The sequence below is a fragment of the Biomphalaria glabrata genome, chromosome 3 (assembly GCF_947242115.1).
Source record: "Biomphalaria glabrata chromosome 3, xgBioGlab47.1, whole genome shotgun sequence".
NCBI classification, from domain to species: domain Eukaryota; kingdom Metazoa; phylum Mollusca; class Gastropoda; family Planorbidae; genus Biomphalaria; species Biomphalaria glabrata.
In genome coordinates this window covers 35,474,754-35,527,407 of record NC_074713.1, presented here as the reverse complement: position 1 = coordinate 35,527,407, position 52,654 = coordinate 35,474,754, and the positions used below count along the sequence as shown (strand labels likewise).

The window sequence follows — 52,654 nt, the reverse complement described above, 5'->3', positions numbered from 1 at the left end:
CACAAAAATTTTAAAAAAAATGTCACTAATATAATTATGTATGTTATAAAATAAATTATTATATCGAAGAATTCGTTAATACCAAATGCAATCGTTAGCAGAAATCATAAAAAGGAGCGAAGATTAACGTTATCACTCTACCGCCCTTCCCATTTCCAGATTAAAACATGATGTTTTAAAACAGAATAGTCAAATATGGCGACAGAGTTTATGTAATGGCACATGAATTTATCTTAGTTATTTTAAGAAAGACTTTGTTTTGGGAAATGTAGAATTCATACGAAATTTTTCATTATAAGAGTAACAATTGAGATGAGTTCTGAACCCAAATATTCTTTTCCTTGTCACCTTTCCCAACCTTTACTCATAGGCCCCTACTGATCTTGTTCTATTGGGACTATAACTCACAATAAGTACTTGAATCCTAAAAATGGCAAAAAAAAAAAGTTATAGAATCTAAATGGTCCACTTAATTTCTCCTCTCACTTCCAAAACTTTTTGTTTATGGCTTTGAATTATAGTTCTGTAACAAAACAAAGTGACAAAATGTATCGCTTACAAATGAGCTTTTTTTGAAAATATTATTTTTCGAATATTTTTTTTTTCGGCGGCGATCCTCAAGCCTTAATCTGCAAATGCAATGTAGTAAGGGCCTGTACATTTATATTAGTATATTTTTCAAGTAAAACATTATTCAAAAGGTCCTATTTTAATAGGATGAATAATGAGCTGTAGATGTCAGGAGAATGCGTTTCTGAGTGAAGAATGCAAGAAAGCGCTTTTAGCGTACGCGCGTTTATGCTGAGAGTTAGGGTTTGAAAAACTATCACCCCCCCCCCACTCCAAAGTTCCGCTAGTGGTTCTGGGAGTATAGAATTAGTGTGTATCAGTGTGTATGTGTGTGTATTAGTGTGTATGTGTAATACAATGACAGAAAGAGAAAATGTTCTAAAGGTGTAAACAAAAAATGGAAAGTTGAAAGAAACAAAGAAGAAGTTGGCTTATAGTGTGGAGTGTAGGCCTACTGGGTAGATTCTCAACAACGTAGAAGAAAGTCTATCACTACCTTTTTTTAAAAAGTCGTTACTGTGTATTTTGAAAGAGAAGATATTTGTTTCCTTTGCAAAACTACTAATTGTCTTGGTCTTATAGCTAAACAACAAAAAAAAAAAAGCATGAAATTGAAGAGACAATAATTATAGTCTACTTGCACGAGCTGTTTGGCACGTAATGTCAACTCTTGTTGCACATAGCCAGTGGTCACTTTGTACAGCACAGTGCTAGGTACATAGCCAGTGGTCACTTTGTACAGCACAATGCTAGGTACATAGCCAGTGGTCACTTTGTACAGCACAGTGCTAGGTACATAGCCAGTGGTCACTTTGTACAGCACAGTGCTAGGTACATAGCCAGTGGTCACTTTGTACAGCACAGTGCCAGGTACATAGCCAGTGGTCACTTTGTACAGCACAGTGCTAATAATATGCTTTCCTAAACGTGATCCCATCTACTGACGGTTGACTTGTAGACTCACCTTGGAATCAAAAGCATCCTCAACTAGAATCTTGATTTGATAACGTGAGTGTATTGGCTAGCGGTTATTTCTGGTGTAAAATAGGGCAAACAGTTTTACAAATTGGGAAATGGTTGAAATATTTATTTTTCCTTCATTTCCAAAAAACACAGAATGCAAGGTAGCTCCTACACATTGTCTTCATTGAACTTATATAATACAGAATGCAAGGTAGCTCCTACACATTGTCTTCATTGAACTTATATAATACAGAATGCAAGGTAGCTCCTACACATTGTCTTCATTGAACTTATATAATACAGAATGCAAGGTAGCTCCTACACATTGTCTTCATTGAACTTATATAATACAGAATGCAAGGTAGCTCCTACACATTGTCTTCATTGAACTTATATAATACAGAATGCAAGGTAGCTCCTACACATTGTCTTCATTGAACTTATATAATACAGAATGCAAGGTAGCTCCTACACATTGTCTTCATTGAACTTATATAATACAGAATGCAAGGTAGCTCCTACACATTGTCTTCATTGAACTTATATAATACAGAATGCAAGGTAGCTCCTACACATTGTCTTCATTGAACTTATATAATACAGAATGCAAGGTAGCTCCTACACATTGTCTTCATTGAACTTATATAATACAGAATGCAAGGTAGCTCCTACACATTGTCTTCATTGAACTTATATAATACAGAATGCAAGGTAGCTCCTACACATTGTCTTCATTGAACTTATATAATACAGAATGCAAGGTAGCTCCTACACATTGCTATCACTGAAGTTATATATTGAATTAACTAAGTCTGCAAATATTTAATTTCATTTACAGTTGACAAACACTATCTCAATTTAGAAAACAACTTGGAAGATTTGCCAACAATTTTCATAGCAGTGTATTGGCCTGATGGCCAGCACGTATTGCTTTGCGAATATTTCTTTGAAATTAAAAAAAAAGGTATAATGTTATTTTGAATGTGACTACGTGTTGGTACACAACAAGAGTAAACAAGTTAGACAGAAAACACAATTATATTTCTTCCAGAATATTTTTTTTTTGTTACAAAGCTTATATTAACTCACCCTGTATGTCTTTATGTGTGTCTGGTACAAAGTGTGTACACGTTATTTCTCCCCCTTCCCATTCGCGGATCAAGTTGACACTTTGCACAATTATGTATTGTTCCTAACAAAGTATGAATCAATAATAAAATTAACCAATTTAATTAATTAGTGGTGATTAATTACTTTAGTTTGATATTGATTGATTAAGATAAATAAATCTTACAGTAACGACATTTGGCAATACATATACAGTTCTTCCCACTAGATAGGCTTTTTTAAAAATACGAGCATACGCCCCTCTTTTTTTTTTTCTGATCCGCGTTCTCTGTCGCCGCGAAAGTTACGTGGGGTAACTCTAGTCCGACTTGCAGAAATACAAGACTTCTCTTTCCATGACTTTTTCATCGAGGTTAGAGAGTCGGCGTGCGTGCGTCTTGTCCCACATGGTTGGGCGACGTAGAGAATTATATATACATGTTTTAAAAAAATATTTCGCTTGTTATTATTTAGTTGACAACGGTAATCTTATTTGTTTCTATAGCGTCCTTGAAATGCTTTAGAATGGAAAGTTTGTCGCGAAAATCCCCAACTCAACTTATGTGGGCTTTTTTTTTTTTAGACTTCTATATTTACAGTTAGCATATAGTGGAGTATGCTGTGTAAATATTCAACTACGTAGGTCTACAACATTATTTATATACAAATATTGCGAATCAATATTGAAGTACAAGCACTGACATTCATATCAAATGGGATCCATAAGTTTATATTGTGGATGTACACTTTTTGACTCTAAAACTTTTTCTTGGGATTTAAAAAAATCTAACGCTTTCATTCATTAGAAAAACACTGTTATGAACACAGTTGTACTATCACAAATATACTTTCTGAAAGTCCAAAGAAAAATTGTCTGAAATTTCAAAAGAAAAACCTTTTACTAATGTGCCTCAATCTCCAAGCCAAGTTATAATGTCTTTGAAATCATGCTATCCAAGATAAGAGAACGTCTTATGATAGCCTACCATGCTATCCAAGATAAGATAACGTGTTATGATAGTCTACCATGCTATCCAAGATAAGATAACGTCTTATGATAGCCTACCATGCTATCCAAGATAAAATAATGTCTTGTGATAGCCTACCATGCTATCCAAGATAAGATAACGTCTTATGATAGCCTACCATGCTATCCAAGATAAAATAACGTCTTATGATAGCCTACCATGCTATCCAAGATAAGATAACGTCTTATGCAAGATAAGATAACGTCTTATGATAGCCTACCATGCTATCCAAGATAAAATAACGTCTTATGATAGCCTACCATGCTATCCAAGATAAGATAACGTCTTATGATAGCCTACCATGCTATCCAAGATAAGATAACGTCTTATGATAGCCTACCATGCTATCCAAGATAAGATAACGTGTTATGATAGTCTACCATGCTATCCAAGATAAGATAACGTCTTATGATAGCCTACCATGCTATCCAAGATAAGATAACGTCTTATGATAGCCTACCATGCTATCCAAGATAAGATAACGTCTTATGATAGCCTACCATGCTATCCAAGATAAGATAACGTCTTATGATAGCCTACCATGCTATCCAAGATAAGATAACGTCTTATGATAGCCTACCATGCTATCCATGATAAGATAACGTCTTATGATAGCCTACCATGCTATCCAAGATAAGATAACGTCTTATGATAGCCTACCATGCTATCCAAGATAAGATAACGTCTTATGATAGCCTACCATGCTATCCAAGATAAGATAACGTCTTATGATAGTCCACCATGCTATCCAAGATAAAATAACGTCTTATGATAGCCTACCATGCTATCCAAGATAAGATAACGTCTTATGATAGCCTACCATGCTATCCAAGATAAGATAACGTCTTATGATAGCCTACCATGCTATCCAAGATAAGATAACGTGTTATGATAGTCTACCATGCTATCCAAGATAAGATAACGTCTTATGATAGCCTACCATGCTATCCAAGATAAGATAACGTCTTATGATAGCCTACCATGCTATCCAAGATAAGATAACGTCTTATGATAGCCTACCATGCTATCCAAGATAAGATAACGTCTTATGATAGCCTACCATGCTATCCAAGATAAGATAACGTCTTATGATAGCCTACCATGCTATCCATGATAAGATAACGTCTTATGATAGCCTACCATGCTATCCAAGATAAGATAACGTCTTATGATAGCCTACCATGCTATCCAAGATAAGATAACGTCTTATGATAGCCTACCATGCTATCCAAGATAAGATAACGTCTTTTGATAGTCCACCATGCTATCCAAGATAAGATAACGTCTTATGATAGTCTACCATGCTATCCAAGATAAGATAACGTCTTATGATTGCCTACCACGACATGATACACGTAGATCGCTCTACTACTGAAGACAGATGAGTGCAGAAGTAACTGTGCAGTATGTTACTAGGGTGAGTAACTTCTGGATTGATTTCAGTTCTGAATCGACCCTTTGGTACGACGGTTGACCTCTGTTGCAATGAGCGTCAAGATTCAGATAGGTCATCGTGGATGTCAACAATTAGGTCGGGGTTTTCCATGCCAATCTTCATCTGCAGACAAATGTAGCTGTAAAGTCTCCTCCAGGCCCTGCTGACTGACTTGGTGTAGCCCTTCCCCAGCACAGTCGACAGTCCGTGCTGGAGAGATGGCCACATTTTCTAAGGAGAGAGAGGGGAAACATCTTTACAAAGCTTATAGAGAAAACATCTTTACAAAGCTTATAGAGAAAACATCTTTACAAAGCTTATAGAGAAAACATCTTTACAAAGCTTATAGAGAAAACATCTTTACAAAGCTTATAGAGAAAACATCTTTACAAAGCTTCTATGAACTGACTCTGTCTGGTACACATTTTGAACACGTTATTTCTCCTATACTCATTTTTTGATTAAGTTGAAACTTTACACAATTTCAAGTGAATGTATAGAACACTTAGAAATACAATTTTTACTCAATGTGTAGGATACTTGGGAAAAATCGATCTTTTAATAATAATAATAATAATCTTTATTACCCATGAGGAAATTTGTCTTACAATTTGTGCATCACACCAAACAAAACATTGTAATTATAGAAAACCAAAATATACATCCAGATCAGACATACTCATAATTTATATGCGAAAAGTTTATATCAGATAGTTTCTATTTAATGATTTGATTGCCATGGGAACACAAAGAGTGTTTGTGTCTGTTTGTCTTTGCTATCGGTGTCTTTTTTCTTATTCTATAATCTTTTTAGCTTTTTTTATGAATGCTTGTCTCAAACAGCTGCCCAAATGTTTTTTTTTTCTTTTTTTGCCAATGATTTTACCAGCAGCATTTAGGATTCTATGAAGTTTATTTATATTTATAATGTTCAGATTGCCATACCAGGCAGTGATATTAAAACTTAAAATATTGCAGATGTGAGCGTGATAAAACATAGCCCTAGGCTATTTGGACGAAGCCATGGCTATTTGGACGAAGACAAGGCTACTTGGACGAAGCCATTGCTATTTGGACGAAGATACATCGTTTACATCCATGTCAATAGAATTGAATTGAATTCCAACTGTATTCAATGAACAGGTTTCTCCCTATTAAGTTAGACTATTTCATCGTCATATATATAGCAGGTAATGTATTTGAATCTACATATAATAATAGATTTTGCATTGTTTAAAATTTCTAGTTCAAAATCATACTTTCGTCGTATGGGGTAATGTGCAGTGGCGTAGCATGATACCCGTGGGCCGGGTTCAAGAATATATTGGTGGGCCCCCTCCCCCAATTAGGGGGGGGGGGTGTATATTCTGAGCGCCTACAGGCAGCATGGAAAACCATCTCCCAGATACCGGTACCGCCTTACCCCTTAGCAAAGTAAGAAACCAGTGCATCTATTTCTTAATGCGCGAGCGGCTTCTTCTGATGAAACAATGCCCAAAAGCCATTCTAGTATCCAATCATATTGGAAGCACCTTCATAGCTTTAGTCTAGTAGTTTATTTAAGGATAAATGTTTTTTTTTTTTTAAATTAATTGGAGCATTAGTTCAGCAAATTCTGCTGACTTTTGATACTCACATGTATGAAAACCTAGAAAGTAGGCCTACTAATTTCTATTTCTTTTGGATGTTCCGTCAACGGAGATCACTGAACAGTATCAAAAAAATAATACGAATTTGATATCAACTTTTTATTTGTCTTGAGCGCTGCCACCAATGAAAGAGAAAATGGTACAGAATTGATATCCTATAGTACCGCTATTTTTTCCAGAACTGCATTGCCCAACATATCTATTATCTCGTTTTGAATCTGTTGGGCTTTGATTTCCTGTCAAATTTGAATATTCATAGCAATTTTCTGATGTTTTTGTATAAATATATGGCGTTAAATCTATTTAAGAGCAATGAACCAAGTTTCAACCAAATACTAAGCATTGGTCAGTGAAAGGCACTTTTCCATGATACATTTAGTTACCTGTCTATCTTCTAGATCTTATTATAAACCTGCTCTCAAAGTCGGTTTCCTCATTCATTGCAATAGCACAAACCTATTCAAATTTAACTATTCCTATGTTAACACTCTGATGTTTCTTTGGCTTGCTAAATGTTTAATGTTATTTTTATTTTGTTTAGATTTCATCTCCTCTTTATTATGATAATAATGATTACATTAACATTTTGTATACAATACAGAAGACAACAAAACAATGCGATGAAGACTTTCGAGGACGCATCGTCTTGATTGAATGTCTTACACTATGCCACAATGTAAACTTCTTCGGATTCAATAGTTTTTTTTTTTATGTCAGACTAATTTTTTTATGTCAGACTAATTTTTTTTTTATGTCAGACTAATTTTTTTTTTATGTCAGACTAATTTTTTTTTATGTCAGACTAATTTTTTTTTATGTCAGACTACCGAGTCAGAAACCCCATTGACAACGAAAAACATGCTGAGAATTACTTCCTTAGAGCACGTGAGAGGAAGCGAGCAGTGAGTCTTAAGGTTGCCTTGTCCCCGTACAAGGACAACCTCTGTGTCGTACATGAACCAGTATTTTCTCTATCTATACCTTGTCCCAATCGTCCTTCGTGCAGAACTCTGCATTCGTAAAGAATGTGGTCTATTGTTTCATCGTCCTCCATGCAATGGCGACACCGTGTGTCGTAATTCTCCTTCCACCGTCCGAGGTCAGCACCAATTGGACAGTGTCCGACTCGGAACTGGGCTAGGACTGCCTGTTCCGCACGATTAAGTTGCCACCATGCATCCCTTCTGTCTGGTCTCCTCATTGCCCGATAAAGCTCACGCCCCTTGTCCGAAGAATCCCAGCCGTCGTGCCAAAGTGTCAACATGCGCTGGTTGACTAGGGATCGTACACTTTCATATGAGTACGGTTCATCATTTTCGAGCGCCGTTGCGACCGCGGTTTTCGCGAGCTGGTCAGCCAAATCGTGGCTGACCACCCCACAATGGGCGGGCACCCATTGCAAAGTAACGTTCACGCCGAATCGTAGGAGACGCCCTCCGACCGTTAGGACGTCCCATACCCTTCTAGTCAGACTACCAGATTATACTTTCACTTACAATAGCAAGACAACAGGTTAACGCATCCACGTTGAGCAGTCAAGGTTATTGAGAAGTTGTATATAGTTCCTGATCTTTTACCCTATTCAAACTAATATACCCGCTGCAGTTAATCAGTTATAAATTCATAGTCTCAGATATACGAGCATATAATACTATTGAGCAGTCAAGGTTATTGAGACGCGGGCACTTTGCCCTGCCTCATCGTGGCGCCCGCGTGGAAACGGCCATTTGAGGAAGTGGCTAGGCTAAATGGGTAGCAACACAGGACTCCCGTGGGGATGCCCACGGGTAGACGGAGAGTCCACTCATTGCACGGGCGGGGTTGTAATAAAGTCCCCACAAACATGTCACCAATCCATGCGCTGTTCCTCAAAGGGACCGTTACATAAATGGCGGGTCCCGCACAGTTAGCTTGGTACATTGAAGGAAAATGGCAGAAGTCCCCGGTGCATTCTCGGCCTTCGGCCGTGTATCTAGCCCACGTGTCGGGGGTCAAAAGCATCGGTCAACAGCAATGCCTTACATAGGCATTGTCTAGGGTCTCTCCCAAACAGAACTGTGTGTTCACACAGGTTTTTTTTTTTTTACTGTTTGGCGTCCAAACAGGTTTTTTTTTCAAACTTAGAGCTCGAAGAGCCTTCGGCTCAGCTCTTAGACATCAACAAGGTTATTGAGAAGTTGTATATAGTTCATGATTAAATACACTGTTCATTGTAATATACCCGCTGGAGTTCATCAATTATAAAGTCATAGTCGCAGATGTAGGAGCATTAGCGAGTGGACAAAACAAGATTTTCATGTTCATTACAAAGAGCGAAGATCCAAAATTGTTCATAGTTAATGATTTTATTGGTACGTTTACCAGCTGACTGAACAGCTTGAACGCTAAGATGGGATGAAATAGTTCATGGCATCGGGAAGACATATCATAACACAATATTTTAAATACAAAACAAAATAAAAACACATTGAGCTTTGAGAAAATTGAATAATTTGCAGCTGTATCGAAATTTTAATTAGTGACAATCAGGACTATCCCTGTTTCTTAACCAAACTCTCCCCAATGTACTACTCCCAATGGTTTTATGAACAAACAAGGGAAAAAAAAAAAGAATGGGACGATATGGAAACGATTGTCACCTTAAACGCACGGTTAGGGTTAGCCACCATTACAATTGACAAAACCTGATGCAAAGCAAATCCTGCACTGGTTTTGAAGTTAATAGTAATGTTGAATAAATACAACATTACAGGAAATTTTGAGGAAGCTTTTTAAATTCTATTTTTTTAAAATCGGTTTTTACAGAATTGAATTATTTAGTTTTTCACTTTGGTGTCACTTCCAAGTTCTCAACAAGTCAAGAATCATGGGCCCAAGCGCAGTGGGCCCCTAAAGGTCGTGGGCCCGGGTTCATTGAGCCCCTTCGCGCCATGGATGCTACGCCACTGGTGCTGTAATAGTTCGCGTAACCAATTGTAAGTGAATCACTGTTTCAGACATCACTAGATCATACAAGCACGATTAGACCTACGACAACTTATATCTTTCTTTCTATTGAAGATCTAGTCCAGCGGTTCTCAACCATGCCCGGGCTACAGGCCCGAGTTGCACAGTCCGTAGGCCTATTTTTTAAAATGTATTTAAAAAGCCATCAAGGTAACATTTACACAGATACCCCTTATTTGTCCCCACCCTTTTTCCCAAACTGATCTAGATTAGTGATAGGATCACAGCGCATTGAGAAAGTGATAGGATCGAAGCGCATTGAGAAAGTGATAGGATCACAGCGCAGTGAGAAAGTAATAGGATCACAGCGCAGTGAGAAAGTAATAGGATCACAGCGCAGTGAGAAAGTAATAGGATCACAGCGCAGTGAGAAAGTAATAGGATCACAGCGCAGTGAGAAAGTAATAGGATCACAGCGCATTGAGAAAGTAATAGGATCACAGCGCAGTGAGAAAGTAATAGGATCACAGCGCAGTGAGAAAGTGATAGGATCACAGCGCAGTGAGAAAGTAATAGGATCACAGCGCAGTGAGAAAGTAATAGGATCACAGCGCAGTGAGAAAGTAATAGGATCACAGCGCAGTGAGAAAGTAATAGGATCACAGCGCATTGAGAAAGTAATAGGATCACAGCGCATTGAGAAAGTAATAGGATCACAGCGCATTGAGAAAGTGATAGGATCACAGCGCAGTGAGAAAGTAATAGGATCACAGCGCATTGAGAAAGTGATAGGATCACAGCGCATTGAGAAAGTAATAGGATCACAGCGCATTGAGAAAGTAATAGGATCACAGCGCAGTGAGAAAGTAATAGGATCACAGCGCATTGAGAAAGTGATAGGATCACAGCGCATTGAGAAAGTAATAGGATCACAGCGCAGTGAGAAAGTAATAGGATCACAGCGCAGTGAGAAAGTAATAGGATCACAGCGCATTGAGAAAGTAATAGGATCACAGCGCATTGAGAAAGTAATAGGATCACAGCGCATTGAGAAAGTAATAGGATCACAGCGCAGTGAGAAAGTAATAGGATCACAGCGCATTGAGAAAGTAATAGGATCACAGCGCATTGAGAAAGTAATAGGATCACAGCGCATTGAGAAAGTAATAGGATCACAGCGCAGTGAGAAAGTAATAGGATCACAGCGCATTGAGAAAGTAATAGGATCACAGCGCAGTGAGAAAGTAATAGGATCACAGCGCATTGAGAAAGTAATAGGATCACAGCGCAGTGAGAAAGTAATAGGATCACAGCGCATTGAGAAAGTAATAGGATCACAGCGCATTGAGAAAGTAATAGGATCACAGCGCATTGAGAAAGTAATAGGATCACAGCGCATTGAGAAAGTAATAGGATCACAGCGCATTGAGAAAGTGATAGGATCACAGCGCAGTGAGAAAGTAATAGGATCACAGCGCATTGAGAAAGTGATAGGATCACAGCGCATTGAGAAAGTAATAGGATCACAGCGCATTGAGAAAGTAATAGGATCACAGCGCAGTGAGAAAGTAATAGGATCACAGCGCAGTGAGAAAGTAATAGGATCACAGCGCATTGAGAAAGTAATAGGATCACAGCGCATTGAGAAAGTAATAGGATCACAGCGCAGTGAGAAAGTAATAGGATCACAGCGCAGTGAGAAAGTAATAGGATCACAGCGCATTGAGAAAGTAATAGGATCACAGCGCAGTGAGAAAGTAATAGGATCACAGCGCATTGAGAAAGTAATAGGATCACAGCGCATTGAGAAAGTAATAGGATCACAGCGCAGTGAGAAAGTAATAGGATCACAGCGCATTGAGAAAGTAATAGGATCACAGCGCAGTGAGAAAGTAATAGGATCACAGCGCATTGAGAAAGTAATAGGATCACAGCGCAGTGAGAAAGTAATAGGATCACAGCGCATTGAGAAAGTAATAGGATCACAGCGCATTGAGAAAGTAATAGGATCACAGCGCATTGAGAAAGTAATAGGATCACAGCGCATTGAGAAAGTAATAGGATCACAGCGCAGTGAGAAAGTAATAGGATCACAGCGCATTGAGAAAGCTAAAAGAATGAAATATCGCTAAACAAAAACAATTGGTAAAAACATTTCTAATAGCACAGATTTATTATTGTTAGTCTAGATCTATTACAAATTTAATTACATGACTGATCCAAACTAATTGTCACGAATCGAGACTGTGACCTATTTCGATCAGTTTCTAGAAGCCCAGGCCAAGTCAGAGATGACCAGAGTAAACAAGTTAATTATAGTCATTCAATCAGAGAAAGCGGTTAAGGGAAAATAATAGCATACGTCAGCTTCTAGAAGGTCACAGTTAATAAAATAATTAGGGAAGAAGTTACTACGATTCTGGAAAGTACGATTGAGAAAAGTATTAATTAGAGTTAAGTGAGTTAGTCGGTGTTCTCGCATTGTAACGGTCTTTGCTTAGTAACGGTCTTGTGTTAGAATGAGTTTAAACATTTGCGGGTCCATTAGTTGAAGTTATACTAGTTGAAGTTGTTGTATCTTTAAGTAATATCAATAACAAGTTATATCAGTTAAAGTTAGTTTAAGAAAGTTTCATTTTATGAAGATATTGAAGTAAAGCTATTGAATTGAGAAGTTACTTCTATGTGTAATTTGAAGAAGTTTATTAAAGAAGTTAAAAGAGACACAGATGTTTCTTGAGTGTCTTATCAAATTATTCATATGATCTCCGGCGTGTGATGATTCTGTTTGAACCATAACTAATATTAGAAGAAATGCCCAATAATGAATAAACAGAAATGGTCATACTAATTGATACAATTACACTTTGTTTAAAAAAAAAGTACTTAAAATTTTTTTCTTGTTTCTGTATCTAGACAGGCTGGAATTGAATGTTTCACCAAAATATACGAGTGTTACTGGAAGAAGAAAACAATCGGTTAGCGATAGATCAGGATCAGACTACAAACCACGTGATCCACAGATTTGTTTACTAACATTGAAGATAAATATTATATTTTTTTTGTTGAGTCGTCAGTAATGAGTGCAATAAAGTTTTTTCTTTGTTGTCTTCGATTTTGCCTTTGAATGTACTTTTGGCTTCTGCCATGCATCAAAGGTATGTCAGGGTGATTTGGAAAGTATTATTACAATTTTATCAGCAAGCTTGTGCTAATGTACTTTTACAGAAATTATCATTATATCCGATTGTCAGGCTCAATGTCATTTTCCTCATAGAAACTAGATCGAATACGTTTTGGAATGAAGTCAATATTATTTGGTTGCCACTTTTCACTTGAAAGACTCGGGTATTTTAAAACCAGTTGAGCCATGTTGTACTTGATCCTTGAAGTGACGTGTTTTTAATTGCGTCTTGGATTATCTTGTGGCAGTGTTTCCGTTACTACTATTAGTCGAGTTCTGATGACATTTGATGGCTCATTCTGTACCAAACGTTGAAGCCCAGACCAACATACGAACAAACTTGGAACACCATCTGTGCACACGCCACTTCTATTTTTTCAAAGAGATTTTTATCTTTTCCGAAAATGATTCAACGTTCTCTTGTACCCCACGTGCAGTTGTATTCGTTTCAAGAACTTGACAAAAGAGAAACTTGTCTTTAAAATAGCCACCATTTATTTACCTAACCATACTTCTAAACTACTGGGTAGCCTGGTCGAAAACTTCGGGTGTTTGTAATCAAAATGACTTAACAATTATTTCGGTTTCATTGATTTCACTTCTAGAAGTTCATTACAAATGACGTAGCTTAATGACGTCAATAGCTGCTTAATGACGTCAATAGCTGCTTAATGAAGTCAATAGCTGCTTAATGAAGTCAATAGCTGCTTAATGAAGTCAATAGCTGCTTAATGACGTCAATAGCTGCTTAATGACGTCAATAGCTGCTTAAAGTATTGCAGTCAAAGATACCATCAACAATCAGCATATTGTTCTTTGGTCAATATCCAATTAAATGGATTCTTTCGTAATGACAATATTGCCTTTAATAACATTGACTATAAAACATTAGTTTTTTTTTTAACGAATTCCTTTTCAATTACGTCACGACTTCTACATAAAACTTATATATAAATGATTTCGCGATGGGGCAACATTACGTTTTTCCAATAATTGACATGAATTGAAACTGCTCAAAATATTTATACTGCGACAATAAAATGTTTGAAATCATTCTGATTGAGTTGTCTGCAACATCAATTCTACAATAACAATACAAAATAGTGACTACCAATGGAAAACGCTTTGTGTAATGCCAAGCTAAGATAGCCAAAAAGAAAATTTGAAATGAAAATAATTTTTCTGATGGTCTTAGACGACCCCTGACGATTCATCATTCGACTCCCAAGGGAATCGCGACCCACAGGTTGAGAACTGCTGTTTTCTTTATTGGACCCTGAACTCCACCAACCTTCAGCATGTAAGGTTTAATGTTTCTCTTCTCGTGAGTCTGTCCTAATGCTATGAGCACTGAGTTAAGTAAATGTGAGTCATGCAAAGTTTCAACAGCAGCCCCGAGTCCTTCCATCACAGTGACAGCGTGTTTCTGAAATATATAGATAAGTGCTACTTTAGTATATTGTTTACGACAGAGGATTGAAATGAATAAGCCTAAAACTTTTACAAATTAGCTAACTGCTCACTGAGTCAAAGAGAATAGATCGAGAACTTCCAAATACTAAAATGTTACCTGTATTAACAATCTACAATTACATGTAACATCTTTCTATTAACAATCTACACTTACCTGTAACATCTCTCTATCAACAATCTACACTCACCTGTAACATCTCTCTATCAACAATCTACACTCACCTGTAACATCTCTCTATCAACAATCTACACTCACCTGTAACATCTCTCTATCAACAATCTACACTCAATGAAACATCTCTATGAACAATGTACACTTACCTGTAACATCTCTCTATCTACAATCTACACTTACCTGTAACATCTCTCTATCTACAATCTACACTCACCTGTAACATCTCTCTATCTACAATCTACACTTACCTGTAACATCTCTCTATCTACAATCTACACTTACCTGTAACATCTCTCTATCTACAATCTACACTTCCCTGTAACATCTCTCTATCTACAATCAACACTTACCGGTACCTGTAACATCTTCCTATCTACAATCTACACTTACCTGTAACATCTCTCTATCAACAATCTACACTCACCTGTAACATCTCTCTATCAACAATCTACACTCACCTGTAACATCTCTCTATCAACAATCTACACTCACCTGTAACATCTCTCTATCAACAATCTACACTCAATGAAACATCTCTATGAACAATGTACACTTACCTGTAACATCTCTCTATCTACAATCTACACTTACCTGTAACATCTCTCTATCTACAATCTACACTCACCTGTAACATCTCTCTATCTACAATCTACACTTACCTGTAACATCTCTCTATCTACAATCTACACTTACCTGTAACATCTCTCTATCTACAATCTACACTTCCCTGTAACATCTCTCTATCTACAATCAACACTTACCGGTACCTGTAACATCTTCCTATCTACAATCTACACTTACCTGTAACATCTCTCTATCAACAATCTAAGTTCACCTGTAACATCTCTCTATCAACAATCTACACTCACCTGTAACACCTCTCTATCAACAATCTACACTCACCTGTAACATCTCTCTATCAACAATCTACACTTACCTGTAACATCTCTCTATCAACAATCTACACTCAATGTAACATCTCTATCAACAATGTACACTTACCTGTAACATCTCTCTATCTACAATCTACACTTACCTGTAACATCTCTCTATCAAAAATCTACACTCACCTGTAACATCTCTCTATCAACAATCTACACTTACCTGTAACATCTCTCTATCAACAATCTACACTCACCTGTAACATCTCTCTATCAACAATCTACACTCACCTGTAACATCTCTCTATCAACAATCTACACTCACCTGTAACATCTCTCTATCAACAATCTACACTCACCTGTAACATCTCTCTATTAACAATCTACACTCACCTGTAACATCTCTCTATTTACAATCTACACTTACCTGTAACATCTCTCTATCAACAATCTACACTCACCTGTAACATCTCTCTATCAACAATCTACACTCACCTGTAACATCTCTCTATCAACAATCTACACTCAATGTAACATCTCTATCAAATATGTACACTTACCTGTAACATCTCTCTATCTACAATCTACACTTCCCTGTAACATCTCTCTATCTACAATCAACACTTACCGGTACCTGTAACATCTTCCTATCTACAATCTACACTTACCTGTAACATCTCTCTATCAACAATCTAAGTTCACCTGTAACATCTCTCTATCAACAATCTACACTCACCTGTAACACCTCTCTATCAACAATCTACACTCACCTGTAACATCTCTCTATCAACAATCTAAACTTACCTGTAACATCCCTGTATCAACAATCTACACTTACCTGTAACATCTCTCTATCAACAATCTACACTTACCTGTAACATCTCTCTATCTACAATCTACACTTACCTGTAACATCTCTCTATCTACAATCTACACTTCCCTGTAACATCTCTCTATCTACAATCAACACTTACCGGTACCTGTAACATCTTCCTATCTACAATCTACACTTACCTGTAACATCTCTCTATCAACAATCTAAGTTCACCTGTAACATCTCTCTATCAACAATCTACACTCACCTGTAACATCTCTCTATCAACAATCTACACTCACCTGTAACATCTCTCTATCAACAATCTACACTTACCTGTAACATCTCTCTATCAACAATCTACACTCAATGTAACATCTCTATCAACAATGTATACTTACCTGTAACATCTCTCTATCTACAATCTACACTTACCTGTAACATCTCTCTATAAAAAATCTACACTCACCTGTAACATCTCTCTATCAACAATCTACACTTACCTGTAACATCTCTCTATCAACAATCTACACTCACCTGTAACATCTCTCTATCAACAATCTACACTCACCTGTAACATCTCTCTATCAACAATCTACACTCACCTGTAACATCTCTCTATCAACAATCTACACTCACCTGTAACATCTCTCTATTAACAATCTACACTCACCTGTAACATCTCTCTATTTACAATCTACACTTACCTGTAACATCTCTCTATCAACAATCTACACTCACCTGTAACATCTCTCTATCAACAATCTACACTCACCTGTAACATCTCTCTATCAACAATCTACACTTACCTGTAACATCTCTCTATCAACAATCTACACTCAATGTAACATCTCTATCAACAATGTACACTTACCTGTAACATCTCTCTATCTACAATCTACACTTCCCTGTAACATCTCTCTATCTACAATCAACACTTACCGGTACCTGTAACATCTTCCTATCTACAATCTACACTTACCTGTAACATCTCTCTATCAACAATCTAAGTTCACCTGTAACATCTCTCTATCAACAATCTACACTCACCTGTAACACCTCTCTATCAACAATCTACACTCACCTGTAACATCTCTCTATCAACAATCTAAACTTACCTGTAACATCCCTGTATCAACAATCTACACTTACCTGTAACATCTCTCTATCTACAATCTACACTTACCTGTAACATCTCTCTATCTACAATCTACACTCACCTGTAACATCTCTCTATCAACAATCTACACTTACCTGTAACATCTCTCTACCTACAATCTACGCTTACCTGTAACATCTCTCTATCTACAATCTACACTTCCCTGTAACATCTCTCTATCTACAATCAACACTTACCGGTACCTGTAACATCTCTCTATCTACAATCTACACTTCCCTGTAACATCTCTCTATCAACAATCTACACTCACCTGTAACATCTCCCTATCAACAATCTACACTCACCTGTAACATCTCTCTATCAACAATCTACACTCACCTGTAACATCTCTCTATCAACAATCTACACTCACCTGTAACATCTCTCTATCAACAATCTACACTCACCTGTAACATCTCTCTATCTACAATCTACACTTACCTGTAACATCTCTCTATCAACAATCTACACTTATTTGTAACATCTCTCTATCTACAATCTACTCTTACCTGTAACATCTCTCTATCAACAATCTACACTTCCCTGTAACATCTCTCTATCTACAATCAACACTTACCGGTACCTGTAACATCTCCCTATCTACAATCTACACTTACCTGTAACATCTCTCTATCAACAATCTACACTTACCTGTAACATCTCTCTATCTACAATCTACACTTCCATGTAACATCTCTCTATCAACAATCTACACTTACCTGTAACATCTCTCTATCTACAATCAACACTTACCTGTAACATCTCTCTATCAACAATCTACACTTTCCTTTGAACATCTCTCTATCTACAATCAACACTTACCGGTACCTGTAACATCTGCCTATCTACAATCTACACTTACCTGTAACATCTCTCTATCAACAATCTACACTTACCTGTAACATCTCTCTATCAACAATCTACACTTACCTGTAACATCTCTCTATCAACAATCTACACTTACCTGTAACATCTCTCTATTAACAATCTACACTTACCTATAACACCTCTCTATCTAAAATCTACACTTACCTGTAACATCTCTCTATCAACAATCTACACTTACCTGTAACATCTCTCTATCAACAATCTACACTCACCTGTAACATCTCTCTATCAACAATCTACACTTACCTGTAACATCTCTCTATCAACAATCTACACTCACTTGTAACATCTCTATATCAACAATCTACACTCACCTGTAACATCTCCCTATCAACGTCCCACTCCAACTGATTACTTTCATTCATTCGAATCATCTTTGGAAACAACATTTTGAGATCGGGCTCTGTTTCAAAGAAACTGAAAGAACAAAAAATCCTGGACATAAATGTGATGAATGCTGCCATTATTATACGGGCGACAACTTTTACTTTCTAGTTACCTTATGCTCGTATTATACAGTTAGTGCGAAGAACTCCTTTATTTCTGAAGGATAATACCTAAGGTGAGGTCGTTTATTTGTTATCGCATTTAGTCTCGAGTCGAAATATACATTGATTGTGTTGGGTTTCCTTTTTCTTTTAAGGTGGCATTATTCGTGTAGAAAACGTTCAAATATTAAAAGTCAGTTAAATGAAATAGAAAGGTATTTTCTATGTATGACTTCAGTACAATGTTTAGGTCATTGTTAGAAACTGATGAGATTTCAAATAGAATTATAAATAAAGAATTACCTTTGTGTCAGGATTTTGTGATTTTTTCATCACAAAAGATTTACAAGATACCGATAGCAAAGACAAACAGACACAAACACTCTTTTGTTCCCCTGGCAATCAAATCATTAAATAGGAACACTCTGATATAAACTTTGTCACATGTAAATTATGAGTGAGTCTGGTGTGAATGTACACTTTGGTTTCTTATAGTTACAATGTTTTTTGTTTGGTGTAGTGCACAAATTGTAAGACAAATTTCCATACGGACAATAAAGATTATTATTTTATTATTATTAAATAATTGTATTATATAACAAATTTTAAATGAGTAAAAATGATGCCCTCAGTTTAGTCCAGACACGTGCTCCTTGATACAAGACATTCCTGATCTTCTTTGGTTTGATATAGTAATACATAGTCAATAATTCTCAGTAAGATAAGATAAGGTTGGTCCAATCGAATAGAAATTCAGTTTGACTACAAATGACCACCTCAGCGTAACTACTATAACAATAACAATATAGATGCAAATACGAACAACAATGCGCACCACCTTTCCACTGAGTCTACCTGTCCGATGCTCAAGCACACCTTGTTAATGTCAATAGTTGAAAAGAAGCATTACGTATCTATAGGACCAGGATTAATGCATGAAAAGCAAGCCTATTAGTATTTACATGAGTTTTATTATACATTCGGGCACCGGACTCTTGGAATCGAAGCCTAGACTGTAAATACAAGCCCCGCAACTCTGCTTGTAACCATCTCTTGATAATGTGCGTGTACAATATAAGAGTAAATAAGATCTATTTTAATGTTTTTACTAGCAACAAAACACAAGAAATGACGCAATGACCCAAGGAAAGTTTAGTGCACAGATGAACCAGGATCGGATGAAATGCTTTGAAAAAAAAACAAATGTAATTCAATACTTATACTAGGCTAGACTTTCATTTGCAAGGTTTTTATAATAAACTCTTCTTTACAGATACGTGAGTGGGCAACATTGGAACGGAAAATGAATGGGAACATTTCTGAGCTGATCATAGCTCTCCCATCTAAGTCTTGCCTCAAGCTTTGTACCTCCACACATACTATCAATGCACAGAGGTCTAAATAATCCCCAATGAAGTCAGTATTGAGTGGTGATAGAAACACATAAACCTAATTAAAATATTCAATGCGACACAAGGCCCATATCTAATTCCATGTATGAGCATTCTGACTTTCCTAGTACTTTGTGAGCATGGGTTGAGTTGCCTGAACAGGGAAACGAATGAATGAGTAGAGTTTGTTTCTAGCATGTAAAATGGGTCTATGGATTTAAGCCTCACAAGCCAGTGGAACAACCAGTTGTCATGGTGATGTCTCTTCCTTAGTTCACTCTTTACATATTTCTTTATTTATTTTGTCAACCATAGATGTAGATCTCGAGAGGAATCTTATTTAGAATAACCCATTATCGCGGTGGTTAAGAGGTTAAGCGCTTGGCTTCTGAACCTGAGGTCCTGGGTTCGAATCCCGGTGAAGACTCGGATTTTGAATTTCGGGATTTTTAGGGCGCCCCTGAGTCCACCCAACTCTAATGGGTACCTGACTTTAGTTGGGGAAAGGAAAGGCGGTTGGTCGTTGTGCTGGCCACATAACACCCTGCTTGTTAACCGTTGGCCAAAGAAACAGGTGACCTTAACATCATCTGCCCCAATAGATCGTAAGGTCTGAAAGGGAAAACTTTACATAATCGCAAACCATATTATACATCCCACCCCAAATATACACACACACTCACACTTTTAATTTTAATAGGCCTATATAGTCGCTTGACAATTTTTAGGATTTAAAATGTTTGCTTTAAAATACAGGCTTACTTATAGATCTAGTCATTTTAAAATTGTCTGCACCTTATCTTTAGCTAAGTCTATTTATATCTCTAAGTGTAGAAATTTTCTTCACACACACACACTTTCATATAGATTTTAAAAACTCATTCGATAATCCCACACATACACTCTGACAATTATCTAAACCTAGAGGAGAATTAGATTTAAGATCTAGATCAGTGAAGAATTAAATATTACGCAAAGAAAAAAATATTATTGAACTAAAGAAAGGTACGCACCAAAAAAGTGTTAAAAGGTAATTGTTGGCCTCCTTCGTAGAACGACTATGGTTCATCTCTCACACTTCCTCGTGTGGCTGTGGAGCCTATTTTGGTGAGACACTCCCGTCCACAAATATCACAGGTTAAGGTGGTTTTTGCTTCGGTGGTAGAGGAGCTGGTTAGTTTTCGTATAGTACGTTTTTTTTCCTGAGCTGAGAGCCTGAGACCCTCGTTCTTTCACTGTCTATATCTTCCCAATGGCCAGTATTGATGTTAACTGATTTGAGGTCCCGTTTTAGTACATCTATGTAACAGATATGGCCAGTTTTTCTTGAGCCAGTCGCGAGTAGTTAATGGCAATTGAAGCGGAAGAAATTAAAGTTTTATACTTTAGACATTAACAGATTTCAAAGACAGGTTAGGTAGGAATGGCGAATACAAAATTTTGGGGGTAAATTTTACCGCAGCGGTTTCGAAATGCCTTAGTTGTCCTAGTCTTAAGTTAAATTCTCTTCCACGGCATATGGGAGAATGAGCGATTATTAAGGGTGAATGAACGAGTGGTCAGGAGTCAGTCAGGACCAAGAATTCAATATTGTAGATTCTATCTATCTTCAAATTAGAGACGAAGATATGTTCAGTCTACGTTACGTGTATCTAGTCGTGCATGTTAATCAGGGACATACTTTGCTAAGTCTTTGGCACTCTTGGCTGATTCAGGCAACCCGTTCCATGCTCTGATGGTACTAAAGAAAAAGAAGCACTGTTACAGAAACAAGTATTCAATCACTGTCCAACGGTTACCCAAACCAGTATTGCTTCAATCTGCATATGTTACAGAGATCCATGATTGTAAGACATGAAAATGCAATTTAATTTCTAAAATTGATTCCTTAATTAATTCCACATTTAAAAAAACTTGACGGGTTTATGTTCATTCTACAACGGAAACGCTCTATCCAGGAGTGTACAGACAGAACTGATGTCGTGACTCTACTGTCAGATAGAATCGAACATGGAAAGTTCAGAGTGTCGAGCAGTGTCTGGAGTAATGTCCCCTAAAACAGGATTTACTTGGCGGCTTCATTGTTCAAACGTTTTCGTTCCATCCACCGCTCGAGATGATCGTCTGCTGGATGGTGTATTGACGCTGTCCACAGTATTGACATTGCCCTCACTATCCACACAGTGATACACATAATCTTCTTTTAAAAAAAATCAAAGAACACTGAACACTACAAAAAGCGGTCGATTCGAACTTTGACCTCACATTGACATAATGTCTTGTATTTTCTTGCGTCAACTGAAGACTGTCTCTATAGGAGAAATGGTTGTGTGTGTCATACAAGTGTTATACATCTAGAACCATGAATTGAATAGGGTTGTCTACCTTCTTGGATTAACGGGGGCCAGTTTCTAAGTTATAGTTTTCAGAAGCAAAAAAATACAGCTTTAGTACCGATACATAGTTTATTATATGTTGGTTAGTTCTTTTTTTAATTAAAATTATTTCTTTTCAATTATGTATCAATTAATTTTTTTTTAAAAATTAATTAAAACTAACAAAAAATTGAAATATACTCCATTTCTTTACTTGGTAAATAGGTCTTTATCAAATAGATCTAGAAATGATGGAAGTACTTTCATATTTTATTTTGTATTAAACATGGATTGTATTTGAAACCAAATCAAAGTTTCATTAATTTAAACGAAGCTAGTCCAAGGTATGTAGAAGTTGATGAAAGTAAACAGAATTCTATTATGTCACTTAGCCCGCCTCACATTCAACAACCTTTAGAAATACACAACAATGAAATCAGAGCCATCGAGACTATGTTTGTATTACTTATATCGGACAATAGTACTTCATCACACACAATGATACTAAATACTTCACCAGACGTTTTGATAATACTTTATACCAGGCCTTTTGATACTGATTCATCAAGTTATTTGATAATATTTTATCAGGCCTTTTGATACTGATTCATCAAGTTATTTGATAATACTTCATAATGATGAAGTTATTTATACAAATTGGATTATTCTAACTATAGGCACGTTCCTGTATTATATCATTAAACTCAGGTCACTAGATTCTAATCAATCAAGACAATTGTAGCCTTTTGTTTTAATGTGAAATTCCAAACAGGAAATTAATTTGATTTAAAAGTTTTGCGAAGTTATTTTTGAAAAGAATCTCCACTGCACACACGTGAAACTTAAAACATAAATCCAATAGATTTAAATGAGCTAAGATTTCACTCACTCTCTATCACACACACACACACACACAAAACCATCTTACATCCACCGTACTTGTCAAGATTTTCTCAATGTGAACAGGGGAAAGGAAATCAATGAGAAAGGGAAGTCACTCTCTCTTTCCATTCCACAAAAGTAAAAAAACACACACACACACATAAACACCAACAACTCGGTACCGCTGTCTCATCACCCCAAGAGTTTGAAATTACCATTTTATTTCTGTGATGTGATGTGACATATAGATAGAATATTCAAAATAGAAATAAACTTTATAAAATGCAGCTCGTAAGTTTATTGGCAACAAACAAAACGTACACAGCTATACAATGAAAACATTGATTAGAAAAATAAGATTATAAGCATAAAAATATACCCGCTGCTTAAAAGTGGTTTTATTAACATTATATTCAAATTTCAAACAAAATAATTTGTCAAAAAAAAATAATGTCATGTGCTTTATCTTTTTTTAAAAAGTTTTCTGCATTAAAAAACTTTTTTTTTCTTTTGTGGCGACCCGACCATCCCATTTAATGCCTGCCCACTGGGCATTTACCCAGTTACGTGAACTATAAATCTAGTAACGGTTACAGAGAATACGCAAACCTTAAAGATTTCCTCAAGATAGGTACAGAAAGTTTGCATTTGAAATTCATTGAATATTCCCTAATGTGTTCAGCTCATCGGGTCTATTCAAATAAATGACAGCACTAAGATTAGAGAATCTGGCGAAGAATTTTTGGCATAAGTTTTTTTTTTTTCGTTGCATTTCCTGTTGTTAATGGAAACACTCTGCACTGGCTTTATAATTGATCTAAAATTTACGGCCAAATTGCTCGTCTTTTCTCAAATTTATAATTTTGTTTCTTGAGATTGTCAGTGAGTGACCGGCGTCCATATTTTCTCGATACCAGTCAGCCAATCTGGCACACTAACACCAGAGGTCACCTTATCCTCCGATCGATTTGTGTTTGTTTATTAAAAACTGTAAAACTTATTTTTCTTAGAATCATCACTTGTATAGTTTGGGGCTGGGAACAGGGTAGACGGATAGCCAACACAAGAGATAGTTCAAGAGTTTCTGAAACATGCTTGGGGTCAAAGCACTTGATTGACGTGTTGGCTAATTATTGATGTCTAAGAAAAAAAAACAGTGGATAAGAAGTCGAATAAAGAGAAAGAAAAATATAGATTGGATGATAGATAGATAGATAGATTGATAGATAGATAGATAGATAGAAAGATTTTCTGTAGACCTTATTCATTGTTTCAGCACTTAGCTTCACGTTTGTAGTTAAGTTTTGAACTGGTGCAGTATTTTTTTTTTAGAGCAGTCATTGGAGACTTATTTGTAAAGTTGAAACAGACATGACTTCAGTTACTATCATAAACATATTACAAGTAATATAATCTTAAAACAAGGTTACAAAAGATATTTTGTGTGGAAACACAAACTCAAAATCGGCCCCCGAAGTGGTCCACCCAGGCAGGCTTCAATATTTTCAGAAAGAACATCCGAATGAAATTATATCAAAGACAAATGAGCGATAAGAATGGAGAAAGAAGGTTAACAGATCTTGGGTAGTGCCCCAACGGTCCCGCAGATCAAAGGTTAGGTGAAAGTGAATGTAAAGTTAGATGTGAACCTGGCCTAGCTAGTTCCCCTTTCAGACCTTGTGGTCTATAGGGCAGATGATGTTAAGTTCATCTGTTTTTGTGGCCTACGGTTAACGAGGGTGTCATGTAGCCAGCACAACGACCAACCGCCTTTTTCCCAACTAATGTCAGGTACCCATTAGAACTGAGTGCACTCAGAGGCGCCCAAAGTTGAAAATCCCAGTCTTCACCAGGATTCAAACCCGGTATCCCCGTTCGGAAGCCAAGCGCTTTACCGCTCAGCCACCGCGCCTCCCCTGGCCTAACTGATGTCTTATAATTGATCTAAATTGTTTTGAAAAAGCTCAATCTCTTATTCGAATCCTCCAAAACTATAATATGCAGACTTTTGACAGCTGTAAAAAATTTAGGAAAATGAAGTTTATAAGATTACTATTCGTTTTAAATTAGGTCTAACTTATAATGCATACTAATTAGCTTTTTCTCTTTAAAAAACTGCTTGCATAACTGATTTTAAAAATTAGATTTTTCGCTTTCAGAAAAAAAAAGTAGCCGTTGCATCAGAACTTTGAATGGTCTAAAATATTGTGATGTCGGATTTTCAATATCTTTGCTAGTTTAGGAGATCTAAACGGGACAGACGGACAGACATTTCGCACAAAACTAATAGCGTATTTTCCCCTTTCGGGAGCCGCTAAAAATCAACGCCATCTTTATGTTCAAATAATATAGTTAACATGAGTCTTACCTTTGCATGGGGGCGGTCATATGCGAAAGGAATATTTATATTACTGATACTCAGTAATAAGAAAAAACGCTATAATTGATAGTTCCCTGAGTCCTACAGATGGAATACTTGGCTTTTAAGTTATTTTTTTAATTATTAATTTAATAATTAATGAAGTGATCTTTCGGACATAACTGATTTTAAAAATTAGATTTTTCGCTTTCAGAAAAAAAAAGTAGCCGTTGCATCAGAACTTTGAATGGTCTAAAATATTGTGATGTCGGATTTTCAATATCTTTGCTAGTTTAGGAGATCTAAACGGGACAGACGGACAGACGTTTCGCACAAAACTAATAGCGTATTTTCCCCATTCGGGAGCCGCTAAAAATCAACGCCATCTTTATGTTCAAATAATATAGTTAACATGAGAACCAGGCACAAACAGGGAGTGGAGACGACGTAGGTCCAGTAACGTACGGACACTACAGTGACAAGAGACGCTGGTAGAATGGACAGTGCCCACGTTGTCTGCCTTTTTATGCGCGGACACAAAGTGCCATCTAGGGGGAAGGGTCACGTGGATATCGGGGTGGCAGGTGTTTCCTGAAAAGGTATCCACTCCACTACAGAGCCCCTAGCTTGAAACGACCCGTCCCGGGGCGTTCAGCCTAGTAGGTTTCTGAAAACTGAAACAATTGTTTCTTGTCAGTGTCTTCTGGAACGACAAACATCTTTCCAGTTTGTAACGTGCTGGTTCCATCGGTCATACAGAGTGGTCTGTCTGTTTTTTCCATGATACTAACGTCTTTCTCGACCCATGATGTCTGGGAAGCTGTAGAAAGTGTGGTAGGGAGTAGTGAGCGAGTTCGTCTTTGTAGCTGGTTCAACTGCTTGTAGTTTCTTTTTCGTGTATGTGTCTTCCGGAGTCTGTCATGTCGGGTCTGGTTAGGCTGACCAGCCTTAAAGTTTCTATTTCTCGATGTGGGTAATGTTTGAATTGAGTGACTTGCATCTGTATTGTACATTGCATCCGCTTGTTGCTCACTGGTTCGTTGTTCTACTTGGTGGGTTGGCTGTGAAACAATGGGTTCACTATTGCACACAGATTGAACCTCAGCCGTGAGTTGTGGTGATGGCTGACATTGACGGCTTACCTGTTCAGCCTCCCAGCAGTTGGTGCAGACTGGTGAAAATGGTGATCCGTTATCAGTGTATGGGAAGAATCCTCTCTTTGTCCTTGTCCACACAAGACTCGGTGGTGCTGTTGGTCATATTGGTCGATTTCTGTTTTGGTTGCTATGTTTCGTGTGTCTTTGTGTTGGTCTGCGTTGACTATGTGGTTGACTAGAGAGTGGGTTAGTTGAACTTGGCAGACTGTTATAACCTGACCCCTTTATCTCTTCAAGTTGCTTCTCTAACTTGGCCAATTTCGCTAAGAGAACCTCAGACCACTGCTCTTGAGCTCGAGCTGCATCTTTGTTCTGGTTCTCCAACTTGAACGCATAGTTTCGTAGATCTTGAAAACTTATCTGGGGATGTTGCGCTATGAACCTAAACAACTCTCTGCGAAGTTCTGGATCTTTCACTCCATAGGCATATTGGTCCCTCAATCTTTCCTCCTTGAAGCAATCTATTCCTTCTCTTTTTTCTTGTCTTATGGCCGATGTGAACTCCTTAAATAGTCGGTGAGAAAATTCAAGCAGTGACTCACTTCTTCTCTGCTGCGACATCAGAAATGTAATCTCTGCCTCTCGCACAGGTATGATTATTTCAAACGCAGAGGTAAGTGCATCAAGCAGAGCTTCTGGATTACTTCTGATATGAGATGGCTGAAGATCTACCTCTACTCTAGCTGGACCACTTATGTTCGCAATGATGGTTGCTGTCTTCTCTTGAGGCGAGAGGTAAGGCCGGAGCTCCCATAGATCTCTTATTTCTCTGACGAAATCTTCAATTGAAACCTCAACATTTCTGCCATCCCCGCTGAAACATCTCCTTAGTGACATGTTCCATTCCTCCGGCTCTCCTCCACTGCACGTGGGACCCACATCTCTCCCCTTCACTGAACTAGGTTCCACCATATTTCTCTCCATCTGGCTGCAGGTCTTAAGAAACTCTAACAATAATAGTAACCTAATAACGAAATCTATCTCAACAGAAACAATGTTCAAGCGAAGTAAAATCACAATTAAGAAAATATAAGCAAATTATTTTAAAATATACTAAACTAAATCTAACTACCCTGAAACAAAAAGAAGAAAACAAAAAATAGAAAATATTTGAAAGTGCAGAAACAGGAAAAACTAACTGTTACTTGTGGACATCTACGTCTGGTTGTCACTTTCTTAGTTTCGGCTGTCAGGAAGCAGATTCTGAGACAATCTTCTGATCCCACAGTGTAGTCTCTCTTCCTGACCCCACTCGTGCTACCAAGCTTCTGTGGTGGGTTTGGCTAAATGACATGACGACGGCAACTCGTAGGACGATTCCAAACTGTTTATTATACATTAAAGACCTGCAGCCATCCATAAACACATGGTGTAGAACCAGGCACAAACAGGGAGTGGAGACGACGTAAGTCCAGTAACATACGGACACTACAGTGACAAGAGACGCCGGTAGAATGGACAGTGCCCACGTTGTCTGCCTTTTTATGCGCGGACACAAAGTGCCATCTAGGGGGAAGGGTCACGTGGATATCGGGGTGGCAGGTGTTTCCTGAAAAGGTATCCACTCCACTACACTTCTATTAAGTGTAACTGTATCAGTTAGTTTGGGTCAGTTATGAACTTCCATTTGTACTAGATCTAGACTAACAATAATAAATCTGTGCGATTAGATTTATTTTTACCAATAGTTTTTGTTTGATGCACGTTCATGTTTTCAACTTTCTCACTACTCTATGATCCTATCACTTGTCTGGACCAGTTGAAAAGGGGAAGGGAACGAAGGGGGTATTTATAAAAAAAAAAGTGAACTAAATTTGAACTCGAGGGCTAAGGCCTCCTCAGCTCCTCAAGCCACAATAACCACTGTACATATGAAAGAAGGTTTTCTAGTTTTTAATAGTTATTTACAAACTTTTCTTTCTACAAACAATAAAGGGGGACTAATTCAACTTTTAACACCTAGCAGTCAAGTAAAATTTATTCCCTTGTTCGAGATACCAAACAAAATAATTAATTACCAACATTTAATTAACTAATTGGTTAATTTTTAAATTGATTCTTGTGTTGGCATGCAAAAGAAATCATTGTGTGAAATTTCAGCTTGATTCGAGATTTAGTGTGGGAGAAATAACGTGTACAAACTTTTTACCAAACCGACAGACAAGCAGACAGACAGAATGTAATAATACTTTCAACAAAATCTAACTCACAAACAAGCACGTCCTTCTCTCACACGTGTGGGCCTGGTGGGCCCGGGATCAGGAGTACGACGTTAGGCTCCTTCAAGTAAACTGAGTGTGACAGAACCCAACCTCTGCTCGACTGTATCGAATGAGAGAGAATATATCCATGAAAACAACGCATACGACAGACAACACACAAAGTGTCCAGACTGAATGTGTTACATTATCTTTATAGGAGAGAAAAGTTGTTGAATCACATTAAATTAAAAAACCCAACTGTTTATCCTATTCAGTATAAGGTCAAGTGTGATCTCAAGCTTAGTTTTAATTAACACATTTTAAATTACTTTGGATAACATGGGAGGTCTCATTGTCTAATAGCGGGTGCAATCTGTAGTATACAACATTAAGTTTTGATGTGTCGTTGGATGATGTGCAGAGACTAATCTTCCAACGTATATATTAATTTATTTGGAACAACACTTTGTTTTTGGCAGTTTAAATTTTGTACTTTCTACTTATATTATTAATTCATGTAATTCAACTAGTGAATATATACAGTAATATAAAGGAAATTTAATTTAAGAACAATAAATATTTTATCATTTAAGTAAAATAATGTCACAAAATAAAATATTTGAATTCTAATAGTTAACACACTTTTCTCCCTTAAAAGATCCAGTTTTGACCACTATTTGTCGTGGGCCCGGGTGCAGTGAACCCCTTCGCGTCACGGATGCAGTGAACCCCTTCGCGTCACGGATGCAGTGAACCCCTTCGCGTCACGGATGCAGTGTACCCCTTCGCGTCACGTTTTCAGTGTACCCCTTCGCGTCACGTTTTCAGTGAACCCCTTCGCGTCACGGTTGCAGTGAACCCCTTCGAGTCACAGATGCAGTGAACCCCTATTTGTCGTGGGCCCGGGTGCAGTGAACCCCTTCGCGTCACGGATGCAGTGAACCCCTTCGCGTCACGGATGCAGTGAACCCCTTCGCGTCACGTTTTCAGTGAACCCCTTCGCGTCACGGATGCAGTGTACCCCTTCGCGTCACGTTTTCAGTGAACCCCTTCGCGTCACGGTTGCAGTGAACCCCTTCGAGTCACAGATGCAGTGAACCCCTTCGCGTCACGGATGCAGTGAACCCCTTCGCGTCACGGATGCAGTGAACCCCTTCGCGTCACGGATGCAGTGAACCTCTTCGCGTCACGGATGCAGTGAACCCCATTCGCGTCACGGATGCAGTGAACCCCTTCGCGTCACGGTTGCTACGCCATTGGTCACACGTGTCTCGCTAGATCCCCATTATTTATTGGTTTGAACTATGACAGACAGCCTCCTCATGTCATCAAGTATCTATGTAGCCACGCCAACCTTTTCTCATGGTTACATCAGAAACACACACACTCCATGGCAAAACCAAATGACAAAATTGTAAAACAAAAAGTTGAAAAGCCGCACTTGTCAAACTGTAAGGGCGGGTCGATGAGCCTTAATCTCTTTCCCCTCTCCTAAGTTCAAAGTTAGAGCGCCCTCTATAACAATAGTTTCCACACACAAGTATTTGTTTTCATCCTATTGCTCCAGTAAGTTCTAGGGTTGAACTAAATTCTGTTTTACTAAGATGTAGGAGTAGATTTAAAAAAAAAGTTCTCTATCCATCGCAACGTCTCCGCTGGTTAATTCCCCTTAGATTGTGGTGAAACACTTCTAAAAAAAAAAGACTATGTTAAACTTACTGTAGGAATACAGTCAAGCCAAGGGTGATCAGGTCCAGTTTCAGAATGGACCAAGTGCATTGTATGAGCTGTATCTGACGAGTGGTCAAGTATGTGGACAACTGATAGTGATGTCTGCGGCATCGCTGGCATGGTCTGCACAAGATGGAAAACAAAATTCCCATGGCCTCAGCCTCAAAGCAACAGAATGAAGTGTACCTGTAAAACAAGGAAAATAAAAAATACTTTAAAAAAAAAAAGCTTATATTGAGTGAAATGAATCAATTATTTTGAATCGATCATGTAATTAATTTTAATAGATCTAGAGAATCTAGACCAACAAGAATAAATTTGTGTGATTAGAAATATTTTTATTGTTTTTGTTTAGCACCAATTTCATGCATATAGACAGGTCAGTGCGCTATGGCTTATGGTACAATCACTTTTATTTACCAGTTGGGAGGAGGGGTTGGATTCCGTATTGCTTTGTCTATTTGAAGAAAAAGATTTCGGTTCTCGACTCTCAATGATGGAAGCCTGACATATTTGCCACTGCGCTATTCAAGTACTTACAAAAATAGAATGTTTAAGTCTAGAAAAAGTCTACAGTTAAAAATTCTCTGTACAAAGCTTAGCTTAGTTCATTTTCTATATAAACACAATTAATAACAATTAAAGGATTAACTAATTAGTTCATTTTGTTATAGATTCATGTATTATCGACAATGAAAAATTTGCAAAGTTTCAACCTGATCCAAGAATAGGATGTGGGAGAATTAACGTCTACATTCAAGATTCCACCCAGACAGACAGAATTGATTTAAGCTTTAAAAAAATGAATTTTTTTTTGCATCGCCCTATTTTTCCTACCCCGCGGCTATTCACACATCAAAACAAAAAATCCTCGTTACGGCAATGTATAAATCTTTCAGTTAATCCTAGAGTTTAGAAAAATATAGTTTAATGATATAGATCTAGATCCACCAAAAGACAATAGTCTCAATATATTTAGAGCTATAGTATTGATAATGTGTATAAATAGATTGTATAAGTGTTATATACATAGACATAAATAAATATAGACTGGAAGTAGGAAGTTATTTTTATTTGGGGGAAGTCAAATATGTTTTATGTACTATAACTATGTGAAAAAAAATGGCGGCAATTGAGCTATAAATTCTAGGACTAACATTTCAGCCAATATATAATTATGATCTTTAGTTTTGAAAAGTACAAAACTACCATATTCCCAATATTTTGCCTTTGTTTCATAATCATAGACATAGGTAAATATATATAGGTTTGTGATGTGGATCTATGTTTGTTGACATGGCTTCTTTATTAATGTATGGCGGTCGTCTTATCGATTCAAATTGTTAGAATTAGTTTTTAGTCAAAAATGTCAAAGAAAATGAGCAGAACGTGCTCTAATGTTCGTAGTACGATAGGCCAAGGATAAATTCTAAAGGTTTAAAAAAAAAATTGAATATTATACACATTAACTTTCAGTTTCAGTAAGTCAGAATAATTCAGTATCACTGTGACTGTGACTGTCACTAATTTAATATTGATAGATCTAAATCGAAAAAATATGACTAATATTTGTAATAACTAGGTCTAATACTTTTCATACTTTTTACTACTAAATATTAAACTAGTCAGTCTATCATCTATGCATGCAGACTATAGACTAGATCTAGTATAGGCCTAAGTATAGAATCCTCAATGCTGCTGGCAAAATCATTGGCAAAAAACAAACCCCATTTGGGCACAATTAATGCACAAATTGTAAGACAAATTTCCTTAAGGGTAATAAAGATTATTATTATTATTATTATAGATCTAGTGACAATCTAGTCCTAGACTATTTATATACTAACTATAGACTAGACTATACAGATTGCAATTATAGTTTATAGTATAGTAGTATAGTACTAGTAGTAAGTAGTATTTTTTTACTATAGTATTTATATAGACTAGATCTAAATCTAGTATTTAAAACTATTTATAATTATTTTAATTATGTAAATTTAATAGACTTGGTAGGCACGATTAGAGATATAATAATACAGAAGGGGTTCTATCAATTATATAGGTTATGGCTGAAAAAAACAAACTATAAATACTTTTAATTTTACACTGCTCATAACTGCTGTATAACTCATACAAACTTATCTTTTCCCAAATGTTTCCCATAATAATTTTTACTTTATCGTCCAGTCTATATATATATGTCTATGGTTATATACTAATGTATACAGTCAAAAATTAATTCTAGCAGTCCAGCCATGGCACTATACAGCTAATGATTTCTACATAAGACGGTGCGCAAAATGTTCTCCCGCGCGTCTACTTATTTATTCAACCATGATTCAACTCTGTACTGAAGACATGCGGGAATTCCCACTGACGTGCGTTCAAAAGAAAAAGACGTGAACCTAATTGAAGTTGAAGTTGATTCTAGTTGGAACTATTATACACAGTTGTCCCTGTGTGGCCAATAAGCTAGTCATGTTTTTCCCAAAGATATACTTTATACATAAACTGTCAAATTTCGCACCAGCGCACTGGATATGTACGAAGGGTTTAGATGGAAAAGAAGAGACAGTTGATTTCCACCTAAGTGAAAGGGAGATAACTCCTTGGGCTCGCTCCGCCTAAAGTTAAGAAAAGTTGCATCGCCAGTGGACAGGAAAGAAAGGTTAGAAGCAGTATAGGTGCTCAGTGAAAGGTTAGAAGCAGTGTAGGTGCTCAGTGTGGGTTGTCAGGTCAGGAAGATGTCTGAGAAACTATGGAAAGTCCCTCCTGCGAACTGAAGACATTCCTGATAGCTTGAGAAAACTTCAGACAATTAGAAGATAGTGAGCGACACGGTCTGTGACATGTGGTAGCGGCGATATAGATAGGCGACGACTGTGAACCTTGTAGGAAAGAGAAGTCAGAAGTGGCGCTGGTGAATTCAGTAACTCAAGAGTTTGAAGACCTGAAAACCTAAACTGTTATCTATGTTTGTGCTGACCTCATATCACCTGTACATAAGCATCATATCACCTGTACATGAGCATCATATCACCTGTACATAAGCATCATATCACCTGTACATAAGCATCATATCACCTGTACATGAGCATCATATCACCTGTACATGAGCATCATATCACCTGTACATGAGCATCATATCACCTGTACATAAGCATCACCTGTACATAAGCATCATATCACCTGTACATAAGCATCATATCACCTGTACATAAGCATCTTTCATTTTGACCTTGCTCCTTCGTTGAGTTGCTTCCCTTAAAGCTATTAAACTATTTATTTGTCTGATATTTATGTCTTGATATCTCTATGTAAAAAGTTTGGGTTTTTTTTGGTCTTGTGACCGATTCTCTTCCGCCCATAATTTGTTCAAGTCATGTTTGCTCCACAACTTTTTGGATTTGGTTTCTATGACAACGTATCTGGCCAGCTACGTCACAACGTTTCTTGCAACCATTGTTTTAAATGTGCTAATTAGTTTTTCCATTTCAATGTTCTTTCTAATCTCGAACAGACAAAACCAAACCAATGACAACCAACTCACATCTTTCTTTAGATTTGGTATCGAGAGACACAACAAAGAACCGCAACCTCTTCATCAAACATAAGACTGTTCACATTTCTACTAAATTGCAGTAAAAGCCTATAAAAGCGTATAAAGCGTGTTTGGCACTATATAGGCACCCAACAGGTGAACACAAGCTAGAGAAAAACTTAATCTACCCATTAAACCACTGTTACAACAGATCTCAAGTGATCCATTTGGACTAAAGCAGAAAGATTTAAAAACTCCTTCATCCCACTTTCGGTCAGAGTGTTACAAGATCATCTGTCGTCATCGAGAAGTACATAGAAGACTAATTCATATAGCGCTGGTTGTGAATGTGTATGTGTTTTCGTGTGTGAATGTTCTTCGTATCTGCATCTATATTACAGTAGTTACGCTGAGGTGGTCAAATGTAGTCAAACTGAATTTCTATTGATTGGACTAATAAAAATTATCTTATCTTATCTTATCTTATCTTAAGAGTCTTAACACAGTTGAGAAGATTTTAAACAAAAAAAATGCATTAGTTTGGCTTTGATAGACGACCATTACGGAGAACATACAAGTTAGATAGTAGGCCTACAAGTTAGATAGTAGGCCTACAAGTTAGATAGTAGGCCTACAAGTTAGATAGTAGGCCTACAAGTTAGATAGTAGGCCTAAAAGTTAGATAGTAGGCCTACAAGTTAGATAGTAGGCCTACAAGTTAGATAGTAGGCCTACAAGTTAGATAGTAGGCCTACAAGTTAGATAGTAGGCCTACAAGTTAGATAGTAGGCCTACAAGTTAGATAGTAGGCCTACAAGTGACCGACCACACACAATAAATCAACGTACAGAATGTATTACTCCTTTGGCAATGAAATGTTTGAGAGTAAGTAAACTTTGTGATGTATTCTTTGAATCAAACGCTTGTTTCAATGTAAGTAAACTTTGTGATGTATTCTTTGAATCAAACGCTTGTTTCAATGTAAGTAAACTTTGTGATGTATTCTTTGAATCAAACGCTTGTTTCAATGTAAGTAAACTTTGTGATGTATTCTTTGAATCAAACGCTTGTTTCAATGTAAGTAAACTTTGTGATGTATTCTTTGAATCAAACGCTTGTTTCAATGTAAGTAAACTTTGTGATGTATTCTTTGAATCAAACGCTTGTTTCAATGTAAGTAAACTTTGTGATGTATTCGTTGAATCAAACGGTTGTTTCAATGTAAGTAAACTTTGTGATGTATTCGTTGAATCAAACGGTTGTTTCAATGTAAGTAAACTTTGTGATGTATTCTTTGAATCAAATGCTTGTTTCAATGTAAGTAAACTTTGTGATGTATTCGTTGAATCAAACGCTTGTTTCAATGTAAGTAAACTTTGTGATGTATTCTTTGAATCAAACGGTTGTTTCAATGTAAGTAAACTTTGTGATGTATTCTTTGAATCAAACGGTTGTTTCAATGTAAGTAAACTTTGTGATGTATTCGTTGAATCAAACGCTTGTTTCAATGTAAGTAAACTTTGTGATGTATTCTTTGAATCAAACGCTTGTTTCAATGTAAGTAAACTTTGTGATCGATTCTTTGAATCAAACGGTTGTTTCAATGTAAGTAAACTTTGTGATGTATTCTTTGAATCAAACGCTTGTTTCAATGTAAGTAAACTTTGTGATGTATTCTTTGAATCAAACGCTTGTTTCAATGTAAGTAAACTTTGTGATGTATTCTTTGAATCAAACGGTTGTTTCAATGTAAGTAAACTTTGTGATGTATTCGTTGAATCAAACGGTTGTTTCAATGTAAGTAAACTTTGTGATCGATTCTTTGAATCAAACGGTTGTTTCAATGTAAGTAAACTTTGTGATCGATTCTTTGAATCAAACGGTTGTTTCACTGTAAGTAAACTTTGTGATCGATTCGTTGAATCAAACGGTTGTTTCAATGTAAGTAAACTTTGTGATCGATTCTTTGAATCAAACGGTTGTTTCAAATGTAAGTAAACTTTGTGATGTATTCTTTGAATCAAACGGTTGTTTCAATGTAAGTAAACTTTGTGATGTATTCTTTGAATCAAACGGTTGTTTCAATGTAAGTAAACTTTGTGATGTATTCTTTGAATCAAACGCTTGTTTCAATGTAAGTAAACTTTGTGATGTATTCTTTGAATCAAACGGTTGTTTCAATGTAAGTAAACTTTGTGATGTATTCTTTGAATCAAACGGTTGTTTCAATGTAAGTAAACTTTGTGATGTATTCTTTGAATCAAACGGTTGTTTCAATGTAAGTAAACTTTGTGATGTATTCGTTGAATCAAACGGTTGTTTCAATGTAAGTAAACTTTGTGATGTATTCGTTGAATAAAACGGTTGTTTCAATGTAAGTAAACTTTGTGATGTATTCTTTGAATCAAACGGTTGTTTCAATGTAAGTAAACTTTGTGATGTATTCTTTGAATCAAACGGTTGTTTCAATGTAAGTAAACTTTGTGATGTATTCTTTGAATCAAACGGTTGTTTCAATGTAAGTAAACTTTGTGATGTATTCGTTGAATCAAACGGTTGTTTCAATGTAAGTAAACTTTGTGATGTATTCGTTGAATAAAACGGTTGTTTCAATGTAAGTAAACTTTGTGATGTATTCTTTGAATCAAACGGTTGTTTCAATGTAAGTAAACTTTGTGATGTATTCTTTGAATCAAACGGTTGTTTCAATGTAAGTAAACTTTGTGATGTATTCTTTGAATCAAACGGTTGTTTCAATGTAAGTAAACTTTGTGATGTATTCTTTGAATCAAACGGTTGTTTCAATGTAAGTAAACTTTGTGATGTATTCTTTGAATCAAACGCTTGTTTCAATGTAAGTAAACTTTGTGATGTATTCTTTGAATCAAACGCTTGTTTCAATGTAAGTAAACTTTGTGATGTATTTTTTGAATCAAACGGTTGTTTCAATGTAAGTAAACTTTGTGATGTATTCTTTGAATCAAACGCTTGTTTCAATGTAAGTAAACTTTGTGATGTATTCTTTGAATCAAACGGTTGTTTCAATGTAAGTAAACTTTGTGATGTATTCTCTGAATCAAACGGTTGTTTCAATGTAAGTAAACTTTGTGATGTATTCGTTGAATCAAACGCTTGTTTCAATGTAAGTAAACTTTGTGATGTATTCGTTGAATCAAACGGTTGTTTCAATGTAAGTAAACTTTGTGATGTATTCTTTGAATCAAACGGTTGTTTCAATGTAAGTAAACTTTGTGATGTATTCTTTGAATCAAACGCTTGTTTCAATGTAAGTAAACTTTGTGATGTATTCTTTGAATCAAACGCTTGTTTCAATGTAAGTAAACTTTGTGATGTATTCTTTGAATCAAACGGTTGTTTCAATGTAAGTAAACTTTGTGATGTATTCTTTGAATCAAACGGTTGTTTCAATGTAAGTAAACTTTGTGATGTATTCTTTGAATCAAACGGTTGTTTCAATGTAAGTAAACTTTGTGATGTATTCTTTGAATCAAACGGTTGTTTCAATGTAAGTAAACTTTGTGATGTATTCGTTGAATCAAACGGTTGTTTCAATGTAAGTAAACTTTGTGATGTATTCGTTGAATCAAACGCTTGTTTCAATGTAAGTAAACTTTGTAATGTTTTATTGTGTGTCATGCACAATGTCAAACACATTTCCACCACGATAACAAGATATTATTATCCTAATACTTATTAGAAGAATTTGCACATCTCGAACAAGTTTACGCCTGGTTACAAATGTCCCTCCCAAGTTACGCCCATGTTCCGAAAGATTGAATTTAGACTTAATGTTGCTTTTTAATTTGTAATGCTTCTCTATGTTGTATAAGGTGAAGGAATGATCGAGTTACTTCACTGTCTGGTGGCGCCATCTATCACTAAAATTACTCATCAATAACTTTCACGTCGGGATATTTTTTCCTCGTCCCAGACAGGGATACCCCCCCCCCTCCCTCCGCTGTTCTAGACCCCAGTTCTCTTTTCCATTCCACTAGCACTAACAAGCCATTACCCTTCGGATTCTTAGATCAATACATGAAATAAAAAGACGAATCTTTTTTAAGGTATTGGTCTTGAGATTTAATCATTCAGAGCAAGATTTGGTTTAAAGCCCCCCCCCCCTTTTTTTCCATCTTCTCAACGGGAGTAGAGAAATATAAACTGTGACATAGATCTAAATATAGCCCTAAAGTAGGACTCAATCAGTAAAGTAGGACTCAATCCCTAAAGTAGGACTCAATCAGTAAAGTAGGACTCAATCCCTAAAGTAGGACTCAATCCCTAAAGCAGGACTCAATCCCTAAAGCAGGACTCAATCCCTAAAGTAGGACTCAATCCCTAAAGTAGGACTCAATCCCTAAAGTAGGACTCAATCCCTAAAGTAGGACTCAATCCCTAAAGTAGGACTCAATCCCTAAAGTAGGACTCAATCCCTAAAGTAGGACTCAATCAGTAAAGTAGGAGTCAATCAGTAAAGTAGGACTCAATCCCTAAAGTAGGACTCAATCCCTAAAGTAGGACTCAATCCCTAAAGTAGGACTCAATCCCTAAAGTAGGACTCAATCCCTAAAGTAGGACTCTATAATCTATCATGTAGACGTCGAGTCCCATACATTTTTTTTTACAGCTCAATTGAAACTTATCCCCCCCCCCTTTTTTGTCTTAGTATGTAAGTCTACATTGTATTGACTTTAAGCTATCAATTCTTAGGATTTAGGTCTTTGTGACCTAAGGTTTTTGGGGAAAAAACATTTTCTTTTTAAATTGATGAAGAAACAAAAGCGATAAAACGCTAGAAGAGATTTAAACTTCACAGACAGACGGAGAAAGGGACGGACAACACAAAACCAATAGTGGCCTAACTCTACGGTGACTCCAACAGTTTTGTTTCATTATTTTTTTTACCAAAATATATCTAGATAACTAAAAAAAATATGAAGATGATTTACTACATACACTCTGTTCTTGTAGATCTAGATCTATGTCAATATGCCAATCATTAAACCAATCTAGTTCCTGGTTCTTTCCCCTTAATATAAGGGACATCAACGTGTTTTGAGAGACACGGGTTAATGTTCCTGACATTTCCTCGTGGGACAAGTTATCAAAGAGCTAGGGACATGCTAGGGAGGTGGGGGTCATAAGAGAGACAACTAGTTTCAAGGTGCTGATTAGATGGCGGTGACTGTACTTCTGATGGAACAACTGGCGGTGACTGTACTTCTGATGGAATAACTGGCGGTGACTGTACTTCTGATGGAATAACTGGCGGTGACTGTACTTCTGATGGAACAACTGGCAGTGACTGTACTTCTGATGGAATAACTGGCGGTGACTGTACTTCTGATGGAACAACTGGCGGTGACTGTACTTCTGATGGAATAACTGGCAGTGACTGTACTTCTGATGGAACAACTGGCAGTGACTGTACTTCTGATGGAATAACTGGCGGTGACTGTACTTCTGATGGAATAACTGGCGGTGACTGTACTTCTGATGGAATAACTGGCGGTGACTGTACTTCTGATGGAATAACTGGCGGTGACTGTACTTCTGATGGAATAACTGGCGGTGACTGTACTTCTGATGGAATAACTGGCGGTGACTGTACTTCTGATGGAATAACTGGCGGTGACTGTACTTCTGATGGAATAACTGGCGGTGACTGTACTTCTGATGGAATAACTGGCGGTGACTGTACTTCTGATGGAATAACTGGCGGTGACTGTACTTCTGATGGAACAACTGGCGGTGACTGTACTTCTGATGGAACAGCTGGCGGTGACTGTACTTCTGATGGAACAGCTGGCGGTGACTGTACTTCTGATGGAATAACTGGCGGTGACTGTACTTCTGATGGAATAACTGGCGGTGACTGTACTTCTGATGGAATAACTGGCGGTGACTGTACTTCTGATGGAATAACTGGCGGTGACTGTACTTCTGATGGAACAACTGGCGGTGACTGTACTTCTGATGGAATAACTGGCGGTGACTGTACTTCTGATGGAATAACTGGCGGTGACTGTACTTCTGATGGAATAACTGGCGGTGACTGTACTTCTGATGGAACAACTGGCGGTGACTGTACTTCTGATGGAACAACTGGCGGTGACTGTACTTCTTATGGAATAACTGGCGGTGACTGTACTTCTGATGGAATAACTGGCGGTGACTGTACTTCTGATGGAATAACTGGCGGTGACTGTACTTCTGATGGAACAACTGGCGGTGACTGTACTTCTGATGGAACAACTGGCGGTGACTGTACTTCTGATGGAATAACTGGCGGTGACTGTACTTCTGATGGAATAACTGGCGGTGACTGTACTTCTGATGGAATAACTGGCGGTGACTGTACTTCTGATGGAATAACTGGCGGTGACTGTACTTCTGATGGAACAACTGGCGGTGACTGTACTTCTGATGGAACAACTGGCGGTGACTGTACTTCTGATGGAACAGCTGGCGGTGACTGTACTTCTGATGGAATAACTGGCGGTGACTGTACTTCTGATGGAATAACTGGCGGTGACTGTACTTCTGATGGAATAACTGGCGGTGACTGTACTTCTGATGGAACAACTGGCGGTGACTGTACTTCTGATGGAACAACTGGCGGTGACTGTACTTCTGATGGAACAACTGGCGGTGACTGTACTTCTGATGGAATAACTGGCGGTGACTGTACTTCTGATGGAACAACTGGCGGTGACTGTACTTCTGATGGAATAACTGGCGGTGACTGTACTTCTGATGGAATAACTGGCGGTGACTGTACTTCTGATGGAATAACTGGCGGTGACTGTACTTCTGATGGAATAACTGGCGGTGACTGTACTTCTGATGGAACAACTGGCGGTGACTGTACTTCTGATGGAATAACTGGCAGTGACTGTACTTCTGATGGAACAACTGGCGGTGACTGTACTTCTGATGGAATAATTGGCGGTGACTGTACTTCTGATGGAATAACTGGCGGTGACTGTACTTCTGATGGAATAACTGGCGGTGACTGTACTTCTGATGGAATAACTGGCGGTGACTGTACTTCTGATGGAATAACTGGCGGTGACTGTACTTCTGATGGAATAACTGGCGGTGACTGTACTTCTGATGGAATAACTGGCGGTGACTGTACTTCTGATGGAATAACTGGCGGTGACTGTACTTCTGATGGAATAACTGGCGGTGACTGTACTTCTGATGGAACAACTGGCGGTGACTGTACTTCTGATGGAACAGCTGGCGGTGACTGTACTTCTGATGGAACAGCTGGCGGTGACTGTACTTCTGATGGAATAACTGGCGGTGACTGTACTTCTGATGGAATAACTGGCGGTGACTGTACTTCTGATGGAATAACTGGCGGTGACTGTACTTCTGATGGAATAACTGGCGGTGACTGTACTTCTGATGGAACAACTGGCGGTGACTGTACTTCTGATGGAATAACTGGCGGTGACTGTACTTCTGATGGAATAACTGGCGGTGACTGTACTTCTGATGGAATAACTGGCGGTGACTGTACTTCTGATGGAACAACTGGCGGTGACTGTACTTCTGATGGAACAACTGGCGGTGACTGTACTTCTGATGGAACAACTGGCGGTGACTGTACTTCTGATGGAACAACTGGCGGTGACTGTACTTCTTATGGAATAACTGGCGGTGACTGTACTTCTGATGGAACAACTGGCGGTGACTGTACTTCTGATGGAACAACTGGCGGTGACTGTACTTCTGATGGAATAACTGGCGGTGACTGTACTTCTGATGGAATAACTGGCGGTGACTGTACTTCTGATGGAATAACTGGCGGTGACTGTACTTCTGATGGAACAACTGGCGGTGACTGTACTTCTGATGGAACAACTGGCGGTGACTGTACTTCTGATGGAACAGCTGGCGGTGACTGTACTTCTGATGGAATAACTGGCGGTGACTGTACTTCTGATGGAATAACTGGCGGTGACTGTACTTCTGATGGAACAACTGGCGGTGACTGTACTTCTGATGGAACAACTGGCGGTGACTGTACTTCTGATGGAACAACTGGCGGTGACTGTACTTCTGATGGAACAACTGGCGGTGACTGTACTTCTGATGGAACAACTGGCGGTGACTGTACTTCTGATGGAATAACTGGCGGTGACTGTACTTCTGATGGAACAACTGGCGGTGACTGTACTTCTGATGGAACAACTGGCGGTGACTGTACTTCTGATGGAACAACTGGCGGTGACTGTACTTCTGATGGAATAACTGGCGGTGACTGTACTTCTGATGGAATAACTGGCGGTGACTGTACTTCTGATGGAATAACTGGCGGTGACTGTACTTCTGATGGAATAACTGGCGGTGACTGTACTTCTGATGGAATAACTGGCGGTGACTGTACTTCTGATGGAATAACTGGCGGTGACTGTACTTCTGATGGAACAACTGGCGGTGACTGTACTTCTGATGGAATAACTGGCGGTGACTGTACTTCTGATGGAATAACTGGCGGTGACTGTACTTCTGATGGAATAACTGGCGGTGACTGTACTTCTGATGGAACAACTGGCGGTGACTGTACTTCTGATGGAACAACTGGCGGTGACTGTACTTCTGATGGAACAGCTGGCGGTGACTGTACTTCTGATGGAATAACTGGCGGTGACTGTACTTCTGATGGAATAACTGGCGGTGACTGTACTTCTGATGGAATAACTGGCGGTGACTGTACTTCTGATGGAACAACTGGCGGTGACTGTACTTCTGATGGAACAACTGGCGGTGACTGTACTTCTGATGGAACAACTGGCGGTGACTGTACTTCTGATGGAATAACTGGCGGTGACTGTACTTCTGATGGAACAACTGGCGGTGACTGTACTTCTGATGGAATAACTGGCGGTGACTGTACTTCTGATGGAACAACTGGCGGTGACTGTACTTCTGATGGAATAACTGGCGGTGACTGTACTTCTGATGGAATAACTGGCGGTGACTGTACTTCTGATGGAATAACTGGCGGTGACTGTACTTCTGATGGAATAACTGGCGGTGACTGTACTTCTGATGGAATAACTGGCGGTGACTGTACTTCTGATGGAACAACTGGCGGTGACTGTACTTCTGATGGAATAACTGGCGGTGACTGTACTTCTGATGGAATAACTGGCGGTGACTGTACTTCTGATGGAATAACTGGCGGTGACTGTACTTCTGATGGAATAACTGGCGGTGACTGTACTTCTGATGGAATAACTGGCGGTGACTGTACTTCTGATGGAACAACTGGCGGTGACTGTACTTCTGATGGAACAGCTGGCGGTGACTGTACTTCTGATGGAATAACTGGCGGTGACTGTACTTCTGATGGAATAACTGGCGGTGACTGTACTTCTGATGGAATAACTGGCGGTGACTGTACTTCTGATGGAACAACTGGCGGTGACTGTACTTCTGATGGAACAACTGGCGGTGACTGTACTTCTGATGGAATAACTGGCGGTGACTGTACTTCTGATGGAACAGCTGGCGGTGACTGTACTTCTGATGGAACAACTGGCGGTGACTGTACTTCTGATGGAACAACTGGCGGTGACTGTACTTCTGATGGAACAACTGGCGGTGACTGTACTTCTGATGGAACAACTGGCGGTGACTGTACTTCTGATGGAATAACTGGCGGTGACTGTACTTCTGATGGAATAACTGGCGGTGACTGTACTTCTGATGGAATAACTGGCGGTGACTGTACTTCTGATGGAACAACTGGCGGTGACTGTACTTCTGATGGAACAACTGGCGGTGACTGTACTTCAAGCCATCACAATGGATTCTTTCTTTTCTTTAGGTCCTAGTTTTTATTTTTTTTTTTGACTACATACACCCAAGTGTGACCCAAGTCTTTCTATCCTCTCTTGTTTATCATGGTGGAGACTCACTTCTGTTCGACTCATCAGGGGGTGGAAAAGTTCTCAAAGTTTTGCGACAGCCAAACAAAGGGCTGAGTATGTATTTTTAGTATCCAGTTGACTTCCCCTCACTAAACTGTAAATTGTCATTCGTGCATTAAAATAGTGCACTCTTAATACATTAAGAAGGAATGAAGAAACGCATGCTGATGTAATGAATGCAGTTATCACACCGTGGGAATACGAGATTACGTGACAAAAGTAAAAAGAAAAAAACAAGGTTACAAACACAAACTCAAAATTGGCCCCCGAAGTGGTCCACCCAGGCAGGCTTCAATATTTTCAGAAAGAACATTCGATTGAAATTATATCAAAGACAAATGAGAGATAAGAATGGAGAATGAAGGTTAACAGATCTTGTGTAGTGCCCCAACGGGCCAGCAGATCAAAGGATAGGTGAAAGTGAATGTAAAGTTAGATGTTAACCTGACCTAACTAGTTTTCTTTCAGACCTTGTGGTCTATAGGGCAGATGATGTAAGGTTCATCTGTTTTTAACGAGGGTGTCAGGTAGCCAGCACAACGACCAACCGCCTTTACATTTCCCCAACTAATGTCAGGTACCCATTAGGGCTGAGTGGACTCAGAGGCGCCCAAAGATTCCAAAGTTGAAAATCTTCACCAGGATTCGAACCCGGGACCCCCTGTTCGGAAGCCAAGCGCTTTACCGCTCAGCCACCGCGCCTCCCCTGGCCTAACTGATGTCTTATAATTGATCTAATTGTTTTGAAAAGGCTCAATCTCTTTTTTTTTTTTTTTTTTTTTTTTTTTTTTTAAAAAAAGGAAACCTCAGAATTTGCGCTATTCAGTTTTAGCTTTATCATCATAGGAATCCTTGGGCTTTATGCCTCTTTTCTTTGCCTCTTTTTGGGGCTTTATATGCCTCTTTTATGGGCCATCTTGCCTCTGTTCAGAACAGAAAAAAAAAAACATTTCCGCAAAAAAAAAAAGTTCAGGAAAATGAAGTTTACAAGATTACTATTAATTTTTAATTAGGTCTAACTTATAATGCATACTAATTAGCTTTTTCTCTTAAAAAAACTGCTTGCATAACTGATTTTAAAAATTAGATTTTTGACTTCAGAAAAAAAAAGTAGCCGTTGCATCAGATTTTTGAATGGTCTAAAATATTGTGATGTCGGATTTTCAATATCTTTTCTAGTTTACGAGATCTAAACGGGACGGACGGACAGACATTTCACACAAAACTAATAACGCCTTTTCCCCTTTCGGGTGCCGCTAAAAACGACCGGAAAGACTAGATCTATATATACTAGGATATTATCTCGATTTCTATCATTGGATACACCACACAAACAAAACAAGATGACTTACTAGATATATAGGTTGTGCCAACATTGATGTAAATCTGCAATAGAAACACGATATCAGGAAGACCTTCATTTTGTAATCTCTAATATTCAGAAGCTTTACTTTAGTGAACAGAATGTAAGAGTCAAATCGTCATTGTCCTTAGAAGATATTGCCATTAGAGCTGCTTCACCCCACCCCCGCCCATACTTTTATTTTGTTAGATGTAAATTGAATTAGATTGATTTAGTCTCGCTAATGTAAGGGTTGCCCTTGAAAGTGTTGAGATTGGGAGTTGTATGGCTCTGCCAAGTCTGCCTCGTTTCACAGCACTGACACAACTCTACAGCCGTTCAATTTGTTAGGAGTCTTAAAGTATCTGTCAATGATAAGTGTTTTTAAAGTACACATATCTAGTCAATGATGTGTTTTTAAAGTACACATATCTAGTCAATGATAAGTGTTTTTAAAGTACACATATCTAGTCAATGATGTGTTTTTAAAGTATACCTATCAAGTCAATGATAAGTGTTTTTAAAGTACACATATCTAGTCAATGATGTGTTTTTAAAGTACACATATCTAGTCAATGATGTGTTTTTAAAGTACACATATCTAGTCAATGATGTGTTTTTAAAGTATACCTATCAAGTCAATGATGTGTTTTTAAAGTACACCTATCTAGTCAATGATGTGTTTTTAAAGTATATCTATCTAGTCAATGATGTGTTTTTAAAGTACACATAAGTGTTTTTTAAAGTATACCTATCTAGTCAATAATACGTGTTTTTTAAAGTACACATTCTTGTGACAGGTTTTCGCGTGTGACGTGTGTTTGGCTTGTTTAACGTCTAGGGGATGACTATTTTTGAAGCTATCACACACCGACCTATCAGTATATAAATCGGGAGCAGGCACGCAACAAGACGAGCAATGAAAGAGAGATACAAAGTTAAAATATGAAGAATATTTATTTACATAAATATTAACATAGAAGAATAAAAAGGGGGAGGGTTTGCATCTATCTCTAATCAATACTATGTTTAATCATCACTCTTGCACTTAATAAGAGAGTACGTCACTTTGTCTTCTGAACTTAGCTGGTTGTCCTGCTTGGGTCGCAGCTGGCTGTGTCCTAGCTTGATGTTCTGCAGCTGGAGGTGGCGCTCTAGCCGATAGAGGGACGTCGGTGATTCAGTTCTTGTGGAGTTTCAATCCAAAGTTCTGATATCTGTAGTGGGCACAGTAGGGCGGGTGGCCGGCTACCGTGGGCACACGTGTACTGCGGGCAGAGCTGATCTGCCGTGGGCAGTGTAGTTAGCAGGATAAGTCCAGTGACTTGAGGAGATCTGGCGGAGCTATGACGTCTAGCACAGACGCGTGGTCTATAGGGACGTCTTACTTAATAAGTTGACAGGTGGGCTGTCGAATAGGCAGGCAAGTAGAGCCGATAGCGCCAAGCAGTAGATCGCAGTGCTGAATAGCACCAAATAAAGTAGTTGATTGATGTGGAATAAGTAAGCAAGTGATCCGATAAATAGTTGAGTAGATTCCAGTAGGCAGGAGATGATACTCAAAAGCAAATAGGCAGTAGTGCAGTGCTGAATAGCACTAAATGCATAGGCAGACACCTGAAGGAGGCTGCGGATAAACAAAGACAAGTTAAGACATGTCTCTCATGCATCTTATTGATGCCCTCGAGTGAGGTGCATTCGTCAGATTGGTAAAATTGCTTTTGAGTACAATGGGGAGACGATGACAAATGGGATTTGGAAAATAGAGGCTGATAGTAGCAACATAAAAATGTACATAAAAGGGGAAATAATAATCTTAAATAAACAGCACAAGTGGAAAGAGAAGAGGGGGGGGGGAATGGGCGGTGGTCAGCGACCATGACGGTTTGGAGTGCGCTTGAATGGAGAGTGTCCGTCCAAGGGGCGCAATTCTCGTCAAAGTAAAATGAGTAAAGGGGAGATAATTCATATATCTTTTTCTAAGTGCAGTATTAGTGCGCTAGTAAAATTATCAAGGCGGTCAGCCGAGATAAGGAAATAAAATAAGATGCACAAATAAATACATGGTTGCATCAACGATCAATTGAGCAACGTAGCATTAATAGATTAATGCAATACATAAATATATACATATGTCATGTTTATGTTTTCTACTTACGACAGTGAGAAATACACAATGCACTAATTAAATATAAATGAAATAAGCAAAATATACATGATAATATCCAGTGAGAAATATGCACAAAGTAATTAAATGGAACTGTGACTACGTTCGGCTTACCACCAGGTATTCCTCTAAGAGTAAGAATAAATGAAATAGTCCAGACTCGATTGTTCAACGAGAATGAGAAATGAGAGAGCGTATGTCCCGCCTAATCCTATCTTATAAAGGTCCGGAAGAGGTGGGCGGAAACAGGAAGGGCGAAGCCCTAAAGATTATCTCTCACGTGGGTGAATCTGACTCGAGATGGGAGTCGTACCTTGGAGTGTCGAGGGGCGTGTTGATCCGAGGGATCTCCTAGATCAAAGAGAGAGGGGAAGAAAGAGCGATTTGTATTCCACCCAAGGTGGTGTCAACTGCGACCGTCAGACATCCGGCGGGTAAAACCAAAGAGATTGTGTGTTTATCTTTCCCCGATCAAGGGGAGATAAGTGAAAGCCGTGGCCTTGTTATCGCCAAGGTGGTGGACTAAGTCTAGCCTGAAGAGGAAAAGGTGTGGCGGGTGATGAAATTGGGGATAGAACGGGGAAATAATTAAAATAAAATAAATAAATAATGATAAATAATAATTAATGCTGTGATAAAATTGAGTGACTCTGACAACAAGCTTTTGACTTGTCACAATTCTCATTGGCCTCCTTCAGTCGTAGAACGACTATGGTTCATTTCTCGCACACTTCCTCTTGTGGCTGTGGAGCCCTATTTTGGAGAGACACTCCCGTCCACAAATATCGCAGGTTAAGGTGGCTTTTGCTTCGGTGGTAGAGGAGCTGGCCATTTTTCGCATTGTCCGTTTTTCTTCCAGGGCTGAGGCCCATGTTCTTTCGCTATCCATAGCTTTCTTGGTCACTGTCTCTCTCCATCTGGTGCGGTCTAGAGCTATGTCTTCCCAATGGTCAGTATTGATGTTAACTGATTTGAGGTCCCGTTTTATTACATCCATGTAACGGAGGTGGGGGCGACCAATTTTTCTTGAGCCAGTCGCGAGTTGTCTGTAGAGGATGACTTTCGGGATGCGTTTGTCCTCCATCCGGCGAACATGTCCAAGCCAGCGCAAGCTGCGTTGTCTGAGGGCTGTAAAGATGCTGGAAATACCTGTTCGTGCACACTTTTTCAACTTTGACTGTGAATGGACATGTGGCGAGTGTCAGGTAAATTTGGAAATTAAGATTTCGTCTGCAAGAATGCGAAAATGTTTTTTTCACAGAAATGATCATTTTCGTATTCCGTGTGTTAGGTTCCTGGTCATTTTCTTATTCCGTGTGTTAGGTTCCCGGTCATTGTCTTATTCCGTGTGTTAGGTTCCCGGTCATTGTCTTATTCCGTGTGTTAGGTTTATGGTCATTTTCTTATTCCGTGTGTTAGGTTCCTGGTCATTTTCTTATTCCGTGTGTTAGGTTCCCGGTCATTTTCTTATTCCGTGCGTTAGGTTCCCGGTCATTGTCTTATTCCGTGTGTTAGGTTCCTGGTCATTTTCTTATTCCGTGTGTTAGGTTCCTGGTCATTTTCTTATTCCGTGTGTTAGGTTCCCGGTCATTTTCTTATTCCGTGTGTTAGGTTCCTGGTCATTTTCTTATTCCGTGTGTTAGGTTCCCGGTCATTGTCTTATTCCGTGTGTTAGGTTCCCGGTCATTTTCTTATTCCGTGTGTTAGGTTCCTGGTCATTTTCTTATTCCGTGTGTTAGGTTCCTGGTCATTTTCTTATTCCGTGTGTTAGGTTCCTGGTCATTTTCTTATTCCGTGTGTTAGGTTCCTGGTCATTTTCTTATTCCGTGTGTTAGGTTCCTGGTCATTTTCTTATTCCGTGTGTTAGGTTCGTGGTCATTTTCTTATTCCGTGTGTTAGGTTCCTGGTCATTTTCTTATACCGTGTGTTAGGTTCGTGGTCATTTTCTTATTCCGTGTGTTAGGTTCCTGGTCATTTTCTTATACCGTGTGTTAGGTTCCTGGTCATTTTCTTATTCCGTGTGTTAGGTTCCTGGTCATTTTCTTATTCCGTGTGTTAGGTTCCTGGTCATTTTCTTATTCCGTGTGTTAGGTTCCTGGGTTCCTGGTCATTTTCTTATTCCGTGTGTTAGGTTCCTGGTCATTTTCTTATTCCGTGTGTTAGGTTCCTGGTCATTTTCTTATTCCGTGTGTTAGGTTCCTGGTCATTTTCTTATTCCGTGTGTTAGGTTCCTGGTCATTTTCTTATTCCGTGTGTTAGGTTCCTGGTCATTGTCCTCAAAGTGAGCAGATGGCAACGTGTAACTATTATTTTCGTCCAGTTTTGTTGCCAACTTGAAGTTTCATTTCGAAAGATTTTTGTTTCAGACAACTTGAGGCAAGTTGCACTTGATCATTGCAGTGACGTTTTTGCTTCTTGTAATTCTTGTGGCAGTGTCTTCGTTACTAATATACGTCGCACTGTGACTTTCGACTTTTGGTGACTCATTCTGTACCAAACGTTGAAATCCAGACCACCATATTAGCAAACTTGAAGCACCATTTTTCAGAGAGTTTTGTTTTTAAAGTATATTTTTTTACAAGAAAAAAAAAAAGAATGTACAAACTTTCTCGTATACATCACGTGCTGTTTTAGTCGTTTGAATAGGTTTACAAAATATTATCTAGTCTTTAAAATCTCTTTCATTTTTATCCCTTACCTTGCCTCTAAAATACTGGATTTCCTTGTCTGCAAATCGCGCAAGTTTGCTATCAAAATGACTGTACAATTATTTCAGCTCTATAGATTCGACTTATTGCACTTGGTTATAAATGACGTACTGGCGGTGTTTCAAGTTCTGCTGAAAGCGTTCCTTCAAAAAATCGACATTATATTTTTGTAAACGTTCTTTGTTCGAGACACGAGTTGCTCCATAATGAAAATATTACCGTCAGTAACATTGTCTATGAAACAATGGAGTGTTATTAATTATAAACGAAATTGGTTTTGATTTCGTCACGACGTTACCATAGAAATAATAGATCTATGAATAAGCAATGGCCTAATGTTGCGTTGACATAACATTACAATAAGTTAAATGTTTAAAAATAGTAATGCCAGTTTTCTACAACATCTAGAAACTTCCAATGTAACAACTTTGTACAATGTCAGGTCTTACATGTTAGAATAGGCACATTTTATTTTCGATGGCCTTATCAAACTCATACCCAATCGTCATTCGACCATCAAATGGGTCGCGACACTCAGACTGAGAACCCCTGCCTTTGTAGGCTTACCTCTACGCGGTGTTACTTTTCACTTCACTAATAATGTAATAGCAGAAATCGTTTTTTTTTTACTAACCAGCACAGACCTATATAAACAATTGTATCTAAAATAAAAGAACAAAACTTACCAAGACTCTTCATTGATAAATGGAAATAACACCAGCACAAAATCACGTGATACTGTGATCATGAAATGTTTCAGTGCATTGTTTACCTACAATAACTTTACACTAGAAATGTACATCTAGACCTACACATTGGCAATGAATGAACAGCGTTACATGCTTTGGTTAAACATTTAACGTGTTTTTTGTTGTACATCACATCATCTATCTTCCCGGTTTCCCGCTTTTAAAACAATGAATTCCTGTAGATTGACTGGAAGATGAAGTGCATTCAAAGTGGCACAAAGTCTAAAATGATCAAATTAAAAAAAAAAAAATCTCCTTTAAGAATAAAATTTCCGCTCGAAGCTCAGACAACTCGGATCTCACCCGAGTTATGGCCCCTTCCTCTCAATGTATGGAAGAGAGAGAATTGTCCGTGAGGGAGAACTAGCTTGGCCTCCTGGTCGGCCTAATAGTATTAAAATGGTATTAGTATTATTTATGAAGGATAATGTCTGGAATAGCAGTGTTTGTATTGAGTGTGTGCAGATTAGTGTCTGGGTATGTGTGGGTATGAAAGTACAAGGATGTACTTGTGAAAGTATTTGTAGGCTACGAGTCTATTTGTGTGTGTGTGCCTATGTGAGAGCGAGTTGTGTTTCTATGTGTGAAGTTTTTGCTTAAATCTTTTATAAGAAGCTAGGCACCAACAATAATTTGATCTAGTCTACAATCTACATGGTCGAAGCAGAAAGTAGAAATCTAAACTCAACAAAATTGAAGTTAGTCTTAGTCCTGTTAGCCCCCCTCCCCCCCCCCCCCCAAAAAAAAAACATGAAGACAAATACCAGCAGCTTAAAAAGTCAAACTATTAATAATAGCCTAATAGGGAATTAAGCTCCACAAATCAACACTAAAAGGTAATTAAACATAAAATATATATCCTAGTACACACAGGGGCAAATAATCAAATCGAGTCCAATGTTTCTGATATGTCAATAATCATTGAGAGATTAGTTGAAATATCTCTCCCTCTCTCTCTCTCTCTCTCTCCCTCCGACAGCGCCACACACAAACAACACACATACAAATGATAAATGTAAATATTGTACATATGACATCATTTCACCTTCAATCTATAGAGTAGATTTGTGATTTGTTCTCTTTTTGCACAACTATTCTCATCAAGCTGTAACTTACGTCAAGTTTAAAGAGAAAAAAAAAACTCAAACAGAAACGCGCAGGCAGTCAGTGTGTAAAAAAGTCTTACACAAGATTCGTCGACCTTGCCTGATTCCTCGGACTTGCCTGACTCCTTGGCCTTGCCCGATTTCTCGGCCTTGCCTAATCACATTTAATGAATACATGTATGTGTTTCAGAGGGTCTGTTACGGTCGTAGCGCA

At 38.1% G+C, this 52,654-nt stretch overlaps 1 protein-coding gene across 1 annotated transcript; it reads right to left on the bottom strand.

The window, feature by feature from the left end:
- Positions 1-4,888: 4,888 nt before the first annotated feature.
- LOC129925328 (neuroglobin-like) lies at positions 4,889-51,621 on the bottom strand. The gene is made up of 5 exons (XM_056025028.1): positions 51,272-51,621; positions 30,845-31,042; positions 18,587-18,689; positions 14,174-14,308; positions 4,889-5,334 (listed from the first exon to the last, which is right to left on the bottom strand). Exons 1-5 carry the CDS (start codon positions 51,331-51,333, stop codon positions 5,161-5,163), a joined length of 672 nt encoding a protein of 223 aa, XP_055881003.1. The 5' UTR covers positions 51,334-51,621; the 3' UTR covers positions 4,889-5,160.
- Between the last annotated feature and the right edge of the window lie 1,033 nt (positions 51,622-52,654).

Excerpts from the sequence above, each read along its gene's own strand:
- LOC129925328 (XM_056025028.1), bottom strand. The coding sequence starts at position 51,333 with ATGATCACAGTATCACGTGATTTTGTGCTGGTGTTATTTCCATTTATC. Across the intron at positions 14,309-18,586 it reads TTGATAGGGAGATGTTACAG|AAACACGCTGTCACTGTGAT; the intron begins GTGAGTGTAGAT and ends TATATATTTCAG. Across the intron at positions 5,335-14,173 it reads TTAAACCTTACATGCTGAAG|AAAATGTGGCCATCTCTCCA; the intron begins GTTGGTGGAGTT and ends CTCTCTCCTTAG.